The sequence below is a fragment of the Numenius arquata genome, chromosome 5 (genome assembly GCF_964106895.1).
Source record: "Numenius arquata chromosome 5, bNumArq3.hap1.1, whole genome shotgun sequence".
Lineage (NCBI taxonomy): Eukaryota > Metazoa > Chordata > Aves > Charadriiformes > Scolopacidae > Numenius > Numenius arquata.
Window position 1 is genome coordinate 30,866,429 of NC_133580.1, and position 72,089 is coordinate 30,938,517.

Genomic DNA, 72,089 nt, shown 5'->3' on the forward strand with positions numbered 1-72,089 from the left:
GCAGTGCTTACACAGAGTAAACCTTTTCTGCTTCTCAAGACTGCCCTGCCAGCAAGTCAGCTGGGGGTGTACAAGAAGTTGGGAGAGGACACAGCTGGGACAGTTGACTCCAACCCCAATGTCCCAAGGTGATATTCCGTACCATATGATGTCACCCTCAGCAATAAAAGCTGGGGGAAGAAGAAGGAAGGTGAGGACATACAGAGTTATGGCATTTGTTTTCCCAAGTAAGCATTACCATGATGGAGCCTTGCTTTCCTGGGGATGGCCGAACACCTGCCTGCCAATGGGAAGCAGCAAATAAATTCCCTATTTTGCTTTACTTGCGCGTGCAGTTTTCGCTTTACCTATTAAACTGTCTAAAACCATGACTTTTCTCACTTTTTGCCTTCCAATTCTCTCCCCCACCCCACTGCGGGGAGTGAGCAAGTGTCCATGTGGTGCTTAGCTCCCTATGGGGGTTAAACCATGACAAGCTCATAATGGGATGCTTATAAAGATCAGGTAGCCTAGAGGAAAGAATAAATGCCAAGTATCCTTATGAAAAATTGCAATTCATCTTTTCCAGGAATTCATGTCAAAAACAATGAAAAGGCAAGCATGAAAATCTCTCTCAGCTGATGGACAAAAGATAAGAGAGAAATAAGAGAACTGAAACATTGCTACTTGAGTAGTGTGCAAGAAGTGGCAGGCACAGGCAGCTCTGCAGACTGGAATGTCATACCCTGCAGAAGCTGCATTAGTAGCCAAATGTCCCAGTCCTTCCTCAGATGTATGCTTCCACCTAAACACATTAGGCAACTTTCCTATCAATAGTATATTCAATTAATATTCTATGTGTATGCATGTATTTTGTGTCTGTGCGTAACATTTATTACACACATACATGACCACACAAGATTTATGGCAGAATACCTTTTACCCACGCACCACAGAAGTGAAAAACTAGGAGCAAGGTAGAGTTGACTATGTATTTTTAATGCTTGTGAGGAGTTGTAACTGAAACAGAAGAGCAAACAAATATTTTAAGGCAACTTGCCACCTTTAGGCAACTTTTTGCTAAAAAAAATTTCAATTTTCAGGGTTTTTTTTGAAAATGAGGAGTAAAAAAATAAAGAAGATTTGTATAAAGGCAAGTTTTCCACAGGAAAACAATCCTAAAAAATTGTTCACTTTTTTTCTCCTACCATGCTGAAATAATCCAGTCTCAACAGAGATTTGGTGCAACAGAGATAAGAAATATTTTCCAATCTCATAAGGACAAGGAAATCATAAACTAATTAATATTTGTGATGCATCTGGATGTATAATTATTTGTTTGTATTGAGACAATGAGGTAGAAGATCAGAATTCACAAGACAACTTTCAGCAAAGTGAGAAAAAGAGTATCAACCCACACCAGAAAGAGGTATATAAAATTACCATTTTTTAATCTGGATCTAAAGTTGCCATCTGAATTTTATTCCCTCAGTATAGTAATATTTTGGAGAAAAAAACCCAAAAAAGTTCAACATGACCTACAAGCAAACAATCTAGGAGAGAAACATAATTCCTTGAGATTCATATACTTAACCCTCCGTTATAAGGGGAGCCAAGCATTAAGCTGCTCCTCTGGGGATGTTGGGGGGAAAAGACTGGTCATAAGTATTTTTGGGTTAAGCCTACGTCACCTTCTCTACCTAGCACAAACCACAACCAGTTTGTGCAGTATGTACAGCTAAAATTATCACCTTTCAGAATTGAAATTTGAGGATGGAAGGACTTTTGAGAGACATTATTAGTAGTAGACTGAGGTGTTATCAAACAGAACATTTAACTCGGCTAGTCTAAAATCATAGCATATTTTTCCTTCACAATTTGTAGCTCAATAACTAGGATTACCAACTTACTAACTTACTACAGAAAATAACAAAGTTGTGTGATCAAATCGTGCTCACACTCATGAAAATAATACAAGAAAACATTTGCCCAGGAGTTTCTACTTTGCATTGTAATTTATGACTACAAGCCCAGTCACTGAACATCAGTCAGTAAGCTGGACAGGGTAAACGGAGAAACAACCAGTGATTAAGCAATATGGTAATTACACCTCATAAATGAAAAAAGATCGTCCCTTTAGAAAGAGCATACAAGGAAAAAAATTTTGCCGTCAACTCTTGTCAATATTAGCTATAGTATATACTGTGTAGTTTAGTATAGCGTAGTACAGCAGAGCTCTTCAGCAGAGCTAAAGAACATGAAAGATCCATCTTCACATAAGAGAGATTGAGTCTAAATCAGAAAACAATATATGCCACATTGTTACTTGAGAACTAATAAAATAAAATTTAAAAAAAAAGGACACGATGATAAAAATCTAAATACCTTCCACAAAGTTCCAAAATAATTAGTCACCAAATGTGAAAGCTAATGTTTGGAGCTTATCTAAATAAATAAGATGCATTCCTTGTAAATTGTGTTTAGTTACTACCTTTTGCTTTCATGCCTCTTCCTCTTTGGTACTGCTTGTTCAGAACTCATCTGGTGATATGTTGCATCCACAAAAAATAAATTAGTCTAAATCATTTCACCTCAGAAAATTAATTGCCTTCCTCTCTGTTGTCTTCACAATGCCTCTGGAACATACTAAATTATTGAGAAAGGTCAGCTCATTTGCAACAAGATTCTTTTTCTGCCAAATAAGCCGGTCTGACACTAGAAATAGGAGAAAGGTTTTGTGATTTAGTACATAAAAAAGCAATCCAATTTTTTGCCAGGAGTGGCGTACACAGAAAAGCTCGGGACAAAATTACTTTTTTCCAACCTTAACAGCAACGCTTGGTTGATGTAACTGATAATCTCAGAGCACTTTACAAAGCAGATTAGGAGGATGGGAATTTTGAAGTTCAGAAAGGAACTGATTTCTCCAAGCTGGGTTATGCCACAGCCAAATTAGAAGGCAGGTCTCCACAAACCCAGCTCAATAGCTCAGCAACCAATTGCCTTTTGCCTGCCACAGCTCTAGGAAAAAACATGAGATTAATTAAGAATATACTTATCCTTACTTTTTTTTTTTTTAAGTAAATATAGCTCATTCCGCATGTTCAAAACCAAAAACTGCTGGTTTTAAGCTGTGTCAAGAATACTGAACAGGGCTGATGTAGCACAAAAACATTGATTTAACAGGTCAGCTCAATTAAAAGAAAAGGCAAGAGGAACACTATCCCATGCTAAGACAAAACTAGTACAACTTCACTCACTTTTCTAAAATGTGGGGATTATATCACCTGAAGAATCTGTGGCAGCTACAGACGAAGCAGTACCAGCATCCTTAAAATACTGTGTGCTAAAAGAAGCAAAAAGTGAGAAATAGCCTTGCTCCTCACTCGACTCCTCTCCACAGCACAACTAAGGCTTATACAAAGCTGAAAAATTAAATATTTTCACCAAAAGACCAAAAAAAAAAAAAAAAAAAATCAGGAAATAGTTCTGAAAATAATTTCTAATAAGAAGTTACTTTTAGTCAATTTCCTACTCATTAATTGCCCCATTCGAAGCACAGAAGCTAGCAAGAAAACACTTTCTTGAACTGTGCTGATTCTCTAGTAATACTTCATAAATGAGAGAATAAAGTAGCCCAGAAAATACTTTTCTCTAGCATATAAGAAGAGAAATCACTGAGAATAAGGGTTTGATGGATCAGACCCTGATAAGGGACCTAGCACATCCTATTACACAAGATGATCAAAGCAAGGAAATATATTCGGTACTACAAATTATTTCTAGAATTATGATGAATACAGAAATTCTGGCCCAATTCGTATCTAAATGATATCTGCTCTTCCTGGATTATGTCCACTACAATTCATTTTTGGTGAGAAATTTTTAAGTATTTTAAATGATGACTAAGATAAAAAGAGAAACTAAAACCTTACTTAAAGGCTGACTTTGCTCTTTACTTAGAAAGGCAGATATTTAGAGCAACTCCCCACAAATCAGAGTAATTCTGGATCAACATCAGTGTAAGTGATATCAGAAGCTGTAATGAATACCTAACCGAGCATGAGCATGTCCTTTCGTTCTTCCTTACAGTGACTTTTGTGAAGAGTTTAGACTGCCGCTTTTTAAAATTAATTTATTTTCTGTAATAATCCACTGTGCTGTAGTACTTTTCAGTTTTGTTATTACTACTACTCGTAGTGTTCAATTCTTCCTGATTCCTTAATTTGCTGTGGTTAATCTGTTTTTTTCACAGAAGTTATAGATATTAAATGGGATGATTTACTTTTTCTAAAAGCCTCAAAATGCAATTATTACGCTTTTCCTTAAACTCTAACAATGTAGAAATACGAGTGTAGCAGGAAAGCTTCCATGGCCTTGTGAATAAAGCTAGAATGTTTTAAAAAAACAGTTTACTGAGCAGGCAGAAACAGAGTAGCGAGTTACAGAACCATTTGCAGCAAACTTTTGGGAAAAAATACTTGTTGTCTGGAAGGCTTGGAGGAGGGAAATTACAGTTAGTATATTTCTAGAAAATCTTCCATTAGAAAAACTAACAAAACTACCCTCTTCATTATTCATCCTCTTTTTTTGCTTTTCCTAGGACAGCTTTTTGGGGGTCATAATGACCTAAAATCTTCAAGTCAATTTGTGAGCAGTCATATTTTCTCACATTTTTTGGACTGTAATACAGCTTGCTGAACATCAACAAGTATGTCATCTTCAGCTGTTAATAAACCATTGGCCAGTCAACTTCAGAGTGTCACTCCCTGGGCGGCTGCAGGAATGAGTCCTCTCATGCTGAAAAAAATCTAATTCTGAATGATGAAAGGCAAATGGCAAGTATTCTTGTTCTTGCATAAATAATCTCCTTTCAACATGAATATAGGAAATCAAATTAAAAAGAACTCTTTTGTAAATATATATCCTAGCAGAAATGAGATGGTCCAATGGTTTGCAGAAAAGGCGCAAGAGAGTGACTGACTTCTTGAAGCCACAAATTGAATTTCACTGATAAGGTCATAGTTGTTTTTCCTTCCATTCCAATTCCTAAGCAAGAAGAAAGATCACACAACAGAGAAACAGAAACTGAGCATTAGGGAGAAGAGACAGGGAAAAAAATTACATTTGGCAACAGTGATTAACTTTACTTGAAAAATAATGGTTCTTAAGACATGATTATTTCAATAATGGGTTCCATAAAACTCTACATAGGCAGATGATACTGTATTTTGGAAAAGTAAATTAAATTATTCTTTCTGCAGAAAACCAACTAACTAGCAGACCTCTTGGGTTAAGAAACTCTATAGCTTAGAAATAGAATGTTTGTCATAAAATGCCATAAGAATACCATGATCCTTTTGTACCAGTTTTGATGGTTGTTTCTTTTCTACTGACAGTCACATATGCAAACACACAAAACGGGACAAGACACTGTCAGCATGTAGGCCACGACGGTGGTTTAGGAAGCAGAAAAGTCAAGTCCAGATGCCCCCTCCACCTGCATCTCAGATGAGAAACTGGATTCTGAAACAGGCAGGTCACAAATTTTATTCCAAAATGCAAAACAGGAGAAAGCAAATGTTTTCCCACATTTGAGAGAGTAGCCAAGAATGTTTTCCTTTAATTCTTTACTTCCAGTGCAAAAAGATACATTTCAAGACACACAAAATTTATTATGTTGCCAAAAGGTTCCCTCCTGTATTTGCTATACGATGTGCAGATACAGCTTTTCTACTTAGTCATTATATGCTTACCACATAAGCAATTCCTGCTCTAGCACTTAGAATTTAAAATTATTTTTGGGCAAAAGTCATAAGGATGTAGTAATATCATGTCTCGATTTATACCTTTTTTTTCTTTAACTTATACAACAAAGACAAGAGTAACTAACTATTTCTATGCTGCCAGAATATGGTCTCATATAAGCATTACCATTAGACAGTCTTCTAAAATGGATGAGATTATATTATTTTCTTTATAAATGCTCTGTAGATAGTATTCTAAATCTGTGAATTGCCTGCAATGCTTTATGAAGAACAATCCATAAAAATTCTTTTTTAATGAAGGAAGCAAATAATGTTGAATATTCTCTTGATATGACAGTGATAGTAAATTGACGTCTCCTGTTTCTAAAAAGCAAAGTGAAGAAGCCTTCTTGTTTTACTTTTCAGGTAACAGTGAAACATAGATGCATCACCTATGCTCTATGGATAAAGCTACCTGAAAATCTCATTTGCTGGTTTCACACAGCACTGAGTTACTATGATTCCATTCACACCTCCTCATCTTGCTCAAGACCTTAAAATACGTATTTTATTATGTACGAATATGTATGTACATTTCATTATATATAACATATATTCAGTAACTCCAGGAGACAGAAAAGTCACTGATAAAATCCCCCTTATTTTGGACATTTAGAAGGAAACAAATTACTGGAAAGAGCGCTGTAGGAGCCAGAGGAAATTGTGTTGCCAGTAGGTGTCTTTTCTATTGACTTTAGTGGGCTTGCAAACAGGCCCACAGGAGTTTCGGGTGGCAACAGCAGCTACCCATTAGTTTCAACTAGGTTCAGAACCTGCAAGATCTAATAAAACACATTCTTCTCATCTCTGATTTATGTGACTATATAATTATTTTGCCAAATGTAACTTTTAAAAAAAAAGAATTATTACAGCAATTTAAAAGAAAAGTAGAATGAAGGAAACATGTATGAGTGCATGCATGTATGCACGTTGCTAGTTCATCTCACCTATGGCATTAGACAGGCACTTGAGCGGCTGGAGAAAGATGAGAAGACAGAGGTGCCTGGAATTACAGTTGCAAATAATTTGCCTCCCACTGGAGAAAATAAAGCATGTACAGTGGTTAGAAAAAAAAAAAAACATTTCAGTGAAGATTTCACACTAATTTTTGTTAGGGACTGCAACAAAGAATGTAAACAGAAAAAGAATAAGAGCAGGAAAGAAGACTAATCACAATAGCCCCAGAAAATGTTTATTATATCATGTCCCATTTCACTCTGCCTTTACCTCCTCTCCAGATATACTGCTGTCAGGTAGAAGAACCACTTGAATCAATCCACTTAATTTTTTCCAAAAAATTGCTAGTATCTCACTTTGTATAATGTATTTTCCTCTCAAAGCCCTCGCTGATCAGGAAAGCAAATGAATAAGAATTATTTTTCACAGAACTGTGCCCTACAAATTACATTTTGACACAGGCACCTCACTGTACCAGCTATTCAACACCTTCAGTCATGTCCTCTCTGCAGCAGCTAAAAAACGAGGGCTAAGCTATGCTGGTGACAATGGAAACCAAGAGTATTTAGACTTTTAGGAGGATCAGAAGATCAAACTCTCAATGGATGAAGAAATCCTGCTAGTTCTTTCTTCATCAAAGAAGAATAAAAGTTTTCTCATATCAAATAATTTGTGAATATTATCTATAATTCAGAGTAGTATTTGTTTCTGTTTAGTGTTAATTTCCCATAAGTCATCCCTAGATCTGCTGAGTTTTACTTTATTCTAAAAGTAATTTCAGTGAAGTTTTAGCTTAGCATCCCGTTCCAGAAGAAAACTTGTCTGTAATCAGTTCTTTGGCTCCGACTGTCCCCACCCTTCTGCCCCCCTCTAGCTATGATGAAGAGCCACATACAATACTTCTGGTTTTGGCCTATCCCTTTGCTGCAACATCCTTACTCACATGCTTGTGAAGCTCCCTGGTATCCTACTGAGTCATTTTCAGCGGGTGCCAGGAAGAAGACTTTTGCATTCATATGCAATAATCAGAAACCAAGTTCAAACTGAGTTTTCCAGCTGTGTTTTAAGCCACACAAATAAAAGCAAACTGTTCAAAATCCAAGCAGCCATAATAAATAGGACAGTGTTGAGCATCCTTAAATTGCAAAAATTTCCTTGCCATAGCTAAAACTTTGCATGACTGACTGATGAACAGGAGATATCAAAGCTGAAGAAAAAATTTAGACCACCAAAGCTGCTGCTGAAGGATCATCTCTTCCAGCTGGGGGCTGGAGGAACTAAGCAGGGAATGAGGTCATTAGTCTAAGCCTAATCAAGCAAGCAAATCTAAAAACAAAAGCAAACTTAGCAGTGCCCTCAGTGCTATATACAAAAGAAAGGAACCACAGGGGACAGGTCTTGTGAAACAGAGCTGCCCTAATTAACAATGATGCAGTTAGCACTCATGCTAAATAGTTATACAGTGTATGCTGCTATTGTGCTACAAATCCCTACTTGTTCTCTACTGATGATGTTCTCTGGCTCTCTTTCCTATAGTGCACAGATGAATTTAGTGGAAGAGTAACTTCAGATGAGAAGTCCAAGTACACCAGAAGACCTGTAGAAGATTAAATCATGGTCTCATAAATAGCAAACAACAGAATAATTTCTAAATCTACCTTGTAGTCAAGATCTTATCTTCCACTCTGGGCTCAGTAGGAAAGGTTTTGCTGGAACTGTGAAAAAATCGCTTCAAGCTATATAACAAAAAGGAAGAACTACAAACAATCACAGCTACTTTCCTGATCACACTTCGGATATTTATTTCACATTTCTAAGTGTTTCTATGAAGCTGGCAATGGGGAACTGCTAATAGCCATAAGCTTAACCACAGCTGACTGTACAAGTAGCTATCAGTGGAAGGACAAAAGAGAGCAGCAAATACCAGATGACCAGAAAGCAGTCACTCTAAAATTGAGTGCAGTCTTACCCACAGGAAAAAGAAACATTCCCACTGTGAACATGCATAAGCTGGAACTGCCAAAAGTTAACATAAGAAATAACGTACCTGTAACAGTTTTAGAACAAAATGCAAGGATGATTACCCTCTACAACTACCTTATTTTTCTACAAGAGACTGAGAAAAAACACAGATCTTTGTCTTCTGTACTGCTCCTTTGCATAAGTTTCACCACAGTCAAACAGGTTTTGCTACACAGAAGTTATTAATACAAATGTTTTCACCAAAATTGCTGTGGAACTTATTTGAGAAACTGAATGCTGATGACCTTCAGCTTACCAAATTTCATCAGTACAGGTATAATCAACACAAATTTTGATGGAGGAGCACAGCTGACTTCACTGTCCAAGTGAATTTCCTCTCTAAGCAAGAGCCAATTACCGGCTGCCTAACCTCTTTCCTTAGTTAAATAAAATGCTAGCAAGACAGGTGCTAAAGGGCAGGTCAATGTATTTCTTTGCTGTACTATTTTGGATGTAGGAGGACCTGGTTTGCTCCAATTTATTGTACCAGACCGCTCCACTAGCCGAAAAGAATGAAAGCTGAGCACAGAAGAATTTATTCTAGCAAATTTTTACAGTCATCTCCAAAAGGAATTGTACATGTTCCCCAGGGGGGGTTGATCCAGTTGCTCGACATTTGCCCTGTGCTGTTCAGTGTTCAATTTCTCAAAACAAAGCAGCCCCAGATACTCAGCCACCTCTTCTGCCAGATTTGGATACCTGCTGCAACACAACAGACAGCATCCAGCTTACTAAGCAAGCGACTAATGAAAAATCTCAGTTGTCTGTTATGGAACTGTGCTAATGGTACACCACAGTTTCTCTTCTTGTGCATGGAGAAGAGGGGATATGGAAGAGCACAGTTTCAGTTCCTATAAAAAGTTTCCTACAGGAATGGAATGTTTTGACAGTTTCCTGAGACAGGAATCAATGATAGTTTCATTTCTCCACTGCAAAGCTGACACTTTTGTTCACGTGCTGTGTGAACAGTCTGTTTCACAAACATAGAATATAGAAAGCCCCATGATTTTTTGTTAAAACCAAGTCTCAAGGACTCTTGCTTTGCTTGCATGATGAGGTGTTGACTGGTACTAACTTTTCACCCTGTGACTAGGAATGTCTTGAGGAGAAAAATTTCCCTTGGGGGCACTGTAAAGGATTAGGGAAATACATATAGGAATGGTCTCTCCAGAACACAATGGCAAGCAATTTTCCAAGACAGAGTGCTAGAAAAAGCTTCATTCCTGTGAGAAAAGAGGAACAAGAAATTAGACTCCTGATCTCCAAGTCCAAATATGGCCGCTAGTTTGCAGCATTGATGCAGGACTACTCCATATTGCAAATTTTTAGGGGAATTCACCACTGAGACAAGAATTTGCACACAAGACCAGAATGTGGCTCCATGAACTATGCAGAGCAAATAGTTCAAATACAGATCCTTTATGTTTCTATACAGGGAAAGTTACTGCAGATGCTGTACTGTATGCTGTTCCCACAGGTTTGCACTCTGCTGCACGCCTCACAGTACTGTGTGCAAGAAGGAAGGTCCCTGTGTCTCTGCTGAAACTGAGGAAAAGGAGTAAATAGGTTGGGAGAGCTGGGTGGAAGCAACAGAAGCATGTGGGGCAAAGGACATTCCCCAGCTGGTGTAGGAATGGGGAAAACACATCAGCTTAGTAAAAGGATTCAAGTCTGGAGTTCCTAGCTTGGGCATAAAGGTGGAAAGGTATAGAGCACAGGGCTGGGTTTGTGCTTTCTGGCTCATAGCCATATGAAAATCTTAAGTCAAGCTTCGAGAGTCAAGAGTTGAGTGTGTCAAAGTGTCTGCTATAAATATTCAGACCAGTACTCCTCACTCATTGGAACCACCATTTCAATTCTTTCACCACTCAGACTCACAGAGATTTTCTTTACCATAGTTAATTCAATTTCTTACTTGGATTTTGCCTGTGACTTAGATCATTTATTACAAGTCAGATTTCTTTGCCCAGGTATGAGATTCTCTCAGTCTATCCCACTGGCTTATTTGGACAATATGATACAACAAGGAGCCGTAGCAACTAACCCTCTGGCCAGCATCCCACTGATTTTACCAGAAGAGTGCACCTGAACTACTCAACTGCTTTTTCTTCACTGCCTTCTCAAAGTCCCCTCTATACATGTCTAAAAGGCAGAGAAGTATAACCTACAGTTCACTGCAGTTTAAGCTAACTTAAAGAGTGGTTCAACCCACTCAGCATTACTACAGTCTCTGCTGACTCTGTGCTTCTTACTATGGGATCTCTTGAGAACATGGCACAAAGCCTGTCGGGGAAATGGAGTGTGAATTACTATTCCCTTCTTCAGACTCACCTCCAGGAAGAGGATGAAGGACATGGGGTAGGTAGGTTCTAGACTTGCTGTAGCAAAGGGTGGTTTTCAGCAGAGCTTCTAAGACTGGAGTGGGCTGCTGATTGGAGTTGTGTCAGCCAGTAAGACCTGAGAAGCATATAGAAATGGCCACAATTGCAGTCATTCAAATTAAAACTGCAGTGAAGATCTGACAATTAAAGTGCAGACACTACTTCCACTGAGTAAATACAGCAGAGAGGAAATGGCACACAGGAATATTTGGGTTTTGTATGAAGCTTTTGTTTAAAAAAATGTAGAATGTGTCATTGCTGATAGGGGTATTGAACAGCTCCCACTGCTGTGATGTGATACAGTTGAAATCTCTGCTGATGACAAGTAGTAGTTCTAAACTGTTGAAGCGTGGAGCAGATCAGCACTAAAACAGACTCTCTCCCTAAAGACTACAGCCTATTGAATAACAAAGGTTTGTTAGCTGAAGTCCCTTGCAATCAACCCTTGCACAAAGCATGCATTCTCAATGCCAGCTGTTGTTAACATTTTAACAAGAAAACTGATGTGAAAACATCAAGTGTCAAATTCCTCATTTACCCTTTTCTACCAGTATAGAAATCACTGCATATAAAAATATTGTTTACTTAAAATAATAATAGTACTAAGTGTGGAATTAATGCAAATAAGTAAAAATAATTTAAATTTTTTTTTTCAAAGATACAAAGAAAACAAACCCCTACCATTTTACCTGTATCTAAGGACATCTATGTTTAGGGCTGCATGGTGTTTCAACAAAAAACAGTGTCTGCCAAACATGCAAATGGCTTTACAGGCACCAAAGATAGTCATATTTTAATTTTATGTTTCTTGATGTCATTTACATATTACAGATTGAAAAATGTAATTAGGGAGCAGCAGGATGTATTTCTTTATCTGAAAGAGGTCACTATTCCAAATATGCAGTTAATGAAATGGTTAAAAGGAAAGCGTATACTAAATGAAATGACAACAGCAAAAAAGCAGATCTGAATTCATCTGAAATAAATTCATCCAGAAACAGCTTTAATAAAAAGCAGTCTCAGTCCTGGGATGTTCAACTAAACCAGCTAATTAGCCCTGCAAAGACAGGGCAAAAAGACTATTTAGAAAGGAAGTGCAATAATGAAACTTAAAGACAGGCAATATAAAACAAATATCTCAACAAAAATGAGACGAGAATTCAGTTTCCCCCTGGCGCTCTCCCAGCTCCTGAAAGTGCCTGCTGCTGGCAATGAATGAAATAGAAGGGGAGGAGGGATAACAGAGAGAAAGAGGTATTATCTTACCAGCCCACCGAGCTTATCACTCCACTCCCTTCATGACGCTGGGAACTCACAAGCCTATAAAATGTGCCTTGGCTCCCAGTCCCCTTCTCCTTCAGCAAAACCAAAAGCAAGAGGTGGCTGTACAGAGGAGGAATGGGATGCTGTTCTACCCACAGTTAGCTCTCCTGTCTCAGCTGGTACAGCATTTCTAACAGTTTGAACACCGTAACCAAAGCTTTTTCTGAAAGATCTCTCCTTCCCAGTACCTGCTGGGCTGCCTTACTTCCTTTTTTCTTTCTTTCCTCTCCTTATCTCTTGGTGGGGATTTTGGAGGGTTGGGAGAGGGAGGTGGGAGAGGCACATCATTCCTGGAAGAGAGGAAAGGAATATCCAAGATGACTTCTGTTCCCACAGCTGACTGGAACGTGAGCATGAGCAGCAGGTGGAACATGAGCCTTGCTGCAGCAGGCGATTCCTGGCAACAGGCACTGGGAGCACCAGCTGGAAATGCTTCTCTCTCTGTAGCATCCTCAGCAGCCAACTTCTCCAATCAGTTTGTGCAACCCTCTTGGCGCATTGCTCTGTGGTCTCTCGCTTACGGTGGTGTGGTGGCAGTGGCTGTTTTTGGAAATCTCATTGTCATCTGGATTATCCTGGCTCACAAGCGCATGAGGACAGTGACCAATTACTTCCTAGTGAACCTGGCCTTCTCCGATGCCTCCATGGCTGCTTTCAATACTCTCATCAACTTCATCTACGCGCTGCACAGCGAGTGGTACTTTGGAGAGGCTTACTGCCGCTTCCACAACTTCTTCCCAATCACAGCTGTCTTCGCCAGCATCTACTCCATGACAGCGATAGCTGTGGACAGGTGAGAAAAGAGAGGAAAAGTTTTGGGGTGAGAGATTGAGATCAGATTCTCTACTGAAATTAAAATACAGAGAAGACAATCATTAAATGATGAGAGGTAGAGCCTTCAATAGTTCATTGATTGTGCTCCTCTGTACTTAAGATCTCCCCCTAACACACTGTTTTTCTCCCTGTCTTTGGTCTTTCTCTTTCAGCTTTTTATTGGTTTTACTCTCTTGCTTTCTTTTACCACAAACACTTTATCTCTCTGTTTGACTTCAGCTGCTCTCTGAGCTCCGTCTTTTAATACTAATTCTGCAATAGCAACCATTGCTCTGGGTTTTGCTTCCCCACCTGTGAAAACAGTATCTGCCCCTCAGTCAATGTCATCTAATTCATACTGATAAGGAGTCGTAGAGATTGTGCGTGAAGCGAGAGGATTTCAAATTTCCCTCCTCTTTGTATTCCTGCAGCTGGCAGAGGCATTTGCTGCCTTCTCAGAAATCACTTCAGACTCTGGTTTTAATAGCTCTTCTGACAGACAGCTCTGAGCCGCTTGGTTCCTCCTGATTTTAACTAATGAGACTATTTACATTGCCATCTGTGCATATCCAGAGGTCTGGTAAGAACATGGTTTCAAAGTGCTTGATTTTTTTCTGATTACTTGCAGCAAAACAAGCCTTTGTGAGTGTGAAAGAAAACAGGACAGGGAAACACTTTACCCTTGTGCTCTTGACAATAATGGAATAGGACAGCTGTAGTCTTCATAGAGTAAAGGGAACATGTAGTTGTCAAATTTCCAACGGAGATGCTTTGATGGACCCTCTTTCTCAGAAGGTGCTGTGAGTCTCTCCTAGGAAATGTTCTTTTCTTTATAATCATTTTCACATTTGCTGCTGGAGAGATAACTTACCCCATTCTTTAGAAATCAAATAAAGTCCTGAATTTTCATTCAGAAAAACAGATTGCTTTGGGCTTTAGATCTTTTTTTCCTTTTAGCAATGCACTGATATTACTCACAAAGCTCCTTTCTACATATTCAAATCACGTTCTGCATCTTGCCTGACTTGACCTGGCAGAACTGCAGCACTTTCCAGTGACAGTAGTTAAGATTTTGTAAGGTCCAATCCATCTTCTGAAACATTATTTTTCATTTCCAGGTGCACAGAGTGGGAAATGTTGTTGTACCTTTTGTTTGTGCTGTGGACAAGTTCATAATAATGCTTTTCTGTTGGCCCTACAAATTGCAAATTCTAGGTGGCATTCTCAGCCATATGCATTTCTGTTCCATAAAGCTAAAAATGAAAGAGAAAATGAGATTCTTAGCAACTCTCTACCTCTCTGCTGCAGGGAGGGGTGAAGACAGGAGGAAATCAGTACACCTTCCTCCTGCCAGTGATGTATCTTGTTCCCGACTCTTACTTCCCATTAATAATGGAGGAGGTAGTGTAAAGCCAGTAATACTATCTTTAACCAGGTAAAGATTTCTTCCATTGTCAATTTGGATTTAGCTTAAGATTCTCATCTAGATTGAGGTTTTCAGGGGTTTTTAGTTGACGCTGAGGATTTAACTGTTATTGCTGCAGACAATCATGTCATTAGCCGAGCAGTTACTAGGATGACCTGGGGAAGTTTTTTTTCAGTGACAAAAACATCCACAGAGATGTAGTACTAACTATTTCAAAAGTTCCTAAATTTATGCTAGAAAACTGGAAATGAAGGTGAATACAAATTGGGAATCCAAAGGGTGCATTTCCAGACTGAGTAAAGAATAGCTCTGCTCCATGCTGACTGAAGTGCAATGTTCAGATATAGATATATTGGAAACGTTTTCCTTGGTTTAGCGATGTGAGGCTCTGGTGCTCAGAAATGAGTCAATTACTGATCTATTTCTTGTCTGAACACCCCCTGAAGAAATCACAATTTCCACCCCACCACATCTTCCAAGCTCACCTACCCCCAAAGGCAAATCTAAATCTTCCCTTTTGGGGAGCACAGTGAACAACGCCACAGTTGTGTTTAGGTGAGCTCTCTGTAGTACCAAGGAGCATCATGTAACACAAACAGAAGAGCAGTCTATCCCCCCTTCCCTATCCACACTGCTATTCCTTTTGCATTTGTACCAAATCACACCTTATGCATTCAGTACCTTTGACCATTTCCTAACTACCTCTGCTGAACACTTCTGCAGAGTCAAGAGGAAAACTGAGGGTCAAAGTGAATCCCAAGGAATGTCCTTGGATGTACATACATTCCAGGGCACAGATCTGCTGTGTGGACATCTTTTAAAACTTTGGTTCCCATTTGCCTCCAGTAAAAGTTCAGCCAGTGCTTCAGCCAGGACACTTTAGTTTTGACCCAGTAAACTCATCCTTACTCATTCATGCTCATTTAAAAATTTAGTAAAAAATAAAAAAATCTACAAATTAGGATAAAGCTATCGAGGGAACCGAAATGATGGGATCACATCAGATGATTTTCCAGTAGAAATTGTTAACATCCCAAAATACTGAAAGGTCACAGGTTGCAACTCACTAAAAAGTATGTTGAGATACGCTGCATTGATCATTTTAGAACCTCTAAATGTTCACAGAGTATGCATGAGTCACTGTGATTCTAGACATCACTGACCAGAGGTCACGGGCAGTACATGTTTCCTTTCACATCTGATTCTGTAGGCCATGTTGTCTAAGTTGTGTGAACTGCAAAATTACTGGACTGACAGAGACTGTGAAGTAGGCAGTTCCTGCAGCGGGGCGTGCTCCGTTTGGAGCTGAGTATGAAGGTACCCAAGACTGCTGTATGACCACCCAGTCGCCAAACGTAGACTCAAATTTATGTGGGTTTATTCACACTTCTGACTACCCCTGCCTGGCGTTCTTTCTCCCCTGCCTTCTACTTCTTTTCCATCAGGCTGTTTGCAGTCTAATGCAGAGATGCCACAGGTAGCTTTAACTAAGCCAGCTCAAGCATCAGAAGCAGCACAGATCTTACACTGTACTGCTTCATAGGTATTCATTCATTCATTCTTCTGTAGCTCATGCTACACAGCACCACAGTTACATTGCTTCCAGTGCAATAGTTCCTTTAGCTACCTTACAGGGATAAACTTTTACAATAGCCTAAGATAAACTGAATAAGGGATAGTTCTGCAGCCAATATGCCCTTGCCACGGGCCAGTGCATGATCCTAAGAGGGTCATGTGTCTTAATTCCATCTGTGACTACTGGCTGTGGTACAGTTCTTGGACATATAAAAGACAGTAACTTAGGCAGAACTTAAGCTATCTGGCCCCGGCCATTGAAGACCCACTGTTCCTTCCTACTGGCTCTTAGCATGGAAAAGAGGTGGTTCATGTATGCTGGCAATTAATTTTCAATCCCAATATTGCCTCGTTATACAGCTAGTCCCTTGTGTAGGCTTGGAAATTCTCTGCAGGTATTTGATGGTTAAAGTGGAAGTTTGGAGATGTAGCAATATAGCATAAAATAACATGCTGCAGTAGAGCACTTAGTATATTTTTATGCATTTTTTCCTGTTATTAGCACATCTACAGTATGACTTTCTCAGTCATTCTTCTCTCAGCAATTCCATAATGATTTCTTCATTTCAATAAATTTAACTCTTTGTAAAAGCAACTGCTCTGGAATTAAACAAGGTATTCTAACAGTGACAGTGAGTGGCTGCTGATCCTATTCACATCTTATCATTTCTTTTCTTCCTAGTATGCAAGTGAACTTTGGTTTTTGAAGGGCTACTACATATATATTAGATTTCTTTAAATGCAAAAATAATTGAAAAGAATGGCATATATATGCCAATATTTCATATAAACTTAAGTAAAATTACATTTATTGTAATTTTATGTATTTATGTATAATACATTTTATGTATTATGATACACCAATGCTCTACATTACTGCAAAACAGCCTACAAGGCTTACTGCTGCTCAACATGGGTCAAGATAATAGCATCAAAAAGACCTATGTTTTTGGTTTTTTAACAAATTATTAGGAAAGGAAAAATGATGGATTTGACATAATCCTTTCTAAAGATCAGATTCTGCCAAATGTTACCCATCTATCCTAGCCCTATACTCTCCAAAAGTCCCAGACCATTTTTCAGTTCAGCTACTTGCAGAGTCAAAGGTATTGCAATAGAAGAATGACAAAATAAACTCTAATGTTAAAGAGAATTCCACTTCCATGCACTTTGTTTTAATCACAAGACTTTCTTCACAGGCTGTGCTGATGTAAACTCTGGAGCTGTTACAATTTGCTGCCTCAGTGAGCCATTAATAATTAAAATCTGATAACTAGCTTCAAATCAGGAGATTATCAAAGTAAATCACCATTTTTAAAACGTAAAACTTGATCACGTTCCAAAGTCCTGTTATGATTTCAACAACTTAATCTTTTCCTCCTTTTTTGGTCCTTCTGATAGAATGAAATTCCCTTTTTTTGACCTACAGGCAGATACAGAACTTTATTCTATATTTGTCTACTCCAATAGATCTGTTATGAAACTTCTTATTTGTCACAGAACTGTGCCTGCAACTTTATTTTTAGAAGGAATAAGGCTATTAAAATTAGAGCTAAAAGACAGGTATATTAGCACTCTTAACTTTGGTACCCCAAAGACAGCTCACTTAAGTATGACTAAAGAGCATCATGTTGTTGACATGGATAACATTGTTATCGGGATGGAATTTTTTAAAAATTTGCTTGAAAAATCAAATAATCAATTTGCAGCAGAATGAGAATCAGAATCCAGGAGCCATGGGCTCAGCTTTCTCTTTCCCAGCACCCCTACATTCACTTTGCTTAACACCAGACTCAAAATCAAATTGACCTTTGCTAATAAAATATTTGATAATTAGAGAATCTCCATGTTTCAGAATATGATTGATTCTTGTTATTAGCAGTCTCTGTTTCCTTTTGGTTGCCCTTATCATTTATTTTTAATAAGCTTCCTCAAGTTTTTATAGTTCCTGCTTTTTAAATGAAACACTTTCTAGCAGCTTTTTTTGGATTTTGTTGCTTCTGCCAAATTGTTAAAACCAGCCACTCTCTATACACTATTCGAAGAATAGTAACATTTAAGCCTGACCATAGACACTGTTCAGGACCAACTCAAAAGCCCCTTGTTTACTTTGGGATTCTCCTTGTAGATGCTCCATAGAGCAGTCATTAAAGTTGACCAGGAATATATTTTATGCCTGCACAGAAGTCACTGATATCCATTATTAATGCGTTACCTGCTATCACAGCATTTGTAATTTCTTTTGGAATGTCATCATTATTACTGTGAATTAGCTGAGTGTATAATCCTGAAGTTTATTTTTTCAGTCATGTTTGGAGTGTCAAACCATAATATTCTATATTATTCATTAATACATTTGTTTTATTAAACTTGATTTTAAACCATATTTAACATTCAGTCTTATTCTTCCTCTTGCACAATCTCCTCTCTTTTTTATGAACCTTAGTATTATAGTGTAAGGTTCCTCCTACCTACTTTCTGGTATGCCTATTACACCCATATCCTTATTCAAAACTCGTCATTCTAGTCTCCCACCTTATTTCTTAGACTTCTAATATGTCTACAGAATTATACATATAGTGGGTCAGTTTTCAGTTTTTCTATGACATTGTTCAGTAACTGATGGCTGCTAATAATCCCTCTATACACTCATTAGACTCCAGCATAAGGAATATGATACAAGCTCGTAACAGAAGACAGTTATGAGGCATAAATGCATGATTCATTTTATCAAGTGAAACCTAAATTCATCATGTGTACACACTCAAATTCTCAAAATATCACTTAGGCTCTTCATCCTCTTCAAGTGTATGCTGTAAGAGCAGTTATTATTGTCACAAAGTAGTACCACAAGCCCTGTAAGTGAATCTATTACTGAAATTCTGAAGTAGGCAGTTGGCACATTGAAAAATGTATTAGCTTTTCTGCAGAATAAATTTTGGTATCTGTCTGCATGAGTTCCTATTCCTGGGACAAATTGCTCAAGGCCTTCCCGTGCCACAAACATTTTAAACTAATACTCCTGCCAAACTATACAGAACCATCTTTGGTGTAGAATAACATTACCTGGATTGGGAGTTAAGTATCTGTTACCTGTCCTGTGTGCTCAGAAACGCTGAAGCACAGGGAGACATGTATGTGAAAAAATGATCTCAAATATGTCTAATAGGTTAGGATATGGAGCGCACAGGACACGACCCTATGTTGTGGTCATATGGTAGTGGAGTCAGCAAAAGATGCACACCAAGAAGATGTATACTGGTACTTGTATTCTTGTACATGTGCTTGGTACCAAGTGTTTTGTGCTTGGCTCACCAGTGAATAGAGGAGGTTGAAGCAATGGCGGGCAGGAAACCTGCACTGCCTGGCCAGCTGTTGTCCCCTGCACACAGCTCAGCCCAAACAGACCTGCAGCCTTTGGCCTCTCTCTCACTCCCCTCAAACTCTGTTGTCTCCAAATAAATGGCTTCCATGTAAAAGAAGAGAGAATTTACACTGAAGACCAGGGAGAGACAGACAAACCCAGGAACAAGAGAAACAAAAAGATAGATTGATTTCTTTTCAGGTTTCTTGTGCTTTACAGGCTATTTTCACCAGAGAGATCTCCCCCTCATATCTGAGAATAGTTTCATCCGAAGAAATGGATGAAGGGAGTTTCTGTAAACTCACTGTGCTGCTTTTTCCACAAGATGCCAGTCTATTGTTAGTTAGCTTTACCTGCTTCTGGGGTCACATAACTACACAAAACCCTACCTGCCCCACCCCTAAACTGAAGTTCAATACAGCTTTTTTTCCAAACTAATGGATGACTTCATAATCATGAATCAGCCTTTGTCAGTGCATATAAAGCAAGATACGCTTTTAAAATTATCACTATTGTCACTATTATTACTTTGCCAGACAAATTATGGAATTCAAATAGGAAATCCCTTCCCCATTTCTCTGTTTCCCAATTTGTATTTTAAGATTTAGCACACCATATTTCTGGATTCCAGTACCAAGGGTGCCCTCTGAAAAATACTAGTCTTCAGAACTGGAGAGAAAAAGTTGAACAGGAGAGTATTAAGGGTTCAAAAATCAAGAGGTGAAACATAAAGGACTCTTTATGGGAGCCTAAAATGATCTTCTGGGTTTAACAGTTCTCTTCCTTTCCTTCTGAGAAAAGAGGTGAAATAATTTCTACAGAACATCCTGATACAACAGCTACAAGATTCAGACTGTCAGAGACATAGGAAAAATAATCCATTCTTGCTATGGTACAAACTCATAATGATCAGGCAAAAAGACAGAATCTTTTTGGGGTTTGGTCAAAATTCATGTCAGAGTTATGTTAATGATACCATACTGAGACAGTTTGGGACTAAATATAGGCATAACAGCTATTTTTTTCCTCTGTTTTGTATTGAGTAAATATTCTATTTAACCAGCTGCTTTGAAATGATGCATTGAAAAAAACGAGGTTGATATGCCAATATTATCTTGAGGAGCATAAGTAACATTTACAACAGTGATTAGCCCCAAGTCTTCTCGTTCCAGGCAGGAAACATCATCTGACAAGTTCAAACCATATGTTCAAACGAGGAGCTCATTTTAGACAGAGTCTTAACCTTAAATACATTTTATCAGTGTCCTTATTTTTAGCTTAATGAAAACTATTAAAAGATGTATCTTTGGTTTACTATGTAATGCAGCCTGCAGTACTTTTCAAAGATAGTCAAGGCTTGGTTTTTTTTTTTCTTTTTTTTTTTTTTTCTTCAATATTATTGCCTATACGCATGTGTTTCTGACTGATTTACCATCCAGGAGATAAATTTGTATCATTCACATGTTTCTTTTTACCTAAAATCAAATTATTTCAAAATAACTGCAAAAACAAGAAGGAAGGCACTCAGATGACAGTGTCGGAAGTGCAGGGAACAACAGAGTGGGTTGTAGTCTGTGCAGATGGAGCTGGTTTTGCAAACTTTGTATTAAGATTGGTCCTTGATAGCCCAGGTAGGCCGTATTCAAAGAACAGGAGAAACAGAAGCCCTTCTCTCAGGGGAAGTCAATTAGTCCATCATTTTATGAGACAGACCAAAGAAAAATGTCATGCATTTTCTAACAATATGCATAGGTATACATTGTGTAAAATCAATTGCATACTTATAAATATCTAGCCCATTGTTAGTTACCAAAATGTTCCTCAAGTAGAAAGCATTCCACTATTTATTAAAACTCTGCTACACTGAAGAATTTCAGTACTCCTGTTCTAAGGTTTTTTTTAAGAGCTACCCAAAAGCAAGGAGTTGGATGCTAGTCCTGATTTCACAAAAAAGTGCATTGTTACCCTATGCTCAAAGCACGACAGCCATTCATCACGAGCAGCACATGTGCCTCTGGGTAAATCAAGGCCAATATCCCTCTGGGATATTGCCCACTGATCTCTCAAATGTACAATGCGTTTGTTTATCTATCATGCTGTCATACACTCTTTTTTTATGCTGTTAATTTCAAGGTGATCACAGCGTAACAGTAACATTGTTGACTGTAGATCCTTCTGGGCACCAAAACCAGTCTTATTCAACAGTGAGAGATGGTCCTACAAAAATTCCCGTAGTCACTCTTCCTGCAGAGAAAGTCAGCCTAAATTAATGAATGCAGACCACTTCCACAAGAAAAGATGGAGCCTTGTACTAGTAGGTAGAAGATAAAGATTTAAGAATGCAAAAGTTAAAGATTTATGTTTCACCATACAAAAAACGCCTCTAAAATCCCACAGTTCATTCCATCCCCGTTAGTCTACTATTAGCCTTACAGAGACCGTTTGTGGGATTCTCCAAAACAATGTTTTAAATAAGGCAGGGAATCATAGCAATTTTCATACCTAAGTTTCTTAATTACCACTTGATTCCAAACACGAAGTTTCAAAACCAGCTTCTGTTTTGAGGGAATAACACCATCTGTGCATTCGTGAAGGAAGTGCACTCTGCTGTTTGCTGTTGACGAGCCTCTTATATACAAGCAGCATGATTTTCTCTCAGTCTCTTCCTTTGTCAAGTCCCAATTTCCTGTTACAATCTGGGGCTGAATTGATTACTTTTTCCCCATTTGAGTTTATAAACACACTGTAAACAGGTGAAACAAATCACTTAGGATGATTAAAGGGTTCCAACTGTGTCTCCAGATGGGCATTTGTACGATCCAGTTTTGAACATCATTTTGTTTTAAAAGCATCTTATGTAATTTTGCTACAATTTTCTAAGTAAGGTGTTAAAAGAGGGGAGATTTTCCTGCCTGTATTATCCAGTGCATGCTGTTTTACAAAAAGATAAATTAGGATTTTTTTAATATATTTTCTACTATCAGGACCATAATACACAAACTTCAGATGCTTTTATAGTATTTACCAGCTATTTGTCTCTTATGTTATTTGCAAACTATAACAGAGCTACATGATTATGCTGTCATTATAACCACTGGCTTAAAGAGTTTATCAATGTTATTCAAATGTGGACTGTCCCTATTATCATTTGAGCGAAATCAGTTTTTCTTGATTTGATGAACCCAGCAAACAAGTACCAAACAGTAAGTTGTTGTCTCCAGCCAAAATGAGCAGTTCTGAAGGAAACTAGATCTATTCTGGCACCAGCAGATAAGAAAACAGTCTTGAAGGAAAAGAACGCTGCAGCAAGCACACCATGATACGCCAGCCATTCATTATATCTTGCAGCCTGACTGGTTTCTCATTAAATTCAATGGAAAGACTCTTGCTGACTTCAGTAGTAATTAGCTAGGGACAAAGACTAACACAAGCCAAAGCTGGAAGAAAAGGAATGACATTGGGATATAGCATAATCACAGCAAACAAAATCATGTGCTAATGATTCTAGTGATGAAACTAAAGTGCTACCTAAAAATGCTTTAGATGCATAGAACATGGCGGAGATATTGAATAATCCACATCCTTGCAGTTGTTGACTTGAGTCTCTCCCTACATCCCTAAATTTCTAAATGTGCATATCCATCTTATAATTGTTTTCCAAGTTTTAGTGTTTATGTTGGATGGTGTAATAACGGTTTCTGCTTGTTGCGATAAATGAGCAAAATGAGTTAATTCCTTTAAGTTTATACGTACTTTAGATTCAGCATCTCTGCTTTATTGCATGGAACAAGCTATCTGTGGCATTATCAGCAGCTCCCACTGGAGTGAGAAGGCATTAGAAGTCTGATCCTGAAACCAAATGACCTCAGTGAGAGTTCAGAGCCCTCTACTTGGCAGGGGGTCCCATTGCTCCAGCCTGGTAACTGACTGAACAGTAAAGGTCCAAAGACTGCACAGCAAATTGGCACAGCACCCCACTGAATAGTGTTTGCGTGGCTACAGAACACTTTTCAGCAGTGTAACAAGTCTTCAGTTCCTCATAGCCATTATAAATCCTCCTTACGCTCGAATGCCTACCATCTTTTAGTGTCCTTAGAAAGAGAGGAGAGGTGTGGGGAGGTCCAAGGACTGTGTATAAATATCACAGAACACGGTGGACCTACACGGACCTCAGCACTCACCATTTTCACTGACTTCAGAAGGACTGCATAAGTTCAGGCAACTTGAAAGAACAGTGGAGAAGCAGAACAGTCGTTAAGACAGATGACATCGGAGCATCATAGAGGCCCATCTGTTTCCCTTGCATGAAGTTTATGGCTGGCTGATCACAGAGAGAACAACTCTTTGGGAGTTCTCTCCCATATACCTACTGAGGCAAAAGGGCCGGCTACCATAGAGCTCTACTGTCAAAACATTGTGCTCTTCTACCAGTGCTACTTACCTTGGAATCTCTGGTGCACTAGGGCTGATTTTTCTTATGCATCTTTTGCCTTTACATCCCCCCAGTTTCCTTTCTTATTCCCTCCTCTCCCAACCCACTTTCTATCTGCTATTATTCTATCATTCTCCTTTTTTTTGCTTCTCTTCCTATTAATTTCCCATTATTCTTGTTTCAGTTCTATTCCTGGATTCCCCAGTCTCAGTTTTTTTGCTTTTACTCCAGATACTGTATCTCATCATTCTCCGTTTCATTCCTGGCCTACTCACACAACCCTCTTTTTAGAAAAAAACAAATGCTCAAAAAACCCCATGTTCAGCACCATTCAGTGCACAATTCAGACAGCATATCTGCTGCGCCCCCTTGCATCTGGCGTTTTGCCACAGAAAATATATGTAAGGATATCAAAAAGAGTAAGGAAATGAGCCCTAATGACAGAGCTATTCGATGAAAGACAACAGAGGGTTGTCAGCTGTGGGCAATTGGAATATATAGGGGCAATATCCTGCATCATACATACACATTATCCCATACTTAGCCTCCTCACCTCGCTAATTTTCTGAGCAACACCTAAGCATGGAACCTCTAGTCTGTGCTAGCAAGAGCATTCCTGGTGGAAACACACTGGCCAGAATGAACAGAGATCAAAGGCAAGGGCCAACTGAAAAATTAGGTAGCGCTCTGTCAGGTTGAGGCTAAAGAGATAGGCAACTCACCACCCTTAGGTACCCATAATGGTAAGAAAACATTTCCAGCAAAAAAATTACAGGTAGGAGTGGCTAAGTCTCCTTTGCAAATGACAGCTAACAGTGCAGGAAGGACTCGGTTCTCTTCTGGGCTTCTTTTGGCTACAGAGATTAACATCCAGAGGCAGCTTAACTAGAGAGCTGTTTTTTAACCTGCAACTGAGATTTCCACTATCCTTAGTTATGGCAATGATAACTTCTCTAGGAAAATGCTACCAAACTTGTATGACAAATTTGAGTGAATATAACAATTGCAGCTATAAAGCAACATCTCACTATCTTAATTAAGCAATTTTGTTTCTAAGAAAAGCTACTTAGGGAACAAGTTATGTACTTCATTGTAATTGTTAGTGCACTGGCAAATTAGAATAAATTAGATTTGTTATCAAAGACTCAGTAGTAGAGAGCTGTCCGTACTCTGCTCAGCTAAGTCCTTCCTGCACAAAGGCATTATTGAGGGAATGTTCAAGGCTCCTCCACCTCCTCCCCATCTTGTTTGTTAGAATGACTGTCTGCTACGTTTTTGTAATCTATCTATCTTGTGCAAAAGCTCGGCTTATCACTCAAATTTCAACAAGAAAGACAAGTAGCCTGCTTTTCATCTAATCCTTGTCCTTTGATTTACCTCACTCGGACAGCCAATAGTTGAAATTTCCATCAGTACTGCTGTATGAGTCATTTCACACAAACAATCCACATCTTTAAAGGGCAGTCACCAGACAGGGAGATAAAACAACAGAATTTTATCGTAGCTAAAGAGAACTGCTGCTGGTACCTATTGGGAATAAGAATAATATAACTGGGAATAAGAATAATGTGAATGGAATAGAAATATGACAATAGCACATGAAATAATGTCAATGTGCAATCTGAAGAAAACTAGCAATTGAAGGGAATGATTCCAGGCTAGGAGGAGATGCCTTAAGAGTCCCACAAGCAGGTAAAAATGACTTGTTTATGGGTTATCCCCTGCTACAGGTAAAGATCATCAAGCATTTTGGACAGTATCTGGCAGCCCACGCTCAGGCTAGCTCAATTTGAAAGACAGGACTCATGACTACAAACTTATCTTCATTATCAAGTTGTAATTACTCTTTGGGGGAGAAGGGAACTAGCAGGTAGAGGGCAACAATCCAACTGATGTGTATTTTCATGAGATCTGCTGCTCTCGGGACAAGACACTCAGCACTAGAATAAAGCTATTTCATAGTTAGCATGTAATACCAATGCTATGGTATTACATGCTGTAAAAAACAAAAAGCAGGTAAAGGAAAAGGGGATTAATTACCCTGCGGGAAAAAAATACGTAAGTGCAGTAAAAACAATGCAAAATGAATAGGCTTCAAATTCTAGATATGAAAATTGATTATTCAAAACTGAAGTTGTTTTAGATCACTTTCTGTTTCTGACAGCATTTAGATGTTTTAGGGTATTAGCATAGTTATCATGTCTACTAGGAGACAAGTATCACAATGGTGGCAGATGTCAGATTTATCACGTATTTGATGGTTAACTATAAACTGAGTTATTTTTACTAAAACAAATATCTATTCTATAATTGCCCATCTCTCAAGTCTGAAAATTCAAAAATTTGGGAATATCTTGAATGAAATTCATTGTTGTAGCAGATAAATATGGATGCAGAAGATTACTTGCACGAATTCTTATCAGGAGCATTAACTTACGGATATTATTATTATTATTATTATTATTGTCTTGCACCTAATGTCCATACCTAAAAAACCTTGGGCAAATCTGCCTAGAATCTAGACATGTAACTAACAATTAGAGCATGTTGCACTTTCCTTCATTTTAAACAAGTGCTACTTTTCCAATTGCAGCAGAACAGAATTTACTCACAAAAAAATAAAAAAAAAAGGATTTATTCAAATCAATGGTAGCTTACACATTGATTTCAATGGATTTCAATTCAAATCCTGCCTAGAAAACTATATGGATTTGGAAGCACAGACCCAAGCAGTCACCTAAAAGTATAAGGTTCTCGGGATCTAAAGCCAAGGCAGAAGATGAGAACAAAAAAAGTAAACATCACAAAGGGCTTTGAATTACTTTTTTTATCTATGAATGTCCAAAGGATAAATATAGACAAGAAAAATAACAATAATCACACATTAGTGTTACTTTTGAATAGGATCTACTGATTTATGTCTGCTTACCTATAAAATAATTCACTCTCTGTGAGTGCAAAGTAACCTGATTTTATAACTTCTAAGCCCCACAGCAACACCTAAAGTCTGAACAATAGCACAAAATCTACAAATGCTGATGCAACAGAGTGATTTTTTTTTAACACAGTCGTGCCATACAATCCGTATTACTGCCTATGTATATTTTCATACAGAAAATAGTATCTCAATCTATCCCAATGCATCTTTGTATAAGGTAGAATCACAGAATCACAGAATGATATGGGGTTCGAAGGGACCTCTGGAGATCATCTAGTCCAACCCCCTGCCAAAGCAGGTCCACCTGCAGGTTACACAGGAACGTGTCCAGGCGAGTTTTGAATGTCTCCAGAGAAGGAGACTCCACCACCTCCCTGGTAGCCTGTTCCAGGGCTCTGCCACCCTCGAAATGAAGAAGTTCCTCCTCATGTTTAGATGGAACTTCTCATGTTCAAGTTTGTGCCTGTTTCCTCTTGTCCTGTCAAAGTATATATTCCTCTTGTCCTGTAGTATATCTTTTACTTATTGCATTTCTTTTAGAAGTTATAAATGGCACAAGGAGGGAAATAATACTGGAAAGTTATGAAAATATTTTCTCTACAAATGTATGGTGGAATAGGCGTGGTTTGACTTTATAAGTGTATTTAAAACCTGAAACAGACAGGGACACGGGCAGTTACTAGGCATGAAGACTAGAGACCTACAATGGAAAAGTCCGAGATAAGAGGACCTTTAGGAAATCACTGCTATACTCCATTAATCTCATCAAAGATGATCAGATAACTGGACACGTGTACTGTGAAAGAGAGTGAAAGTATATGGGCCATAATTATTCTTTGGCAGTGAGTTTAGTACTAATTCCAGAAGAAGCAATCCCTGTGACTGATGACAAACTGTTGAAACCGATCCAGACATTTTCCAAGAAATTTGAAAATCTCCCATTAGTAAAATATTCAAGACATTTTTCATATTTGTCACAGTTTCCTACCTACTTCAGGTGTTTTCACATAATATGAAAATAAAAAAGCATAAGGAAACCCAATAAAGAACATTTAAATTTTGTTGGTTTCCTTTAGACTTGTCCTGGTTATTACTGAGGTTCTTCTTACAACATTGCTATTCTAATTCTGATTTCAGAAAAACAATGGTTTGGGAAACACAGTGTAGAATTTCAGTGCTACCAATGACTGTAGAAGGGCAGACCTTCGGTTCCCTGAATAAGCACAGATACACTGAATACTTTCACGGAAATTTCATGATTTAAATTGCTGATCTGTTAACTCCTACGTTAACTCACAAACAGCATCGCGTTTCAATCACGAATAAAAGGATTTTTTAATACGCTTTGGGAACCTCTGAATATGAAGAAAAATATTACTGTAAAAAACATATCCTTTATCATTATGGAAAAAAGTTAGGATGTCAGATTAAAGAACATGTAGTCAGGTATTCAGTATATCAGTAACGCAATATGGATATAAACATAGCCCATATCTCCCTGGTTTTATGGAAGTACAAAAATTTCTTTAAATGTGATTTTGGCTGATACTTATCAGCATTCCCCCTAATAGTGGAAGAAATTTTGAATAGTGTTCCTATATAATTAATATTATTAATGATTTTGCAAGCCATTATTTGGTCATTGTTAACTGAAACAAAATAGAGTGATCAGGGAAGTTTGTGGAAAATACGTTAATCCAGGGTTCAGCCCAGAAATCAAAGCAGTAGTCATGCTAATAAAAATGTGAAAAACGTGTGAAGTATGTGATTTGGAGTATATAAAACATAAAATTTCTGGGTCTCCCTTGTTCCTTGCATCTATAAGAGAGATCAAATGACAGAAAACAAGACTCGTTTTTCTTTTACTGCTGTCTTAATGCCTTCCTGTTGCTCTTTTTTCCTATGCTTTTAAATTTTAATTACTTAGAGTAAAATTTTTAATGATTTTTTTGCACGTTCTTCTAAATCTATCAGCATACACGGATTGCCAATACAATTATAGGACAGCAACAAGAATGCTATCCTACCTGAGAACATGGGAGCTGAGAAAGCAAATGAGATGCTTTTGTGCTTTAAGAATACATTTCTCTTGGTCCTTTTATTGCTTCTACATTGCCTGAGGAAAAGCTCACATCGCTCCTCTCAACCTCTGTATGAACCAGTTGCAGTCTAGGGCTCTTTGGCAGATGATCCGAAGTCAGTCTATGTCTACTGAAATAAATCCATGCAGATTTATCAGGTCCCTGTAGCTTTTGGACAGATGACTAATAATCCTGAAAGCTTGGCTGTTAATTTTTTAATTAGAGATAAATCCAATATTATGTAGCAGAGTAAGGGAGGATCCAGTTGCCTTGTTGTTTTTCATCAGGTTGTACAGTAATAGGATTAACTAACTCCTTGAGAAACAGTTGCTCTATCGGTACACATATTGTTAACCGGGTGTCCCACAGTTTTAAAATAATATTCATTGAACTTCTTTTTGTTCCAACACTGCCTTCATGGGGGCTAAACCACCCAAAGAGCACAATGCCATCAGAACTCCAGGAAGACAAACAGCTCTGCTTTTATCCTTCCCCAAACCCTAAGCTTTGACTGATTCTAGATACAACCTAATCTCTGAAAGTTTCTTATGCACACGTTTTTGCTTTCTTTTACAGATACATGGCCATTATTGATCCCTTGAAACCCAGGCTCTCTGCAACTGCTACCAAAGTGGTCATTGGGAGCATATGGATTTTGGCTTTCCTGTTGGCCTTTCCCCAGTGCCTATACTCCATAACCAAGGTGATGCCTGGGAGAACTCTTTGCTATGTAGCGTGGCCAGGTGGTCCAAAACAACATTTTACGTAAGCTTTTGTTCCTTTAAACTTGTGCATGGTGGTGTCTACACTTGCAATGGACTTGGAAGAAGCTGTACAGTATCATGCAGATACTCTACATGCAGAATAACTAACAGCATTGACCATTGAGAAATGTAAAGTGGGTTTTCTAAGATAGAACAACAGTGCATTTTAAGTGATGAGTGGAACATGTGTTGTTTTCTACTTCTATGAGTGTTCTCCATCCCATGCTGCATGTTTACCATCATTGCTTCACTTAAGATGACTACTCCTATACAGACAGAGATGGTCAGAAATGGGGACAGAACATGCAATTCAAAGCAAGCTTCCTTTTCATCCTAGTCAGGAAAATAAGTATTTCTAGCCCCTCATTCTCCTAATCAGAATTTTTTGTCTGGGTCTCTTCGTCAGAGGCTTGCATTTCCCCACTTCATTCACAATTAGTTATGTCAGATATCAATTCAAATAAAAAACCTGTAATTGGTTCCAGTCTCTGAAAGTGTAGAATAGTAGTCAAGTACATTGAATATATCCTATTTGTCCCTCTGGCAGAATTAGGAATAAGTGGCTATCTCACTGTAGAAACATTATTTGACCTTTCATGTCTTCATTGGCATTTAAGATAAACCCTGTGTCCAAGGCTGAAAGCCTGTTTAACCATCCAGCATCAAATTTGACATTTTGCTCTCTTTCAGGCAGGTGAAAGAGGCCCTAATCATATATAATTTTTATCACTTTAGGAGCCATGCACACATATCTCTCTTTAGGGCTCTGAGGTCACTCTCAGTGAGGGCTGGGGATCCTTCACTGATCATTTGTTGGAATTTTATCTGAAAATGGCATTTAACCAGGAAGTAACAGGAGGCAAAAGAAGTAATCTCTTCCCCCCGCTCCAGTGCTTACATCAGCAGCAATGACTGTTGCATGTGAGCAACAGATCTGCCATATGAAGCACTTTGGGTAACACAGGACACTTATCAGGGCCTTACCATTCAAATACTTATTTTCTTCTTTCATTTATAGTCCAGACTAGAGCCAAAACCCCCTAAGCTTGCCCTTAGAATATTTGGCTGTGCAATAATTAAATCAATTCAGCTAGTTATGGACAAACATACCTTATTCTGCAATCACTACAGAGTCTTTCTTAATTTATGTTAGTTCAAGTTCAGAATCAGAAATACAAACCCCATAAAGCACTTGCATTATAATGTAAACAAATCTGAGTGCAATTCTAGACTTTCAAAAAGACAGTGAAAACACCGAGTACTAGCCAGTCAATACAAAACATGCTTTGTGCTACAGTAGAACTCTTGACTTCCAGTAGCCCATTCCATTGGCATAGCTCCTCTGAAAGCACTTATCAGCTTAATGCTTTTTCATTGCAGGTATCATGTCATTGTGATTGTGTTGGTCTACTGCTTTCCACTGCTTGTCATGGGCATCACTTACTCCATAGTGGGAATTACCCTCTGGGGAGGAGAAATACCAGGCGACACGTCCAACAAATATCACGAGCAGCTCAAAGCTAAGAGAAAGGTACTGTTCCATTAAACCTCACTAAGTGAATCCTGATGATGCCATCTGCAACTGTGATGCAAAGTATCACAGTGTATTTCTTCAGAAACACCAAGTCACTTGAAATAACAGTAACGAGAGACCTACTTCAATAAAAAATTTGACAAGTTGTCTTCTATGTTCACTAGCTGTTCTTTTTTGAACTTTACTGTTCATCATTAAATAAAGTTAACATTTGGATTTTAGCTTCTTACTCCACATGTAATGTCATATAGTGTGTCTGATATGTGGAAACTAAGCCCAAATGTTTAGCCTTTACACAGCTAAAATACTTACTTTTGAACATGAGGTAACAAACAATTAGATTCTACTGAAAAAAGTGAATCTTGCTGTGATTTTCAGTAGATTAAGGTCCATGCATCTTTGCTTACTGATTGGCCTGTTCATGTTGAATAATTTAGGTCTTAAATCAATAACTTTTGGTGAAAAATGCAAACCATTTTTTCCAGTTATTTTCTTTCACTATTTTTCACTGTAAGTATTGTGTAATATAACAAGACTGTGGATTGTTTATGAACTGATTATTTTACTATTTCCACTTCAGTTTTCAGGATGTTGCAGTGCCATGGAGGTTTCTTTCTTATAACATAATTTTTCTTATCCTAACTTTTCTTCTTTAATAAGGCAGCCCTTCTACTTTTTATTACTGACATTTTTTTCATACTAAAATGCACTTTACCCTTCGGACTTCTAAATATGGTATCCAAACACGGTGTTCTAACTCACAATGACGAGCTCATTTTCAATTGCTCAGTTTCCTTCCTAATGCTGTGAATATGTTTGAACAGTGGTATATACTACCACGCTGTAGCAATAGCAGAGTGCAGCATATTGGGTCCTGAGACAATAGGAGATCTGCAAATACTAAAGAACACTGATGTTTCCGTTTCTTTCAGGACACTGCCAGGAATATGAAAGGGTTTTTTCCCCACATACTACACAGAAAAAGTTGTTATGCCAGAGGATATATGAAAGGAAAGATTAGGATCATTTTCTCATTCATACTTCTTCAGACTCATAAGAGACAAGTGCAAAACTTTCTATGGCAAGTTTCAGTTGTCAGAATGAAACCAAAGCTGTTATTGATTGTTGCCTTAACACAGCTTTTTATAAGAGGACAAAATGCTAGCCTCTCTTAAGGAAGCAAAATACAGTTTGACTAGTATTATCAATACTACTGCCTTGTACATGTTCAAAGATTATTTTGACTGTGAATGGAGAGAAAATGACGAAAAGTCATCATGGAAAACTAGCCAGTGTGATTTGCATATTTGCCCCAAGATGAAATTACTGAAATGCTGAAAGCATTTCAAAAGATCAGCATTTTACTCTCTAACATTATTTATAAATGTCCAGCATTACCATCACAGCCTTTGGCATGCATGTTGTCGCTTACCCAAAAGTGTATTTTCAAAGTTACAAAATTACCTCTCCTACAGAACACAAGCAGAAAAAGATTTCACTGGTCAATTAGCCGTGTTGTTACCAATACTGCCCTTTCAGCCAGTGAAAAAAAGGAAGCAAATACATAGTGGAGGGTGCCGAGGTCTATTGTAAAGACAAACTGAGAAATAACTTTCTGTAACAGACAGTTTGCAAAAGCAAGTGTGGAAAGGAAATTATTAAAAGCTAACTTGGAGAACTGGGAGATCCCAGAACTTCAGCACCTGTCATCATAATGGCTAAATAAAATAAATATATCATAAAAACTAAAGGTCTCTGAATGGAAAAGCTGGCTTTCAGTATATGCTCTGAAGGGTTCAACTAAATCCCTTGAATACCTTAAAAACTGCACCTCTTTCAAGCTCTAAATACATGCAAGAGAGAAGATGTAGCATCCTTAATTAAAGGATTTTAAACGTGAGAGCATACCTTCAACACATGCAACAATGGGATTAAATTATGTGCAGATATATTATAACTGCATCTGTGACTTTACTGGCAGAGCTCCATGACAGCTCTTCAATTCTACCACTGTGCTCTCTGGCAGGATTTATGAAATAACCGGTATTTGGTAAGATGAATCATAATTGGTCATTCATGGAGATGAACTAATAGACTAGAATCCAAATAAAGCTGTCACTCAGCCTGACTCTGATAACAGAGCTATTGCATTTCCTTTGTTAAAACAAAGAAATCATCTGTTTTTCTTCTATCTTGCATGTAGATATCTAGACATATGGAAAGTCTTTACTGGCTGCACTTACAATAAAGGAGAAATAAAAAATAGCTGACCGCATGCTTCATATTATGCAATGATACAGTGCAAAGGAATTTTGATTAGGATTGTTTGAAATAGCATTTAATGTCAGGAAGGTAGAAAACAGCTCATGGAAGACCTTTTAAAGAAACCACGTTTGCCAAGAAAAGATTTGAAGCTTGAGAAAATTGTTAGTAGTTTGATAGTGTCATCACTTCGTATGTGTGACTGTGCAATGCACCCTGAACCCTTCTGAAAGCAACATTAAGGAATACAAAGAATTTCACTGGATGCACTACAGGTTGGGCAACACAAAGTCATACTTAGTATCTTTAAGGGTCAAAGACTTCAAATATTTAGAAATTCAGAACTGCATGAGACCTTACTACTTCTTTCTTTTTTTTTTTTTCCTTTTTTTTTTTTCTTGACGGATCAAAGGTCTCAGGGACTGACCCATTTAAATTTGCCTGATATTAGCCTTTTGAACTTCTGAACATCCATCACGTGGGAACTTTGCAGCCATTATCCCTTCTTAGAGCTCCTGGCATGAGACTGACTGATTCTGAGCTGAACATCATTCATTCTCCTGCAATTCCCATTTTCACAAGATAGAATTATAGTTTCAATACTGTCATACATAACTGAAGTTTATAGAGGCAGCTCATAATACTGTAATACTGTAAGTTTTACTAGGCCAAAATGTTCTTTATATTCAATGCAAATAATAGAAACATGCTCTCAGATGTTGTCTTCCCACTGTTTTTTCTGTCCAACCTCCTGTTCTGACTCCTCTTCCAACTTTACTTAGCCTGTGTCCAGAGCTTTCTCTCCTTACTCCCTGGGTGTCAGTTTGCCTCTTTCAATACTAAAATGTTAAAAGATAACAGGAGAGGAACCAGTATCAGGGCTCAAGACCTGTCATCACAGACCACCCTAACAGAATTCCTCTGACATCGTCTTAAATCTCCATCTTAAACCCATTTTGCCTTCTGGACCGCTACATCTAATGGAAGGTGTTCTAAAAACCTCCCCACTCCCAGATCTCCAGTTTCCAGGCTAAATTTATTTATGGACAGGTCTATTTATGCCATTATCTTCTGTTAGCTTAATTAATTACTTATTATCCCTCACTGGTGGCAGCTCTATGGATGTTTTTATAGCCATATCGTCTCTCAGCCTTTATTTACATTCATTATATAAATTAAACAAGTGTTTCTGGTCTTCTTTTATATAACAACATCTGCATGTAACAAGTGACCAAAACCAGATGAGGAATGCCAGCGATGAAGTCTCACCATGGTCTTGCGTTGTGCTAATAACACTTTCCTGTCTCCACTGAAAATGCCTCATCTAGAACATCCTAATATCTCATTTATTCTTTTCATTAAACTGATGACCTGGCCGTGCTGTAATGAACCAATTCATCTCTCTCTTCCTCATTTGTTCACAACAGCTAATTCCACAACTCACAATGGAACACTTTATTAGTCCTTAATTCAGCAAATCCCAGAATTTTTCCGAGTATGATCCAACCTGTGGAAGAACAGTGTGGTTGTCTCTGAATGTGTCTCATCTCATCTGCAAAATTATCCCATTATATATACTAAATTGCAACTACATGTATAGCTCTGTAGATATAGGTAGATAAGAGAGAGCTCATAGGATGCTCCTCATTGAGTCCCTGTAGGGAAGTTGTGAACAAATTAATTTAAGCATGAGTTTTGAGTGTGTTGTCTTTCTGGAACAGTGCTCAACACTTGTGTGATGAAAAGTCCAGGAAACCTGATACAGACCAGTTATTTTGGAGGACTGCATGAGCTATATATCCAGCAGAGCAGAACTGCAGCTCCAGTATTGCATTTGAATACTTTCACATTCATCACATGTTGCTATTCACTTAAAAAAAAAAAAACCAGCATAAGCAGCATAATTTTAGCTCATCTTTTTCTGAGTTAAAGCAGAGGCTACGTGACTACTTCCTTAAGATTTAGCTTGAGAGACTTTACTAAACTCCTGCTGCAGCATAAACTTACAAAGAGGAAACCAGATGAAACAGCCCAGAGACGTCACAATTGGTGGCAGAAGCTGAACTGCAGAGAACCTACAATACTTCAAAAGTGCTTTTTAGAAACAGGTAAAAATTATCACCCACACACAGAGGGGTGTCTGCTATGTCTTGTTGATACCTTCACCTAACAAACCTAATTCTTTAACTCAAGAACTTCACGCTTTAGAAGTTTCTGGACTGCAACATTGTAAACAACCTATTCAAAGCACCTTTATGTCATTATTCATTTGCTGGGGTGGATGGAAAGAGTTTCTTTGATTTCTACAGGCTCTGGGTAGGGTTTCCTAGGAAACAGTTTCAGCCACCCTGACATAGGTCACCTTATACCTTATTCCACAGGAGTATCCAACCAGTGCAGTAATGATCAGTATGCTGACCATTATGGCCAAGCAGTGTGGATACTTTAATACTCGAAGTAATGCTAAAATGTCTGCACAAAAGCTGAAATAGCAGATGCCGTCAGGGCAATGACACTCCTGATACTTTTTAGCAAGAATAACTGACCAGACCATATATTGCCTTTTTACTGACCAAATATTTCCAAAATGTTCTGTATGTAAGTTACAAGTCTACTTCTCCTAATAAATTTATAACCTTGTACAGCCATTTGTGTAATAACAAAAATAAACTAAGTGCATCAAATGCAAAATATAAACCACACGCATCACATATTAACAGTTTCCTTTCAACTGAATTTAAATTAAAATAGACTGGGGGACATGATTAAGTTGTTGGGCTTTTTTTCTTAGGTGGCACTTTTGCTTCAACCTTTGAAAGGGAAGATGTTACTACCATTGCAAATGCATCATTATGATGGCAAAAAAAGAAGAGCTTTAACTGTGTTTTTTGCTGAACAGAATTTTGCCATGCATTTTAAACGAGTACAGTCCAGTAATAATTCATTTTATCTTCAGGCAACACAATTTTATTCCTATCAACAGAAAAGAGAAGAAAGAGGTTTTTCAAACTATGTATTAAATAATCTGCATTCTTTCCCATGATGTTCTTGTGCCAAAATTGTAGAGAAATAGTGTAAACATTCAAATGGTTTCTAATTATATAAATCACTTATTTAATTCCCCTAAATGAATAAAACAATCCAAGAGACTAGGCATTCCATATGAAATAAGAGCCTGTGCTCCTATTTTGAAGACAACCAAAGATACCCACCTCATTTTAGGTTCAAGAGGGCAGTTTCTATTGATAGCCCACATAAAGCAAACCATGTGTAGGGATACTTTTGCATAATTCAGTGGCATAATTCATTATAGCCTTATTTGTTTATTGCTCTGTTCAATATAAGGTCTGGTTTCCATGAGAAAAAATTCCTATGTGCTAGTCACTCTGAAGTCTTATATGGAAAATTCAAGTAAGCCGTAAAACATTGGCAAGGTTCTGGGAGAGCCTTCAATGAGGATTAAAGGTCCCAGAGTATTTTCAGGATTGTGGCAAAAAGTAGATTTAAGAACCAACTACTCCTATTGGGAAAACAGAAGAAGATATGATTATTTTGTTCTCCCCCCCAACCAAACCTCATCTCTGGAAGTGTGGAAGTGAAGTGTTCCCCCCCAACACTTATTCCAGGTCATGAAGGAGACTATCATAAAATAAATGATGGTGTGAATTTTAAGTAAAAAAGCACTAGATCATCTTTTTCGCTTTTTTCAGAACTAGATCTCAGGTGGATAACCATATCCAGTAATGTCAATCCCATAACAGCCACTTGGAGTAATTTTCTAAAGAACATTTCTTATGCTACTCCATGCTGAAGACTAAGGCAATAATACAAGGCCACCTACCTTGACTTGTCATCTAGGTTACTTGTAATCTAGTTTGAGCAGTAGACGTTAATATATTGTCCAACAATCTCTTGTGAGAAATTGAGACATCTGTTTTAGATAAAGTAACATAAGACTTGTGCCAACTTCTCCCCATCCCCAGTCAGATGCTTGTAAAATCATGTCTTCTCAAGGAAGAAAAAGACTAAACAAAAGATTTTCATTTTCTTCAATGAAAGATATTTCTTGACATTTTGAGAGCACCCCAAAGTCATTGTCAAAGCTGTGTTTCATGCAACATTAAAAAAGCATCATTTAAAAACGCAGTGCCTAGACCATTCATGAAAAATGTCAGAATTGATTTGACTTGGGGGGACCCCACATTTTAGCATTTATCCGAGAGCAATCTGATTCAAAGCTACTTCATACTAGAACAGAGTACCTTTTTCAACTTTACAGCTTGAACAACAAAGTGATTGAGAATTCTGTCTGCAGCAAGGGGTTATGCAAACTAAAATGAAAAGTAGTTTATTTATTTCAAGCAACTGAGAAAAAAAAATGGATGGAAAGTATAAATCAAAAGAATGAAATGATTGAGCGAGCACTGGAACTGACAAGTACCTTACCTGACTGAAAGACCTCCAAGCTCTCTGATTCTTTCTTTTTCAAAACATGCATCTCATTCACCTCTTGAGAATCTACCCATATGAAAACACACAGCATTTGGTATCTCAGAAATCAGTCCTATCTCTGTACTAATACTAGTAGTGTTATCTTTGAATCCTAATTTTCTTGCAGAAAACAGATAGTTTACTCCCACTAAGTGTTGTAGAGAAGCAAAAGACATAATGGTGTTCCCTTCTCTCTGGTGCTTAGTGCACAAGTGCCACATACGTCTCCAGGATTGGGAAGTGGATTTACTGATGGCATCCTAACATGTTGAGAGAAATATTTTGTGCAATATTAGTTTGATGATTTACTTCTTCCCAAAGAGCACAGAGCAGAAAGAGAAACACATTACGACTCTCAGAGATTATTCATGAACTGCATTTAAGTTGTATTGATGGACAAATAACATCCATGAGTGGGTAAACAACATTCTTACACTGTATGTGTTCTTAAAGTATTTGCTCTGCTTCTCATTTACATCTGCATAACACCTAGGAGAAAAAATTCTGAAACAAATGAAGTTATAGTGTGTGATATCAGTGCAAATGAAATCAGAAACCAAATTTCTGACCTTGTAGAAGCAGCAATATCAAAGATGGCTTAGAATGCCAATAAGGAGCTGCAGAGCAGATTGAAAAGGAAATGATTCCGTGGACTAAGTCTTAGGTATTGATGGCAAATCAATGCCTGGCAATATGAATTGCTGTAAGCCCCTAGCAGCAACTGAGTCTCTCAGAAAGGTATATTTCATTCCTAATCTTTCAAGAGCTGTTCTCAATGCTACATCTAAATCACACTCAATTTTCTAGCTATTTTTCATGCAAAATAAAAACAGGAGGAAAAAGAAATGCATTTGCTGCTCTTTCCAGGTGTAGCAGAATCTGTTAGCTTCTTTTCACTTTTACTGCTTCAAATTTTTCATAACAAAGGCAAACCTGCCAACTCTAATTCAAATGAACTTATGTCTGTTTTGTTCTTTTAAATACATTTTTTCTCATTACATGCCTTTCATTAATGAAAGGCTGCTTCTTACATAGAGAGGAAGGATTTAAAGGAAGGGGCAAGAATACAAAGCACTTTAACTTTTTTTATAGACAGTTTTTCTTAGACATAGGCAGAAGCACAACAATATCAGCAGAATATGTTGATGAAAATCAAAATATAAACCACTTGGATTTTCCATCATATTCCAAATCTAGCCTCAAGACTTGCCTAAAGGTTGCACAACTGAGAAACTCAGTACAACTCATTTTAACCAAAGTCCCGGAACAGAAAAAGACCCCTTTCCTCTGGCCATGCTGCCCACCATACTCCAAGGGAGACTGAACAGAACACCAGTGAAAAACAGTGCCACTGGGACACAGGTTGGTGATGTTCACTGCAGTCACACATTCTGGAAATCTCTGCGGTGAAACGGTGGCACGAACAGAGCTAGACATTAAGCACAACTGAATTCAGTAATTTTCTGGTATGATTGCTTTAGAAATGTTTCCTAATGCACAAGAGCAAACCCTTATTAATGAATTCTATGCAACACAGAGCAGAGAAGAAAGTAATTGCAAAATGGTAATATCTAAAAAAAAAAAAAAAAATAAAGCAGAATAGGCATATTAAAAACAAACAAAATAAAATAACTTTGTATGTCAGAGCCACATGCCTAAGTACGCCAAAAGAACCCAAAACCCATTGAGGCTCTTTTTTTAATACTCTAAAGTTGAACCTGCAAAGTGTCATATGTTAGTGAAACATCACAGTGTATTGGGAAAAGACAATCAGGCTTTTGTGGCAAATTTGTACTTGGTCTGTTTTACTTACTTTCCCTGTGCCCAAATTCAGCTTAAAGTTTAGTGGCACACACTCATTCATCAGGATTTATACCAGTAAAATCAAGATGTCCTGGGTTTATAGCCCTTGAAGGCAGTTTCTGTTCATAGATATTGATATCATCAAGAAATGAAACTTAGCACTGGAAAGACCAAGGGGGTGGAGAAGAACTGCAGCCATAAACTGTAAGGTATGGCCTTGCACACAGTGCGTGCCTGTATCTGCAAGAGGAAAGGAAATTGGGAATAATCTTTCTCCTTTTCAGCTTCCTCTTATTCTTCTTTTCCTCCATTTCTGACAACACATACTCATTCTTAGCTGATGAAACGAGGACAGAATATTGCTTTTTGATTTATCTCAGAACTTTTGTGGTTGACTTCAAATTCAACTGTAACTGCCCTATGTTTCAAACAATTTTATGCCACGCGGATTTGCAATATCTCACTTATCTTCTCCTTACATAATATGTCGATGAGTGCATTGCACTACATAAATACTCAAAAGAATTACAAATTAACCTTGACTTTTCTTAAACGTCCCTTTTTGCTGGAAAAAATAGCACTTTTTTTTGGTCCAGGAAAAAACACTTTAACACATTAATAAGGAAACCCCAATTGCATGTCCCTAAACATACATGTATCAGTATATTACCATTCACTTCAGTGAAACTCAGACTGATACATCCTTATCCAACAGAAAAATGATACTTAAAATTTATAGGTATTTTTTATTATTTATGAAAAAAAAAATGAAAACCTGTATGATTAAGAACACACTGTGCTTCACTGACTGTCATTCCAGTGACTTGTTACTTCACAAATTAAATCAAACACCAATTTCCATCTAAAATCATCTTTTGCTTGTTGTCAAAAACAAGCAAATAGTTTGACTATTTGCTTCAGAAATTTCTTCTTTCAGTATGATGATGACTCAATATCAAATCATAAATTTCCAGACAGAAACAGCAACGAGAAAATTTTATGTTGATTTCACTGTTTTTAAAGATGAGTGCTTTGTTTTAAACAAAACAGTAACCTTGCAGGAAAATATGTGATTTTATGGGGGGCATTTTTCATTTCAAAACTAAAAAATATCCCCAAATGTTAAAATGTTTAAAATAAGAATTGGATTGCCTGAAATTGTGACCAAAAAAAATTAATTTTAGTTGGGGATTTTATTTGGGTCATACTAGTTATTTTAGTATTTCTGTTTCCCTGATGAAAACCTGAAATACTATATTTAGGTTAAATCTAAACTTAATTCATTTTGCATTAATTTTTGAGTGCAGCAGTTGAAATCAAGACATTATTTGTACAGTCTGTGAAGATTTATTAGCTTTAGGAGGCCTTTAAGTAGTCTCTTGAAGCACTGCTTGCCTTGCCTTTCAATATAACACAGAAAACTGGACAATAAGAATTTAGATGTTAGAAAAAAGACAAACAACTTTCTTTTGAAAATGTTAACACAATTTAGCAGGCCCAACTGGCAACACGCACTCTTACTGTGATTTCTAGCAGCTCTGGGACATGAGCGACACAGTGTTCAACTAGATTAAACTACATTTATTGCTGGAAAGCTCTACTGTTTCAGTTCTCAACCCTGATCTCCCTTCTGCAATAATTTGCAGTTAATAAGTGCTTTAAAAGAACCAAATATTAAAAGTGCTGTTGTACGTGTGGACAGATGTCACTTTTGTATCTTTAACCAATGATCGGTATACGTATCAGAAATAAGTGTTCTCATAAGCAAAATCTTGTACCAGTCCCAGCCAGCAGGAAAGCTTATAAACTGGTATCAGATATTAAATAAAAAATTGTTTTATGTTTCGCACAAGAAAATGTATTATGAGTTAAGGACAGCACCATTAAATTTATATGTAAAATTATTTCATGACTTTACCTGAAATTTTATAACAATACCAACCAAAGACATGTAGATAGAGGAAATTTTTGCTCTCTTAACACCCACACACACACATTCCATCCCCCTCTGGCAAAACTACAAACAGTAGGAAACGGCACCTTGTACAGAGAAATGAAAGGTAGTGTTGGTAGCAACCCGTATTATTCCTCAGTATTCACAGTAGAAATGAACAAGAGACCTCCCAGCACAGATATATCATGTCTGGTTTCATTTTGCCTACAAATAGAAAATCTGTTGTGTAAATGTGTGACATACTGTGTTGAAAATGATAGTGGGGCTAGTATTTCACATAGCTGAAGAGGGAAAGACAGGAGTGAAAATTTTACATGACTGACCACCTTTCTTCTTGTGTTTCAAGCACAAAACAGAGCTCCTCTTCATTTGTGCTTAATGGAAACTATGGTAGGTAACAGATGTTACGATGCCTGCAGAAAACAACAAATAATGATCACCAGCCAAGGAAACTGTTAGCCTCTGAAATTAAACAGGATACTGCAGTTTCTCATTTCCTACAACCTGGTGTTTATTCAAATCACATCTAATAATTGGGGACAAGGAATATACTGGCAGACCACAACAGACACCTGGGTCACTAAAGGCCAAAATGAGGTGTCCAAATAAAACACTCTGTAACTTTATTCCATGATCAAGTGTACAGAAAAAAGTAATATTTTAGATAGCCAAATATAAGTAAGCAAATATATTACTTGGATGTATCAATACAAATAAAGTTAGAGAAGATTTTTGTGTTATTTTCCTTATGAAAAGGAGGATTTCCAGCCTAAATAAGTAAATAGTTTCAAACCCCAGAATTTTAGGAAAGTCAGATTAAAAGGAAAGTTCTATAAAAGCATATTCATCTTTGTTTTGCCTGACTTTAATAACCAAATGCAAGAAAATTATTAATGGATGTTGAAATGCTATTCCAAATTTTAAAAAAAAAGCTGATGCATATTATAAAACAGCATTATTACTTCCTTCTTTCAGGTGGTAAAAATGATGATTGTGGTTGTGCTGACATTTGCCATCTGCTGGCTGCCTTACCACATTTACTTCATAGTTACTGGGATCTATCAACAATTAAATCGGTGGAAATATATTCAGCAAATCTATTTGGCCAGCTTTTGGCTTGCCATGAGCTCTACCATGTACAATCCCATTATCTACTGCTGTCTTAATAAGAGGTAAGAGCTGGTTTGTCTTAATAAGAGGTAAGAGCTGATTATGGAACAGTTGATATGCATAACTTCAATGAGAATATAAATGGTTTAAATGGGATAAAAGACAAAGAATTTTCACTTGAATAGTTTTCATTTAGTGGGAAAGAAAACAAAACCAAAAAAACCCATCCTTTAGGTTTGTACTTGAAATGAATCCCAAAAAAACAAATGCACACTTCTAGTAAATACTTTCATCTACTTAAAATTTCAGAGCAAAATTTGGTATTCAGAAACCAACCGTTCCCGTTTCCATATGCAAAACTTAAAATCTATGGCAGTTTAATATTTTTGGCTTGCAAAACATTCAAATAAAGATGTAAAGACAATCATTAGTTATATACAGTGCAATCTGTATGTTCAGTAACTAATTGTAGCCACAAATTTGTTTTTCAGTGCCGGAAGGTACTGAATATAAAATGTGGTTTACTGTGTATTTTATACCACACTATCAGATTTCTACTGGGCTCTGAGGGCTGTAACAGGCTAATAAAACAAATATTTATATTCTCATTACTCAATACTAAATTACAGTACTGTTTGATAGCAACACATTATGCTCTGAATTTCAAAGACACTGCACTTACTGAGTTTGGTGAGATTTTACAGATATTGGGCACTTTGAGACTACTAGATTCCAGAATGAACTCATGTTTTTCATTTCAGCTTATAGCACCAGGATCTAAACAAACATCATCCTGGCCATCTTATTTTTCAGTATCTTTTCTAGTATTACTGGATAAAAACCACCAAGAACAATGAATTAGTTCAAAAAAAAACCAGTCAGTATGAATCAGTATTGAACAAGTAATCTTAAATATTATTTGAAATCTCTTTTGAACAAGCAGTGTCATGTTTAAGTGCTCACAAGCTTTATGCCAACTTTGTTAAATATTTATAAAACCCCACTAAAGATCATGTAATACCTGTCAAAAGGAGTCTAACTGAAAATGAAGTGACGAAATCCTGCCAAGTTTTTATTGGTGTAAAAACACTGGAGTCTGCCTCTTTGATGAGGACATCATACGATGCTTAAAATTCATAGTGTTCTAAAATGTAAAGGTATTGCCTGACTTCATACAGCGTTCTGCCCCTTTTGATCATTTTCAACTGTTTAAAGAACAGGTAAAGTTTTAGTACGCCAAAACAAAATCGTAACTGAAATGGCAAATTTCCCATTAATTTCAAGAGAAACCAGATTTCACTGGGTATCGAGTGTCTGCAAAATGAAAGGTAAGAAAGAAGCAGGCCTCTTATTTTGCCAATTACTACTATAAAACCTCTAAAGTATTGCCATTTTCTTCAATAACATTTATGGCAGAGTTACAAAAAACATTATTCATAAAAAATTAGTATCTCGTGTGGCTTATGTTGACACTCATACCCTACAAATCAAATGTCTGAATTAAAGAATACAAATCAACAAAAAAATCATAATTTTGAGACACACTGAAGGTCACCTTGTTCAGAATTTAATGCAAGAATGCTAGTGAAAGTTTTCATATAATTAAGTTCCATATTGAAATCAAGAAGCCGGAAGGTCTGCTTCCTTTTCATGCAGTAGCAAAATACAGGCTGTTGCTGGGAGTCAAATCAATTCATGCGGTATTATTACCTCTGCTGGATCTAGTATCAGACAGTTACACCACCTATCCCCAGCCTCATCTTCCAGGCTAATTAGGATATTACTTACATATTTAGATAAAGAACGCATTATTTCAAGATGAAGAAAAAACACGCCCTGAATGAGAAAGAGGATAGAAGGTGAGACAAAAAGTAAAACAGTCTAAAAATTAGGGTTTGCAGCTTCCTTCACTAAATCCCTTTCCATCAGAGGTTCTTTCAATTTTTTTTCATGTGGACTGTATCTAAATGGAGGAATGCTGAATAGCAAGCTACCTGCTCGTTTCTCATGTGGCAGCTTTGTAGCAAACTTTAAAAAATGAGGAGGAAAGTTATTTCTGTGAGATCAGTCAACTTTCACTGAAAACTTAATCTAAATTCTTATCTGTAGTCATCATTGTGGTAGCTGAACCATTGCTCCAAAAAGCTTACAGACCCAATAAACAACACAGCTGATTGTTGAAACAAACAAACAAACAAAAAAACAACAAAAAAACCCAAAACAAAACCAAAAAAAAAGAAAAAGAGAAGCAAGACAAGTGAAAAAGTCTGATAAGATTTGGGTCTAGGTGAAAAGGTGTTCTTTTGTCAGGTTACACAAAAATATACAGTGAATTGTTTTTCTAATATATTTAGCTTCTATTCTGGAAATGCATACACACAGAAAGTAACAACAGTCATTACAGTAAATCTTGGTCTCTGAATTGAAATAAAATAACACTGTATGAATATTGCAAGCACTAATGCGCTAGAGCCTCAAAATTCCTGTCCGTATATTGCTCACATTCTGTTTTCAACTTTCTGGGATCTTTTTTAGTTATTACAAACGATTTTCCAAATATTTTATATAAACAATTATTAGTCATCACATCATTCCCATTTAAGCAACTCTGTTAGAGAGGAAAACGCATGGTATTCTAGAGAAAAGAATGTTACGAAGTTTCTTGCTGAGAGAAAACAAAAATATAGGTAGATTTCAACATAGGTCAAATCAAAACAATCTCTGTGAAGACAGTGCTATGAAAGCTGGTGTTTGTTTACTTAGGCACAGGCAAAGGAAAGGAAATTGAGTATCAGAAAAATACCAGTGGTAAAATGCAGGAAATCTATATAGACAATTAGAAACAGAAATGAGCTGTTACCACTATCTTTTTTACGCTACTCAGACTTTAGTCAAGCAAATTCCCACTGACTTCACCACAAATAGGATTAAGGTCAAGACAATTAGCCAACTCAGTGTCTTGTCAGCACAGTATATGTTTTCAGATGGAGGCCTGTGGCTGGTTCTCACAAGCCCAGGCTTTCACCAAGCATCTTTCCTTCTAGGTTCCGAGCTGGCTTCAAGCGAGCTTTCCGCTGGTGCCCCTTCATTGAGGTGTCCAGCTATGATGAGCTAGAGCTCAAGGTAGCCAGGTTTCATCCCACCCGACAAAGCAGCCTATTCGCTGTATCCAGAATGGAGTCCAGCATGACAGTGGTGTTTGACACTAATGAGGGAGACAACACCCACGCCAGCTGTAAGAAAAGAGCAGCTCTGAGGGACACAAGTTTCAACGGCTGTTCACGGAGGAATTCCAAGACCATCTCAACAGCCTCAAGTCTCGTGAGTTCACTGCACACATCAGCAGATGATTATTCCTAAGAATTTCACGGTGACAGCTGCTAGAAGGGCAGCACGGGACAATGCTCTCCTACTTTGGGACTAGATATTCATACCACAGGAAAGCCAACATAATTCCACTGATGAATCCTAGCTATAAATATTGTGAGACTTTTAGGTGTCACTTACTTTTCTGCTTTGGAGAGAAAAAGGAACTTGAAGACATATGTATGCATCAATCTGAAAGCACAGTCGCACCTTATACAAGGCAACATTTGTTGTTATCTAAAATAAGCCAACAGCATAAAAAACATTGTTTCAGCTATATCTGACCTGTGGCATTTATGTTTCACTTACTGAAATGTAATATGTGACTTTACTTACTGAAGCTGAAATGTACGGTGTTTTCTATTACAAGTGTATTAATTCTACAATAACAAAATTACATAAGATCTGGTTTAAAAAATTCTTTATAATGAATACTTAATAAGCCCCAAGTCTATTCAATTATTTTACAAGTTAGCCCCATTCCCAGGCAAAGAGACAAAAGGAAGTTCATGTGAATGAAGTTCAGCTCTGTCTGCAACAGTACAATTTTCCAAAATATGTGAAAAATGTATTTTTAAAAAGGAGAAAATCTCTAAGAAACTAAGTCAAATTCTGCTGGCTTCTGTATTAGTGAACTCCAATGGAATGTGTACTTCCAGGAGGATGTATTGCTTAGGTGAACATCCTGTAGCTTTGTATCTTAGTGCTAAGGATAAGATCTTCCTCCAGTGACACTAACAGCTTTACCATTGACTTTAGAAAGGTCAAAAGATTTTAAACTGGAGAATCACATATAAGAAAAATACCACTGTGGCAATTAAACTCTTCTCTGCAGAAGATACAATAACATGTTTCACTATGAAACTTCTTCACCAGGGGAAAAAAAAAAATAATGGCTATTTTCACAAATTTTCTATAGCTAGATGCATGTAAAGATACTTCTCTGCCTGCATCTGAAAACATGTTAGGGATTATTACACAGACACTTCCCCACCCAATTCAGTCAAAATCCACTGATCAACACTGCTGCAAATAAAGCTGAACTTAAAAAAAAAAAAACCACACACAAAAACCAGGAACCTTTGTTTTAGATAAATGGCTATGTTGTGTGGAGCAACCGGTTGTTGTGAAAGTTTTTTCTCAGTTAATCAGTATTTCAGCAAAAGAGTGCGAATGCCAGTTGCCAGACCAGCACAGGAGAGTGTATAAATGGTTCAATCCAACACAGTACCAAAGCTGAGCAATTAACAAAGAGAAGATTGAAGAGAGGAAGTCTTGAGCTGGCTTTAGTCCACATTCCCTCTGAGCAACTGGGGATGCCTGATATTGTGGCAGTGAGTATATCAAAAAAGACTAGTAATGAGAATCCTGTTTGTGTTGCGATTCATCTGTATCGTCAAATGCTATATTCTGATAAATGTAATTTGTATTTGTATTGTGATTTCAGTGCATTGCTGTATCACTCTGCTAAATCAAAATCCTGTATAAGGTCAAATATCCTCAAGTAAGTAAATTTGGTATTTAACATTAAACCCTCATGCGCAGAGTAACTGAAGAATCTGGTCATAGACTATTTTACTCTGATAAAAATGTATCACAATTCCAGACTCACACTTTTCCTATCCAAGGTCGGATTTTAAATCCACTGAAGCAAAGAGCTCTGTTCATTAATGGCTTTCCTTTTAAAGGCCAGTTCAAACTTGTCAATGGTCTGCATTTCTGAAAAAACAGCTCTGTTTTCCATCATGCCACAATTGTACTCTCCCTTTTCCTTTAAAAAAAAAAGTGTACAGTAATCCATCAAGTGTCATACAATGCATATAAAAATATATTTTTATTTTTTTACACTGAAATGCTCTGTTTTAATAATTTAAAATCTGCACAGGTGTTTAACAACTCTGCTGAGAAGATTCAGGATAGCCGCACACAAAAAAAAATGAACCTGATGGTGATATCTTACAAACACATGTTCTAACGTCCTCTGTCTGCTCATGTACAACTTTTGAGGAACATACATACAGAAAATACATAATTGTTAAATAAACTGTGTGTTCTAACTATGGCTATTACAAAATCAGTTGATAAACATCAATAGACAAATGTAAGTTTGAACAATATGGTTGTAGTGAGATTAATTTATGGTATCTAAATGCATAAATCTTAAAAAACTGTATATAAAAATAGAACATCACAAATGTGCAAAACATCATCCTCACATAAGTTTTATGATCCTTGGTTGGCAAATATTGAGGAAGCAATGGTGGCTTCCTCACAACTGTGTCTTTAATTAGTGAAAAAATTTCACTTGACAAAGTATTTTAGGATATGACGTTCTATCCATTGATAATCTCACCATGTTTTGGTGGTGTAGGGCTGTGAAAAACATCCTCAACATTCCTGTAGTTCTCCTCTGAAGTTACCAGATATTCCTGTAAGACAGATGAAGAAATAGACATAGACAGTGGGACTGAGTGCACCCTTAGCAAGCTTGCAGATGATACCAAGCCGAGGGGAGCAGTTGACACATTAAAAGGACCAGATGCCATCCAGAAGGACCCAGACAAGCTCAAGAAGTGGGCCTATGTGAACCTCATGAGGTTCAACAAGGCCAAGTGCAAGGTCCTGCACCTGTGTTGGAGCAACCCCCAGTATCAATACAGGCTGGGGGACGAAGGAATTGAGAGCAGCCCTGACGAGGACTTGGGGGTAGTGGTGGATGAAAAGCTGGACATGGCCAACCATATTCTGGCCTGCATCAAAAGACGTGTGGCCAGCAGGTCGAGAGAGGTGATTCTGCCCCCCTACTTCACTCTGGTGAGAGCCCACCACAGTAGTGTCCAGCTCTGGAGCCCTCAGCACAGGAAAGACATGGACCTTTTGGAGCAAGTCCAGAGGAGGGCCACAAAAATGATCAGGGGGCTGGAACATCTCTCCTATGAGGACAGGCTGAGAGAGTTGAGGTTGTTCAGCCTGGAGAAGAGAAGGCTCTGGGGGGACCTTATTGTGGCCTTTCAGTACTTAAAGGGGGCCTACAGGAAAGATGGGGGCAAACTTTTTAGCAGGGCCTGTAGCGATAGGACAAGGCGTAATGGTTTTAAACTAAAAGAGGGCAGATTCAGACTATATATAAGGAAGAAATTTTCTACAATGAGGGTGGTGAAACACAGATTGCCCACAGATGCAGTAGATGCCCCATCCCTGGGAACATTCAAGGACAGGTTGGATGAGGGTCTGAGCAACCCAATCCAGTTGAAGATGTCCCTGCTCATTTCAGGGGGGTTGGACCAGCTGACATTTAAAGGTCCCTTCCAACCCAAAGCATTCTATGATTCTAAATCTGTGCTTTTAGTCACAGCATTGCTTTAACAAAACATTACAATGATACATGGTCCAAATCCATCTCTTTGCCTCAGCCTCAAAAAACAGGAATGGTTACACAGTTAAACAAGTAGCATGGCAAAAGCTGTGACTGACAGCAGATTGCATCTGAATTACTATTTCTGAACAAACATTTTCAGTAAGTGTCCTGGTCACTATAAAATTCATTGTAGGCCTCCTGACACCCCTCAGTGAAGGTAGAGGTAATCAGGTCATGCTCAGTTTGTGCCACTAACAGTGCTCAAAGCAGTAGCCTGCATGCAGTGCACATGCTTCTGTGTGATTGCTGGTGCAGCACTGCAGCAGTCTCACCTCTGAGCTGCAACCTTCAATCCACATTCTTTACTTTTGCTGGGAGGTGAGTTAAGGCAAACAGACAGATAAAGAGTTTCCTACTAAAGAGGGGCATAAAAATACTCTAAAACAGCTACAATTCAACAGCATCAGAAGAGATCTGATCTTCAAAGTCTTCTGAAATGTGAATTCTTCTCATATATAAGAGTTCCTACTACTTCAGCCCAGGCTCCTACTGGAGTCTCCCTCTAAAATGTTTACCTAATTAAAAGACTTCATTGCTCCCTGAACTGCCATTTTGCAATGAGGTTCCCTTGGTATGGGACAGGTTTAACTTTCACATCTCCAGAGACAGTAGGCTTAACATCAGTTTTCCCTGTCATTCCCCTGACATTGGCTAAACTTAAAAGAATTAAAACCAAAAAAAAGCCAAAGTGAAAAAAGCTAAATATGACTACATTTAAACACAGATCTTCAAAGTTCATTTCATACAATCTTTCATACAGATTTATCATTCCTTTGTCTCAAATCTTCCATGTAAAAGCATGATGTTGAGAGGAAAAATGAACTCCAAGTAAGCTCGGGTACTCATACAAGATGTGTTCAGTAAATTGCAGCCTGTAGCTATTCAGCAGGGATCCCTTGACAGGATCCCTTCCAGTCCGCTTAAGTCTTAATGTCAGTGTTGGGAGGCAATGGCAGAACTGCATGGAATGATCTATTTGCAGTATGTTTATGTCTGGTAATTAAATGTGTCCATTGAGGAAGGTCATTGACCAATACAAACATACATTTTCAAAAATAACATACAAAAGGAACTAGTGCAGAAAAGGAGAGCAAAACACAAGTTTTAGAAGTTGCCTCTCTTTTTTTAATCTAGATAAATACATTCCAGTGTTTTGGATGTGGACGTTTCTCCTTTAATAGTGGTGAATTTCTTTCAGAGCAGTAAAAAAGAACCTCCTGTTTGACTGACATAAATTTCAAAACCTTTCAGGATGTTCTCTCCAGGAACTACAGAGCTTATAGAAACACTTGCTCCTGTTGCATTTATTTTAAGACTTTTGAAGCTGTCCCAGCTCAGGTAGAAATTTAAATCTGCTGTACTACCTCTTGTTCAACATGAGCTTTAAATTTAAAGTCCCAGTTAATATGTGCTGTTTGTTAATGAATACTTCCACATACTGCTACAAAAGATGCAGGAGATACTGCTTAGGATACACCACTGTTTACAAATGCTGTGTGAATTCCTTGTATTAAATAATGCATTCAGTTCAACTTAAGTCTCCCTGTTCATTAACAGATTCAAATTCTGTGTTCATAATTCAAAATGATTTGTTGAGTGCAGTCAAAGATAATTCTTTATCAGTCCATAAGCAGTTGCTGTGGCTATTAAAATTCAAATTGTTTCAGATGAGTTCATATATGACATGGTATACTGTTATTGCCTAATTGGATTGCCTCTTTCCCATCTGTAAGACTGAAACACGCATACTGGATTACAACTGGAATCAGATTTCCCAAAGCAAATGGTTACATTTATAAATACCAAACTTGCCTATTATGAGTACTCTATAACATGGCCTCTGGAACCACCGTTTCCAAGTTTCCCAGCAGTAGTTTTTTCACTGCAATATTTGTGATGCAAACAAAACAGTATCAGTCACATGAATTGTATTTTCAAAGCACACTCACTTTGAAAATTCATGTTGCTCAGCCTGCTTGGATTTCCATGCTTTAGATTATTAAAAATACTAATCATTTCATCAATAGGCATTCACCAGTGCCACAAATCTGTTAACACTTGAAATACTCAGCAGCTCTTCTATAACATTGCCCACAAATTTGTATGCAAATGAGAGTAACAACAGATCACATCTGTAGATACTACACACACAAAAACTTCAGACAAGCTCCTTCTTGAATGCAAGGGAAAACTTCCCACAGAGCATCTCCAGACTGGCAGAGGTTCTGCCAGATGAGGTCTGACAAGTCAAGGACAGGGAAAGGTTCCAGCGCCAAAGGACTTCACAGAGCAGCCCAGCCAGCAGCTCTTCCCTGTCTGCAATACTGCAATACTGAAATCTACCTTTTGGACATTAACTGAAAAACTTAAGGCAGCCAGCAACGCCTCAAAGATCAAAGGTACGGCTTTTCCTTGGCCTGAAGCTCTACTCAATAGGGCCTTACACTACAGAAAGGAAGCTTTGTGTTCAGAAGTATATTTTAAAAGGTTCACAGTGTTCACTCATTTTGTTCAAGTCTGGAACATGAAAACCATTCAGGCAAGCCTATCACCAAGAACTGACGGGCTAGGTGAGGCTACCCACTGGCAGCAGTTCTCCTGGGGCTTGGTGACTTCAACAAGGCAGAAAGGAAGTGATCTTCACTTCTCTCCCTAAGCCCTGCACCCCAGCACCCTTAGGGCTACTAACCAATGCCATTGCTGCCACCTAACCAGCTGATATATTCGGGGCAGCAGGACCAGTACTGTCAGAGGAAAGAGACAGCAAACCAAACAGTTTGTCCCTGCGTCCAAAACTACTTTTCATAGCTTGTTAGGTTTGTAATCCCCCTAAAACTAACAGGATGTAAAGACACTTTGGAGCTAGCAGCAGAAAAGCTTAGGTACAAAAAGTGATGTAGACATGTTAACAGAACTCTGTGAGGGCTAAAATTTACCTTGAAATTACCAAACTACTAAATTACCACAGGTAAATTTGCCCATGCTGCCAAGGCTGGACCATCTCTAGTATCCCGAATCACACACTCTCCCCTTATAGTACGTGTAGTTACCTCCACATTTACAAAGCAGTTATTGTCCTGCTGTATACCAAGGAAAAAATCAGTGTAGCTGTCTGCCATGCTCTCAAAAGAATCCAACATTTCTCCCTAGTACTGTCGTAGAAAACGTGTCTCTAACAAAATGTTTTCTCCCAGACTTCTGCTTAAGAGAAAGGCTTCCTCTTTCACTGCGTTCAGGTCATCCTGAGCCCAAGAAGGTCATGCTGAGCCCAAAGAGCACCACAGCAGTCTGGTCTCCAGGTGAACGTGGCAAGCCAAATGAGCAAGCAAAACTCTCGAACACCCTTCTCAAGCACAGCTAAACAGCTTCTTTTCCAAATAACTTGAATAATCAGGGAAAGCCTTAGGAAGAGTTGTATCTAAGTACTATGAACTTGGATCACAAAACCCAGACATATTTCTCCTCACAGCAGATATTTATAAGCCTCCTTTTTTCCCTACCAGATCCTGTGATTCCTCAAGAGTTTCCCTATATAAAATTAAGAACCTGGCTTCTAACCTTATGCTCTGCTCCACAGGCAAAACACAAGAGGCACTGAGGTGACTCTTCTTTGAGGTAGCCTCCATTTAGCACAAAATTTAGCCCAGCTTGCTGTGTGTCACTCTCTCACATAGTGTGATCAGAGCGCACTGCCTTCTGGCAATGTTGGATGACTTCAGGAGACTGTAGATGTTCCCTCCATCACAAAAGAGACCAGCCCTCAAAATAGTTTGGTTCCACTGGTCAAACATCCTCTTAGCACTTCCTTACAAGCTCTAATCAGGCATCACAGAAAGATGGATTAAGCTTTCACCAAAGAAACTGCAGACTATCAGAATAAGAGGATGTTGTGCATTTGACTTCTCAGTCATCACAGCAGTTTATCAAATTGCATCTAAAAATGGATAACTGGTGGCAATACCCATAATAAGTTTGGCTACAGATTGCAGCGGCATTTACAGCTGGATAACGTTATCGAAGGAAGAGACCTAAATCTTTACATCCCAAAGAATAAGAGTAGTATCCCCAACAGGGACTATAAATACAAGTTCAAAAACAACTATATTCAGGTAAGTGGTATTAATAGACACAATTTGCAAGTTTAGTTTTGCAGCTATTCTGATCTATTCTGCAATATCTTGGACTAAGTGTGCTGGCACCTTCTATAACTTGTACAGAAATTATAAAGTTTTATGAAATAGCTAAGGTATATGTATATGAAGTTTGACTCTTTGGCCCTGAAAGACTAAAAAATGATAGAGTATAAAACCACCATAATGCATTTTGTCTTTGGAAAACAATGTCTCTGTTACTCAGAGTAGCCAACGATGAGTTAAAATGCAATAATCTGAGATCAATAATTGTCTCTTCCAGTAGAAAAGGTTGACACTTTTTCAATAATATTTAAATAAACAGCACAACAAACTAATTGCAGAGTATCAAATGAAATTATTTTTTAGTTGAACTGTATCTCAACCTTGGAAAAATCTGTGGAAAAGAAAACAGCTGAAAAGAAATTAATTTCCTGGAAAAAAAAATCTTATTTGAAGATGCCAAATGGCTAACAAAATTGTCCAGCTTCAGAATCCAGATTTAGCACAGCTGTAAGTGAATTAGAGTGATAAACAGAATTTGTCAAAAGAGTTCCACTAATATTTTTAAATATGGAAAAATAATTGTCCTAGCTCTTAGGACTTGCATTGTTTGCTATCTGAATGTTGAATTCACAAACCACAGAATGCTCTGAATTTCGGCACAAATTATTATACGTCTAAAGGATCATATCGGAAGCACATTTCCATGCCCATATCGTACAACAAACCACCCGTGACAAACATCAAACACCAAATTGTTGAATCAACTTAAAAGCAACAGTCTGGAAGTATATTACCATACAAGAAACATTTTTAAAGAAAAGCTTTTTAAAAATCAAATAGCATGAACAACTGAAGAAAATAGAAAAGTATCACCAAACAAATCCAACAGCCCCTTCCCCCCCCCCCCAAAAAAAAAGCTTCTAATGTATTTCTGTTATTTTTCTCTGAAGATACCTCCTTTTCAAACAGTCTGAGTACGAGTGCCATATATTCCCAAGCATCAAGCTGGCTGATTAGGAAATTAATTTTAATTAGGTGTCTGTAGCAAGGCTGTCTGTCCTACTAGGCTAATACGATTAAGTTACGCCAGTTTCTGTAGACGGCAGCATGCAAGGGAGAGATGTAGGTAAATTTTACAGCTGGCCAGCTCCCACTCCCAGATGACACTATGTCACCCAGTACAACAGTGGGATCAAATGGTAGTCTGCTTGTTACAGCTCTATACAAGGCGTAAAGGTCACATGTCGGCTCAGGAGGATTTAACCAATTTGCTACATAACCTAACTATATGTGCTCAGATATTTACTGTTTTCCTCTTAAAATCTTGGTATAAACACATTCCAAAAATGATGAGCACTAGAATATCAATCACCCTAGAGGGTGATTAGAGGCTATATACGAGCCAGTGGAAATACCAAAATAACTTACAATTGATTCACTTTCTAAGGATATGCCCTTAGGCATGAATGGAAAGGTTGAGTTGTGAATGACAATACTATGAGACCCAGCAGATGAAAGGGCAGTTACGGTCCACAAGATTATGTTATTATTAAACTATTACATTGACATTTAACATTTATATTTTAGAACCCTTTGGCTCTGCCTGTTCCGAAGGAGACGCCAAAACTCCTCAACACCTTCCATCTTTGTGCTATAACAAGATCTTTGGGCAACCTCTCCTTGTTTCAACTCAAAATAAGCCTGACCCTGAGGCCATGAAGGAGCTGAGATGCAACCTGACAAATTTCCCAGCATGACTGTGCCTCTACAAGCTCTGACACAGAGAGCCCTACAACTTTTCTCAGTGTAGACCTAGAGACCTGAACAGGGCAGGAGCAATAGGTTCTGGTTCTAATCACTTTCTACCAAGCAATTCCATTTGCCTTGCCTGCCACTGTGACATGCCAAGGTGAGTGTTACACAGAAATTCTTTGAAATAGGACAAATAATGCATGCATACACATGAGTTCCAGGGAAGGAGAAACTCCTTGAATAAAATCTATGAGTTTCACCCATGGAGAAGAACTATGCGATTTCCCAATGCACCTTGGCCTCTCAGTGGTGGCTCTGAGGCCCATTCACAGAGGTCAGATCCTTGCAAGAATTTTCAAGTGACATAATAAACACCCAACAGGAGTTCAGAAAGGACATGTTGGGACAACCAAATAGTTGAATGCTAATAATCATCCCCCCCACTGGCAGATGAGTATTTCAACAGAAACCCATGGGGATGTGTCAGAGGTTGATAGAGGAAAGTGTGCTAATCATATCCTTTTGATATACAGCTTCTTGAAGGGATCTAGGCCATTTTGCTAATCAATGTAATATGATCTTCAGCCCAAAATGCATGTTCCTGTTCTACTGAATAAATTTGGCTTGGGGACCAAAAATTGCAGAAGGGCCTTAATTCTTTTGAGGCTTCTGAGGAGGCGCCAAAGGAACTTGCAGGTCATGTACCAAAATACCCAGGAGCCCTTGGCTTTTGGGGTAATTGAAAACAGAAACAAAATTAAATTCATCTTACACAGGCCACCATGTGTTTCTGGATATATTAGGACAGGCCTTGATTTTTTACTTGACAAAACACTGTTGACATTACTTCTGTCTTTTCAATGACTGCCAGAGCTATTAGGAATTAAGGTCAAACACTAAATTAACTTTGCTGAGGAGGCAGAGTACATATCAGTGCTGTTAAGTCTGCAAGGCCCTCAGCTCCTGCCTGAAGGTGAGGGCAGAGAAAATTGGAATAAAATAGGCTGGAATAAGAAGCTACCTTTTGCCTGCCAGCCATGAATTTGAAATTTTGGAAAGCGCTGGGGAACACCAAAGGTAGCAATTCTAACATACTGCTCTAACATTCTGGCCACAGAATGAGGAGCTCGCACACTGAAGTGCTACAGAATGCTAAATTGTGAGATGGGAAGCCAGAGTCTGCACCACAGCTGAACCTCAGCTGGAGCTGCTTGTGTCTCCCTGGCAGAGACCCAGCAATCACGCTACTCTGACTGATGCTCTCAGATGTAGTAGTGCTACCAATTCTCAATCCATTCTCCCCATTTGTACAATGCCTTTTCTCTTTTTTTTTTTTTAAGCAATATAGATTCTCCCCAAACTAACAGGAAGCTTCATCTGCTATGTCTTCATGGGGGATATTTAATCAGACTGAAAAGGAAGGCACAGAATTTTGTTGTCTATGTTGGGATCAGCTGTCATGAGCCAACCAATCCCCAAACAAGCAGCATAACTATCCTGAGAGCAGCTGACACGTGTAACAGCTAAGCATCAGCTGGATGCTTTTAAAAACCCAGGGCTGTGCACATAAAATAAATTAGCAAATGTAATTAAGTTGTTATCACAAGTTATTAATGCACAGGGCCGGACTTTACCATGATATGAATAATCAAAAATATACTTTGCTCTCTTCTCCTTCCATAGCTTGGCTGAATGCTTCACAAAATCACACTACTGCACTGTAAGAAACTGATGAAGTTCAATCCCTTGCAAATATCTGAAGTTTCTTGACTTTCTCCAATAGATGAAATAGTGTTAGCATCACCAGTTTCATGTTTCTGTCTGCATATATGTAAATTATCTCTTTTGTCTTGCTCCTCTAGTTGCTTATTATGTGTAGACTACATTCGTAAGGCAACCTGAAAGTGGTCCTACTGAATTACTGTGACCTCCGTAAGAGTGTGATACATCAGGCCACTATAGTGGAGAGACATTAATCTACAGCTCTTCCTCCTCTTCTGTGAGAAGGCTTGTCTCAAACTTTGTAGATGGGAAGGGCATAATTTGGTTTGTTCGTAATCCTAAAAGATGAGAATTGCAGAAGATGCTTTGGTACTCAACAAGAAAGAAAACAATGTTACTGTGTAACAGAGTCAAAGCAGCAAACAGCAGCTGATGATTATAGTTATGTATCTGTATTACATTTCTTCCCAAGTGCATTGTGCACTTAGATGATTAATCTAAATGCTTTTAAATAAGACTCTAAGAAATATCTGATTATTCATTTTATTTCAAAGACCGTCCAAAAAGAGGAAAAAAAAGTGGGAAAAGGGATAGAAAAAGGTAGAAAAAAAATAGTATTAATGTTGCTTACTCTGTGAGAAAGCACTCAGCCTCTAAGCTATAGAAATCACTAAATGTACATTTTTAAAGCTTAGCATTCCACTTGATGAACACATCAGAAAAGCTTTTTACTGGAAACACAGGGGGGAAAAAAAAAAAAAGAAAAGGTGTATATCAGGACCAAAGATAATTTCTTTTAACTTACTTTCCCACAAATGCCCATAAAGCTGGTTTGTGTTGCTTATTTAATCCCCCCTCCAGGTCATCTATGGCCTTATACTATCAAAGGACAAATACATCTGTATCCTTCTAACACGGAAGACCAACAGGAACACCAAAAATGCATAACAGAGGTACTTATTTTAATATATCAAACTGTATGCCTGCAGAAGACAATGGGTAAATATGACACTAAAAACTGTGATAGGGAATTGATATGTCTCATCTCATAGATGACAGCATGATAAAATACATAATTATTATTTTATAATCATAATATATAAGCATTGTACTTATTTCTCTTACATTAGTAACATAATACTGCCAAAGTTACTGCCATGGAGCAAGACCCACTGTGCTGCATACCTCACACAACAGAAAACAAAAACATCTGCTGCTTCAATGAGCTTACAATTAAAGTGTAACACAAGAAATGACTGGCAGATGAAAATAGGTTTGCTAATAGTATTAGTCAACTTGATTAGAAAAGACTTTCAAAATGCCTCCTGGTTCTCTCAGTGGAAAAATACAATTCCTCTCTTCCCCTTGCAACGTTAACGTTGAATTCACATGATCTGTGAGAGAGTATCTGGGACCAAATACTGTTTTCCTTTCAATCGCATGCAGCAAGGTTAATTAAAAAATTAAATTATGCAGGGTTCACTCTGATATAACTTAGTGGATATATTGAATATATTCTAATATAACATAACTCTGATATATACTTAGTGGAGTAAAATCCACTAAGGTATTTTCATTATAGAGTTTCATTTGTATTCATTTGGGTGGAAAGAAGAAAACAAAGAATTATTTTTCTTAGTTTTCCTCCTAAGGCACCCATTTACACAAAAATTGAGAAGTTGTTAAAATTTTATAGCTATAAATGACAAGATTTTTTGAAAGAGATGAAACAAGAAAGCACTGCTAGCATCCAGACATTAATGGGAGTTTAGGTATTTCTGTGAAGGCATTCAAATTATTTGATTTATTGAAGGTAAGAGGAAAGGCTTTGGCTGATGTGCAACAGTGGATGTTTTAGAGAAGTCTTAGAATTACAATTATCGGAAATGTAACAGCCAGAGTCTGTTCTCAAAACCTCATGATGCTTTGAAAACTCCATGCGCATTAAGGGCGGAATCCAATTCTTACTCGTGGACACAGAGCACAGCCAACAGAGGCAGCAGTTTTTGGCTTCTGCCAGAACAATTTTGTCTTTGTTTCATCCTGCCTAAGTCCCTTGGAACTACCAGCTTTTAATGCACTTGTTTACCTTATTGACAGAAGTTTTATGATCTCTCTCAAGTAACTTTTGTTCTACAATTATCTGATATTTATCCTTTAGGACATACTAATGCTAGCATCACACATGGAAATCTTGATTGTGAACAACACAGCCACAGTCCTAATATTTCAAAAACACAGACCCTGCTTCCTAGCTGCATAAAAGCAAGAACTTGTAATAGGCAAAATCACTTAAATAAATAAAATAATGTAAAAAGTTGAATGTATTAACAAGCAAGAGATCTGCTCTTGTACTTACACGAAAAGCTATTAATGAGAATTATTCTGCAATTGGTCTATAGTGTTTGGAGTTCAGAATGCCATTTATTAAGACACAGAGCTTCTCAAAGTACCCCGATACCTCAGATGACACGGGAAGGCAGTTTAGTGAGTTGAATGATGTGGACTTAGTAGAGTTGAACTTAAACAGAAATCCTCACCATTACACTTGGAACTCACTAGCCTCTCCTCAACTGAGAAATCAAGAGCTGAAACAAAGGTCTAAACCATCACACACTCTTTCTCTGTATTTTAGTCATTTAGTTCACACCAAGTAAGGTCATTTCACACTACAGAAGAGTTTTGTTCTCCAAAGTACTGAGAAGGTCTGATTCCTGAGAAAGTCAAGGGAAATGCCTGGAAAATAGCTCAGCATCTTGCTAAAGACATTCGACACTGCACATACTAGATCTTAAAGTGGTGTAAGTTGTCACATTATGAAATAAAAATGAAAAGGAAAATTTTTCAGATCAGTATGCTTTTTGCCCATGGAGATATTTTACAAATATGAGGTAAATGCACAGAAAGCAAACTATTACCTCAATGACTTTGGTATAGACTGGAAAGTTGGTTGCTTTAATCTCTGTGAAACAGGTTTCAGATGCGTTGTCAGAAAATATATTCGAGGAACCGTTCATTCTTTATTCTTATCCACACAATTGTTTCCTGCAAAAGTATCTAAATATAAAGGGGGCTTAGTGAGAGGTTTTCTTTAAATATGTGTGAAAGCCTAAAAAATGGCTTGCCTGAATGACCACCATATAACTGGAACATTCAGTTTCAGAGAAAGATAAAAAGCTACTGCATGCAATAAAAACATCAGCACCACAGTAAGAAACAAAGAAAAACAACTCATCTAATGCTACAAACTGGAAAAGTACTCCTGTCTGAAGGATGTCAGAGTCTTTTCCATTTGTCTTATCAGATAGCCATGAAAGCCTCATAAAAATAAAGTACGCCTTTTTAGAGACAGCAAGAGAAATTGATTTAACAATTAAGTACCCACTGAAACCCAGTGCTCAGGTTATCCATTAAGATTAATATTGTTAGCTTTTCTGGAAAGGAAAGGATGAGCTTCTGCAACGCAGGACTATTATTTTCAAAGTAATACTTTTGGGCCATTAAGAAAACCAGTAATTTTAAAGGTAGGGAAACCTGTTACTTTAAACAAGGAGTATGAGGAAGTCAGAAGAGAAATGTAAGTAGGTGGGAAGCAGCAGTACACTACTCAGAAACCTTTGAGATTTTTATTCAAGCCCCCATTGAGCTAAGTCATCAACCAAAAATCTTAGCAAAATGAAAATCCCTTCCTTCCCAAAAATATTTTAATGGAGCTTAGGCAAAAAGAAAAGCCTCACTTGATACTTTTGAACATTTTTGCTATTTCTTATCGTATATGAGTATTTCTAAAACAAAAGTAATTTTAAACCAAAAAAATTAAGTTTTACTAACAGAAATACCTGGTTTACACATTTCAAAACTTCTTTTCAACATTTTTAAAATTGAATGTTTATTAGAAAGTAATGTTTTCTCAAAATATATTTTGCCATAAAACTTCTGGCCTTCTCTAACCAAAAGACGAAAGAAAAAAATTAATCTGAAATTCCTGTGACATCTAAAATTTCAACAGATGACAAACTAAGATTCTTAACCTCTTTAACTGGTTGAAGCTTCCCCTGATGAAAAATTATTATTCCTCAAGAGGCACTTTATCTATATAATATCGAAGGACAGAGCTGTGAAGTTCATTAGTAAAGAAAGAATTGGAAAAACTTTGAAAGGAATCCTTCTCTTACACAGGACAGCTATGAGCATCTGGAAAGCCTGTGTGCAGGAAAGCCTACACTAGGAAGAACTGGAAGGGGATTGACTAAACTAAAAAAAAAAAAAAAAAAAAAAAAAATCACACTAATTTTTCCTTACAAGGTACTAAGTAAAATCTGGTATATGCTTATTATATTTTTCATTAATGGAAAAAATGTTCCACTTTTATCCACTCACATTTCTGTGAAAGTCATGGATGTATTTCATTTGCTGTGTCCCTCTCTATTTCACAGCATTTTTATAAGACAAACTATAAAGCTAGTAACTTAAGTAGTTTTCAGGAAGTTTTAACGGTTCTACTCCTTAGACTAGACAATGTTTATGAGTAACTTAATGATTAGATGAATATTTCATTCACATATAAACCTGCACAATACAGTGTAAGAATAGATTCCTAATCTACATTTTAGTTTTATTTTAATCAAGATTTCATCCCAGCTTTCTCTCAGAAGACCACAGACAGAAAAGAGTAAAACAAGATGTCCCATACCTGTCTGTACCTAAAGGTGTTTAAGGAGCTCATCAAAAAATATCATCTTTTAAAATCAGAAACTTATAAGTACATGTAATGGAAACCATTATATCATACAAGACAAGGCAGAAAGATATCTTAATCTAAATGTGAAACCCAGGGAAGCTGAACAGTATAATGCACATTCTCTGAGCAACTCAGGTACTGAAATGGATGAATCAAAGGCACAAAAGAAAAAAGCTCTTTAACAAAAGTATTACTGAAAATTATTCTTCAGCAGGTATCTTACAAAATGCACACATGCCATTATTACAATATTACATTACTGCAATCACTCACTTCTCTTAGGTACCAAGAGTTATTAGTTAACATCTGTATGTCTGGGACATAGTTCTTTATCTAATGAGTGTCAGAGAAAGCCCTTATTCAGCTTCAGCTATTCCTTTGTGATTGCTAGCGTTCACCATTTAGGCCAACTAAACAAAAGGCAAAGAAGTCACCATTACAGAATATTATGTAGCAGAATACCTTACAATTACAATGCAACTGAAAAGGTAAGGATCAAGTCACAAACGGGCTTAGAGAAGCACAAAATATCCCCAAAGAATCAGAGACTTAGATTTCTCGGTGTTTTTAAGAAAGCTTCAACTCATCTACCAGCTAAATGCATGTTCCTGTGTAGGTATTTGGGCACGCAGCTAGGTGTTCTGAGGCACAGCCAAGAAGCTAGATACCTAACTAGAAGAACATCTTCCTTCTGATTGCAACCAAAATTTTTTGGCCTCAGTAAATTTGGGACAAAAATTAGAAGATTTTATAAAAGTTGATCCCTTTCCTCTTAGGAGCTAGTACAACTTATTGAATCTTTAATGTTTTTAATTAAAATGACCTACCTCAGGCAAATGCAAAAGTTTCATAGGCTTTGAACCAGAAACTTCAGTAGGACCCATTAGAGGTTTTGTTGCAGCAAGTAAATTACTTTCCCATAGCATTTGACTGAAGTAGTATGGACTCAGGACTCAGAGAATTCTTCTGAAGCATACATTGCTTTCATAGACATCTGTAAGATTAAGCATACAAGATGAAAGACCAAAAAATCTGACACACACTGATTCACAAAGCAAAAGGAAATACAAGGGTTGTAGGTGAGATGGAGTGCCATATACCACTCTTCTTAGCTACTTGCTCCCCCTCTGCACTTCATTTGTCCCCCCGCCAAAACAATTCTGTCATACAACATGGGAAAGAACATACTGGCAGGCTCCCCAGCAATAACAAGTACTGTAATTTTACCTGCAGTGCGTTAGAGATGACCACTGCTAGTTTCCTACCACAGAGATGAGTCTGACTTAGATAATAAACAGTCACAAAAATACATAAATCCTTAATAATTATCTTTTTAGATTCACTTCTATCCAGCTTGGTTGGATTGGTTCACTTTTATTTTTCTTTTTTTGGCATTTAAGCTACAAACAAAATCAAAAGGTAATGAGGACTTTTCATACACGCTATATCAAAACAAACTCAAAAAAAAGCAGAATTAATATTATGATGAAGTCATTGATTTATGAATATGTATTAATTATAGAGCCACTAAATCTCCTAGCTGATAGCTTTTCTAGAAAAAAAATATTTCTTATGACTCATTTTATAATGTTTTTCATAGCACCTTTTAAAAAAACAGAATCAAGACAGTTTCCTGCATTTGCCTTTGGAAATTTTCCATGCCCAGTGAAACTGCTTGTCAGAAGATCTTTTCTGGTAGTCAAAAAGTTGCTTTTTCTTGAACTGTATAAAATTGATCTAAGCTATAACCCATTCTGTTCCATTTACATAAGACCTCTCAGTGGCTAATTTTACTCCAATATGTATTTACCTCCTCAATTAACTTCTACTAGTTTTTTATATCTTATTTCTTTTTAAACTTAGTACCATTGAGGTTTTTCCTGACTACTTCTAGCATCACTTTCTAGCTCCAGTTATGAGATGTCTGGAATTAAACATGCAGTTGTAAGCCAAGGTGAAGTTTGCACAGGAAGAAAAGAAAGTAATTTCTTTGTTCTGTCATATGACACTTCCAAGGAAAGAACAGATCTTCTTTGGCTTTTGCAGTTGGTCCATTTCATTACACTTCATGTTTATATAGACAGGGTTTTACAGCAATAGGCCTTCCTAAAAAAAGAAATTCAGTTTTTAAATAATGAGCTATTTTCTCCCTTATGAATGAACAACTAACTTTCAGTCTTCATCTTATTGTTTAATTTCACTTTTCTCCTCATAAATTTGTAAAGAAACTTACTCTCTCTAGTTTCTTTGTCCAACATTAAATCACTGTGTTTAAGTTTGCTTGTCTCTACCAAGTTAAAGAAAGGAAAATAGTGGAGCATGAAGAATTCTATTCTGGGGCATGACCCTCTGCTAGAGCACTACCCATAACACAGTCTCTAAACTGGACAGGAATGGGTGACAAAGCATTGCAATAACTTAGAGTAGTGTTCCTAGGACAGTGAGCCAAACACTGATGCTCCCTCCCCATCCTTTAGTGTCCACAATTTGTGGTACGTTCAGTTTTGCAGCATTGTCGGTGTAGTCTCATGATATGGAACTCTGTTGTTTTACAGATTCTTTTGAGGGAATCATATAGTCATAGAATTGTCTAGGTTGGAAGGGACCTTTAAGACCATCTAGTCCAGCCATCAACCTAACTCTGATAAAAACCATCACTAAACCACGTCTCTAAGCACTGTGTCTACCAATCTTTTAAATACCTTCAGGGATGGTGCCTCAACCACTTCCCTGGGCAGCCCATTCCAATGCTTGATAACCCTACCAGTGTAAAAATTTTTCCTAATATCCAATCTGAACCTCCCCTGGTGCAACTTGAGGCCATTTCCTCTTGTCCTATCACCTGTGACTTGGGAGAAGAGACTGACCCCCGCCTCTCTACACCCTCCTTTCCAGGTAGTTGTAGAGAGCGATAAGGTCTCCCCCTCAGCCTTCTTTTCTCTAGGCTAAACAATCCCAGCTCCCTCAGCCTTTCCTCATAAGACTTGTTCTCCAGACTCCTCACCAGCTTCATTGCCCTACTCTGGATCCATTCCAGCACCTCTAGTAGCCATGGGAAGAACTTGTGTCACAAACATTTTGACTTTCAGGTTAAATGCCTCCAACAAAATAATTTGCATTCTGAAATTAAAGTGAAGTCTTTCCTTGTCCAGAGGAAACAGTCTAATGGTCTACACCTTTGGCTGGATACACAGGATGAAATGTTTGGTCTGGGGTTTCCCTTATGATCTGGCTTTGGCAAATAGCAAGCCAAAATCATCTTCCAGTTCTACTGGATTAACTGAGAACAGTACTTGAGCCACTGCTTGTATTTCCTTACTTCTTTTTCTTTTGGGTGCTAATAAAAGATTGGTGACTTTATGTGGCATTACTTAATTGAAGATCATTGACCATCCCCCAAAAAATTTTATACTCTTTCAATGTCTATTAGACATGCACAGAGTAAGAACCCTAGCTGAACTGTACCTTTCCATCAGTATGTATTCACATTTTTGCCAGCAGTATTTGCTTTTCAGCTAGTCAGTAGAGTGCCTCTCTCCAGAGACTTGACAGATAAAAAGAGGCTGAACTTAATTATAAGCTAGTTAGTGAAAGAAAGCCATTTGGTGTCCAAAGGCTATTCAGAGGATCTCAGAAATTGTCTCATCTGGTCCTCACTTATAGTGAGCACTTGCTCAATTCTTTAGAGAAGCTTCCACTATCTGCATTACTGATGACTACCCCACATTCACACCTGAGTACCATAAAAAGCCATAGACTGAAAGCTTACGTGGTACCTGAGCTATGTATAATGTGGCATCTGTCCAGCAACTTCCATTAAATCCACATCAAGAAAAATGCCACTTCTTCCTGTGGGAACTTAAGTGTTTGAAGTGGGGAAAACATAGTTAAGATTTGTTGCCTACCTTTCGTACTTAAGAGAGAAAGAGCATTCTAGACTACAAGTTTGTTAATCTTACACTTTTTTTGAGAGTGTGTGTGTCACTTTCTCAAGCCTAGCCAGGCATACAAGATGAGAAAAACCCCAATAGGAAAGATGGTCAGAAAAAGGAAGACTAGTTGGACTAGCTGAAGCAAACAGTCCATGGGAAATAGGAAGCATTGATGTGTACAGGAGGCAATTGTTTTTCTCAGGCAGATTTCTAAAGGGTTGTCAAGTTTGGTGTTTTCCATTAACACTGTAAGTTGTACCAATTTTAACCTACTTAGGTAATTACACTAAGATTGTCAAAGAATGAAAAGAATACAATGTATTGCCTCTTTAATGCATTTATCAGCATGCACTTTTGTTTGTTTAAGGTGAACTGAAAGAGAAGAAAAGTGATAACAAGAAATTTCTTCCTTTCAACTGAATTCAAAGTGTGTATATGGGAAGGAAAGCAGGAATTGAATCTGAATAGAAAGAGCAATTAAAGGCATAATAAATGTGTCTGTAATAAGACAGTAAGCCAGATCTCCAGTAGCTACAGGAGCCAGTTCTACCTACTATTCAACTACTAAGCCAATTCACTCTCGCAAAAAAAACTAGCTCACAGAATCACAGAATCACAGAATCTTAGTGGTTGGAAGGGACCTTTGAGATCATCAAGTCCAACCACATTAAAAAAAAAAAAAAAAAAACACACAAACAAACAAAAAAACACAACACAAAACCAAACAAACAACAACACCCCCCCCAAAAAAAAAAAAAAAAAAAAAAAAGCAGCATCCATCAACTAAACCCCACACACAACACCCCACCACAAACCAACAATCCCGGGCACTAGAGCATGCCCTGAAGAGCCACGTCTACACGTTTCTTAAATACCTCCAGGGATGGTGACTCCACCACCTCCCTGGGCAGGCTGTTCCAGTGCTTGACCACTCTCTCAGTAAAGTAATTCTTCCTAATATCTAATCTAAACCTCCCTTGCCGCAGCTTCATACCATTTCCTCTGGTCCTGTCGTTATTCCCTTGGGAGAAGAGGCCAACCCCCGCCTCTCTACAGTTTCCTTTCAGGTAGTTGTAGAGGGCAATGAAGTCTCCCCTCAGCCTCCTCTTCTCCAAACTAAACATGCCCAGTTCCCTCAGCCTCTCCTCATAGGACTTGTTCTCCAGACCCCTCACCAGCTTGGTGGCTCTCCTCTGGACACGCTCCAGCACTTCAATGTCTTTCCTGTAGTGAGGGGCCCAAAACTGAACACAGTACTCGAGGTGAGGCCTCACCAGTGCCCAGTACAGAGGCACGATGACTTCCCTGCTCCTGCTGGCCACGCTATTCCTGATACAGGCCAGGATGCCGTTGGCCTTCTTGGCTGCCTGGGCACACTGCTGGCTCATGTTTAGCCGGCTGTCCACTAACACTCCCAGGTCCTTTTCTGCCGGGCAGCTTTCCAGCCACTCTTCCCCAAGCCTGTAGCGTTGCTTGGGGTTGTTGTGGCCGAAATGCAGAACCCGGCACTTGGCCTTATTAAACCTCATCCCATTGGCCTTGGCCCATTGGTCCAACCTGTCCAGGTCCCTCTGTAGAGCCTGCCGACCCTCAAGCAGATCAACACTCCCACCTAGCTTGGTGTCATCCGCAAACTTACTGAGGGTGCACTCAATCCTCTTATCTAGATCATCAATGAAGATATTGAACAAGACTGGCCCCAAAACTGAGCCCTGAGGGACACCACTGATGACCGGCCGCCAACCAGATTTTGCTCCATTAATCACAACTCGCTGAGCACGGCCATCCAGCCAGTTTTTTATCCAGCGGAGGGTACACTTGTCTATGCCATGATTCTCCAGTTTCTCCAGGAGAATGCCGTGAGGGACGGTGTCAAAGGCCTTACCAAAGTCCAGGTAGACAACATCCACAGCCTTCCCCTCATCGAGAAAGCGGGTCACATGGTCATAGAAAGAGATCAAGTTGGTCAGGCAGGACCTCCCTCTCATAAACCCATGCTGGCTGGCCCTGATCCCTTGGCTGCCCTGCACGTGCCTTGAGAGCTCACTCAGGATGATCCTCTCCATGATCTTTCCCGGTACCGAGGTCAGGCTGACAGGCCTGTAGTTTCCAGGATCCTCCTTCCGGCCCTTCTTGTAGATAGGCATCACATTGGCCACCCTCCAGTCATCTGGCACCTCTCCTGTTGACCAGGATTGTTGATAAATAATGGAGAGAGGCTTGGTGAGCTCCCTTGCCAGCTCCCTGAGAACCTTTGGGTGAATGCCATCCGGCCCCATAGACTTATGCGTGTCCAGGTGCATAAGCAAATCATTAACTACTTCCTCATGGATTACAGGGGAGTTGTTCTGTTCTCCATTCTTATCTTCCAGCCCAAGAAGCTGAACTCCCTGGGGGTAGCTGGTCTGACTATTAAAGACAGAGGTAAAGAAGGCATTAAGTATCTCAGCCTTCTCCTCATCCTTGGTTGGAAGGTTTCCCCCCGCATCCAGTAAGGGATGGACATTCTCTGTCACTCTCTTTTTGTTGATGTATTTATAGGAACTTTTTTTGTTGTCCCTTATATTAATGGCCAGGTTGAGTTCTAGCTGGGCTTTTGCCTTCCTGATTTTTTCTCTGTATGACCTAACACAATCTCTGTACTCCTCCCGAGTTGCCTGTCCCCTCTTCCAAAGGTGGTAAACCTTCCTTTTTTCCTTAAGTCCCATCAAGAGCTCTTTGTTCATCCAGGCCGGCCATTTTCCCCGCCCTTTAATTTTGCACCTCATGGGGACAGCCTGCTCCTGGGCCTTTAGGATTTCCCTCTTGAAGAGCGTCCAGCCTTCCTGGGCTCCTTTGTCTCTCAGGACTACCTCCCACGGGACTCTCCCAACCAGGGTTCTGAACAGGTTAAAGTCTGCCCACCGGAAGTCCAAGATGGAGGTTTTGTTAATCCCCTTCCTTACCTCACTATGAATGGAAAACTTAACCATTTCATGATCACTAAGCCCAAGACTGTCTCCGACCTCCACGTCCCCAACTAGCCCTTCTTTATTTGTGAACAGTAGGTCTAGCAAGGCACCTCCCCTGGTAGGCTTACCTACCATTTGTGTCAGGAAGTTATCCTCCATACACTCGAGGAACCTCCTAGCCTGCCTGCTCTCTGCTGTGTTATATTTCCAGCAGATGTCTGGTAAGTTGAAGTCCCCAACTAGAACAAGGGCTGGCGTTTGCGAGACTGCAGCCAGCCGCTTATAGAATACCTCATCAGCCTGCTCATCCTGGTTGGGTGGTCTATAGCAGACTCCCAGCACAAAATCACCTTTGTTAGCCTTCCCTTTCACCCTTACCCATAAACACTCCACTTCTTCATCACTGGAGTCTATCTCTATAGAGTCAAACAACTCCCTAATGTACAGAGCCACACACCCCCCCCTCCTTCCTTGCCTATTCCTTCTGAAGAGCTTATAGCCACTTATTGCAGCATTCCAGTCATGACCATCGTCCCACCACGTTTCCGTGATGGCAACTATGTCATAGTTGTCCTGCCGCACCATGGCTTCCAGCTCATCCTGTTTGTTGCCCATGCTACGTGCATTAGCGTAGATGCACTTGACCTGGGCTACTGATTTCACCCCCGTCTTTGGCCCTTGACACTCAGGTTCATTACCAGCAGGCCTGGTTTTATCCCCATCCCCCTTAACTTTCGGCTTAAAGCTCTGTCCGTGAGCTTTGTTAACTCTTAGCCTAGTACCCTTTTCCCCTTCTAGGAAAGGGTTTTCCCATTGTTCTCTAGCAGTAATTTCTAAACGTCTATCACCTTTCTCTGATGAAACGTCAGAGTGTGAGTCCTCACTAATGTGGCCTCCTTCAAACCGTGGCATGCTTTCCTCAGGCTTAATCTTGACAGGCCCAGTTATCTCCCCTTCCCCCCTCATATCTAGTTTAAAGACCGGTCAATAAGCCCTGCTAACTCCTGCCCCAAAATTCTTTTCCCCCTCTGGGACAGCTGTGTCTCACCTGACAATGGCATGCCAGGTGTCTCATATAGCCACCTATGTTCGAAAAACCCAAAGCCCTGCCTGTAACACCAGTCCCGGAGCCACAAGTTGATCTGTTGCCTCTTCCTATCAATTTCTTTATTCACAGTTGCCACTGGTGGGATAGAAGAGAAGACTACTTGTGTTCCTGACCCCTTGAGCTGCTGCCCTAAGGCTCTAAAATCTCTTTTAATTGATTTCAGCCTCCTCCTACCCATTTCATCACTACCCACCTGAAATACTAACAGGGGGTAATAATCAGAGGGGTTTACTAGGTCTGGGAGTTTGTTTGTCACATCCCTGACCCGAGCCCCAGGGAGGCAACAGACTTCCCTGTGTAGTGGGTCAGGGCGGCATATTGGTCCCTCTGCCCCCCTCAACAGAGAGTCACCCACAACTATGACCTTTCTCCTTTTCCTTTTGGAGCTAGTGGTGAAGTTGGGTCCGCTGTGACGTGTACTTTCTGTCTTCTCTAGTCTTGGTGTGCCATCCTCCTCTCCATCGGCCAGTTCCTCCTGCAGGACTCCATACCTGTTCTGCAGGGGTAACTGGGAAGCTGGGAGAGGTTGGGAGGGGACTCGCCTGTTTCCCCGAGCAGTGACCTGTTTCCATTCCTCCTTTTCTCTGAGATCCTCTCCTGTCGCTTGATGAGAAGAGGGGAGAGGGTCCTCCGATTTACACGGGGCTTCAACCTGTTCCCCTACTCTCAGGGAGTGCACCCACCAGTCAATTTCTCTTTCACACTCCCTGATGCTCCTCAGCCTCTCCACTTCATCCTTCAGCTGGGCCACCAGGTAGAGCAGATCATTCACCTGTTCACATCTTATACAGGTGTTGTCTCCGCTACCCTCCATTGCCAGCGCCAGGCTCCGGCACTCTCTGCACCCAGAGGCCTGCACACCCATATGTTTGCGTGGGGCCTCGCTCTGGGTACCCACAGCTTTCCTAAACATAGCCTTCGATCTGGTAGCAACCATAGCTGAGTCCCCAGGAGCGACTGACCTTACCGTGTACGCCAGTAGAAGCACTGGGCCCAGCCGTACACACACCAGCTCCGGTTGCTCCCTCCGTGCTCTGTGGGCAGGGCCTGCCCTCCCTGACACCTTTTATCCCCTAGAGGTGGGATAAACCGGGGGTGGTGGCGGCTCCGCCCAGGCTCGCTCAGCAGCACCGCCCCCCCAGCTGACAGCCCCCAGGACAAGCAGGGGCCTTGTCCCGGCTTCAAAAAAAGCCCTAAAAAGAGCTTCTCGTCGGCCTTTTCCGCTACAGAACCCTTCCCCAGCGCAGTCTTACCTGCCCTGAAGCTGGTCTCCGTGGCAAGCTCACTTCATAGGTGATAATGATTTCAAGAAAGCTTTAGTCAGACATGCAGTAAATGGAAAGAAATTGTACAGGTAAGGAATCTTACTCTTACAAGCATGTCTGCATTTGTTCTTGCAGTGAAGTTAGGAAAAATCCTCCTTGCTGTGGCACAGACACTTCCGCAAAGTCATGCATACCTTAATATTACTCAATAAGAACACTAAAAATAAAGTGCTATGTATCACAGAAGGAAAATGCCCATTATATCCAGCTGTGAGGCTTTCCCATATATGCTGACTTAACAGCTGGAAACAAATGCACTTGGGATCTTTTCCACATAAAAATCAATTAACATCTGCATTAGAAAATAGGCAAATATACATGAACATAAGAATCACTAGAAATGTCTTTGAAAAATCATCTACGTGCAGATTCCCAGACTACGTTCTAATATTGAGAAAATACCAGAAGCAGTTTTGGAACAGAAATGAAAGATGAAAGACAAAATTTCTGATCTAATGTCAATGTTTTCCACTTGCATCAACTGGCTCCCTTGCTATAATAGAAGTGTAATATTTTGTTTATAACAAGAAAAGCTATTCATGTTCCAGAGTTACTGACAAAATATACTTAAAAAAAAAAAAATCAATAATCTTTCTAGCTATTGCAAAAAATTCAATGTAGT

At 38.5% G+C, this 72,089-nt stretch overlaps 1 protein-coding gene across 1 annotated transcript; it reads left to right on the top strand.

Moving 5' to 3' along the window:
• Positions 1-12,786: 12,786 nt before the first annotated feature.
• TACR3 (tachykinin receptor 3) lies at positions 12,787-46,376 on the top strand. The gene is made up of 5 exons (XM_074147720.1): positions 12,787-13,262; positions 29,675-29,863; positions 31,243-31,393; positions 42,882-43,078; positions 46,061-46,376. The coding sequence occupies exons 1-5, from the start codon at positions 12,787-12,789 to the stop codon at positions 46,374-46,376; spliced, it is 1,329 nt and encodes a 442-aa protein (XP_074003821.1).
• The last annotated feature ends 25,713 nt before the right edge of the window (positions 46,377-72,089 follow it).

Excerpts from the sequence above, each read along its gene's own strand:
- TACR3 (XM_074147720.1), top strand. The coding sequence starts at position 12,787 with ATGACTTCTGTTCCCACAGCTGACTGGAACGTGAGCATGAGCAGCAGG. Across the intron at positions 31,394-42,881 it reads AGCTCAAAGCTAAGAGAAAG|GTGGTAAAAATGATGATTGT; the intron begins GTACTGTTCCAT and ends TCCTTCTTTCAG. Across the intron at positions 43,079-46,060 it reads TACTGCTGTCTTAATAAGAG|GTTCCGAGCTGGCTTCAAGC; the intron begins GTAAGAGCTGGT and ends CTTTCCTTCTAG.